Raw genomic sequence first — 56,090 nt, forward strand, 5'->3', positions numbered from 1 at the left:
TGTAAGTGAGAGGTTTTAGGTTCCATTCTCTCCAAAAATGAATTTGAACCGTATTATTGCTAATCTGTTGTGAGGCTAAACTCACCCCCTCCCTCTTAGTGTAGATTTTGTTTGCTAAAAAATAATATGAAAACCCCAAGACAAGTTAAATCAAAATCAAAATGATTTAAATTCCTATTTCTTGTAAGTAAACATGCCCGTGGTGCATAACAATTCATCAAACTAAACATTCCTTGAAACTAATTCATCAAACATGGAAGCAAGCAAATTAAAGAAGAAGAAAGATGACATAGGATCTCTTGAACAGTTTAAACAAACGACTCTTATTGATTTTATTGCAAGTAACATTTTCACTCTGCAAGTTTATCCCATATGTATTTTAATATCCACACTCTTATACAATTCATCTTACAAATCGCCTTTTTTCACCGTAAATAGTGAAGAAAACGATAGGTTATCCAATATTAACTGAGGAAATGGATGAAGTAATTTCCTCGGTTCGTGGATCGGCACTCTCCAAAGAAACACCTTGAGGATCTTCTCTAACTAACAAGGCCAAAACATTGAATGAACTCCAAGAATTCGACACATGGCTCCCAGCATCCCCTAAGGTAACAGCAAATACCGCATCAAACCCACCTGCTCCAGGAACTCCAGCCAACAACACTCCTTCCATATCCATAGTAGCATCCAAAAGCTTCGTCTGTGATTCTGGTTCTATCTGAAAAGTTTTGAAGACAAGGAATCGATCACAACCGATCACACAAGGAAGAAAGGCGAAGAGAGAGTATGACAAAAATAGTTTGAATCTTAATTATTCTATTCAGAATGACGAAAAATAATTTGAATAATAAATTTATGATCAACATCATGTTGGCCTGTGTTTATTGTTTAAACGCCCGACATCAGGTTGCCCCTGTTCTGATTCTAGTTTCTGGTTTAAAGTCTTTAGCATATTTGAAACATCAGTACCAATGTATTTTAAAGGAGTTTTTGCGGTATACCTCAAGGCCACCGGAAGAATAATGCCATAATACGTATTCTGCTAGGAGAAAAATACGAATCATTTGCATTCTCTCTCATTGATAAGATTAATGATTCCCAACATTCCAAAACACTAGAAAGGGCATTGTTGAACTGTACTGATTCCTATAAAATATTTTCCACGGAATGGACTTTGATTCCCAGGAGCCGGTTACGCAAAACAAGCAGCTTCTAAATGGCAGGGATTTCTGCTTTAAGTCTAAGAATGCTGAGTCTAAGGACTTCATCAACGGGTTCATTCAGCATGATACGTAACAGAAGCCACATTTATCATTCAAATATACTTAGGGAGATTAAGTGAATCAACTAGGACTTCCATAGGGACCAAAATAGGGATGCCTAGTGAGTAGTGAGAGACTAAATGTGTGTGCGTGTGAGCACGCGTGTACTTGTTTTTTCTTTTATTTGAATTCCGGGAAGATACTTGAACCCGGTCAAAATACATTCAAATCAAAGTTATTTAAATATGGAATGTTCAGAACATGTAGTTTTGAGAAAGGAAACAATTAACATAATATATCAATTACTATTCTCCATTTTACAAACCATATATTTTTTATAGGAAAGAAACAAGAATCCAGTTAAGAAATGCACATACCGGAACACCTGCAGCCTCTCCCATCTGATGCATATGATACCTGATCCCAAGTATAGCATCTCTTGCTCCTAATAATGCTTTAACAATGATTTCTTGGCTTGGTTTAGAGACTTGTTGTGTCCACTGTACAATTTTGTAAAATTGTAACAAACATCAATGTTGGGCAATACAAGCAGCAGGAAGTTATAGGGTAGGGAAAGTATTAACAGCAATTCGAAGAAGCCAAAAACACAAACTTCACAACACGGTACAACATGACATGTCCAACAAATCCAAAATGGGGCACTTGTCTCAATTTTGATTTTACCATACTAAAATTCGTTTCTCAGAGAGGACGAGAAAAATACCTTCTCTGATTTGAGGATGCTGCAGCTGTTTATCAAGCTTTTATATTCTTCCCAGTGTTCTTCTGCCAATTTGCTTAATGCATTGAGCTGCATTTCAAGTGCTGAATTTGCCTCCGACAACTTTTTCCATGTCTCCAGCGATTTCTGAGGGTCAGACTTCTGCCACTTTTTCACAGAACCCACCATTGATGGAGTGGATGATCCTCCAGTTCCGGGTTCTCCAAGTAACTGCAGAAAGCACTTGCATCACTAAAAGAGACCCTTTGCGCCACTGTTTTATGAATCATGCACAATGGAATGATAAGAGAGAGCACAAAATCTACACTTGATTTCAAGCTTAATTTTTTTTTAATTCTTTAATAAGTAATCAACCTTCAATTTTTTCTATTGTGTTTCCATTAAGGCTTTTTAGCCAAAATGGTCCCTAAGATTGGCATAACTCCTCACCTTGGAAGTACAAGGCTCTATGAACCATTCTGTAATGCTCACATGCTACACATAATAATTAAGAACATACAAATGGAAATTAAAGTCTATGCATCAGAACACACTGCAGATTTTATTCTACAAAGTTCGGGGAAGGTTTGTGGATTTATTGTCTTCATGCGTATGATACTCTTTTGCATGAATAATCATATTTACAAATGTAAGCAAGCTACAAAATGGAGCTTGACATGCTTACAAGGGTCATCAATGGCGGCAAGGAGAACTTAGTCCTATCATGGTCCCATTTTCCGTTTAGGATTTGAGGAACGACTTCTTCTAGTGGTGTTCCCGTCACTGCAACCTGAAAGCATAAAAAAATGAACTTACAAATTGAAGGTGTTCTCTAACAGTATCTGTTATGTGGCCATACAAAGAGCAAAAAGAATATTAGATTAAAATTAAATAAGATAATCAACCACACGACAACACAATCAGGGATCCCATCTCCATGGAAGACACCAAATGAAAACGGTGTTTTCGATTTTACAGCATATCCTGAATGGAAAACAGTGGATGTTGGTATATCCGGTCGTGACAACAAAATCAATGTGTGAAAGGTAATTTAATGAGACCACATGGCAATCTTAATGCCAAAGTAATAAAAGGACAAAAAATCAGAATCGGGCTATTGGTAACCAATGTTAATTTTATTTAGAGTGACCAATATTGGGAGAGTAAAAATTAACTACAGATAACCTGTAATAATTTCATAAGCTCTGATTTGCATGTGACTAAAATATACCAAACTCCATTTTGACATTTAGACAAATAGGAGCCAGGTGCACTTGTTTGATCCACATTGCATGCTCTAGCGCAGAGAGAGAGAGAGAGAGAGAGAGAGAGAGAGACCTGAGCAGAAGAAATAACTTCTGGTGAAAAGCGGACATAACGTTGACTTCCATAAACTGCAGAACTAACATCAAACCCACTGCCCACTTTTCCCTGTGCAATACAGTGAGCAGTCTGAGCTATCACATGCACCAAATCAAGATCTGCAGTGTGCTTTTCATGTTGATGATCTTTAAGCATAGACGGAAGATTAACAACTCCGAGGTAATGAAGCAACGCAGCAACCACAGCGGTTGTCATTGCCGCAGATGAACCCAATCCAGTTTTTGCAACTTCAGGTTTACAGTTTTCTACATTTGATCCCTCATCATTGAAGGTAATCGATGCAAAAGGAGGTAGTGCAGCCAATGCGTCTGGAGTCAAAGGTAGACCACGGGCTTCAATCTACAAGGGCACAACTCAGAAACATCTTGAATTAGGAATTTGGATTGCAATTAATAAAATAAGAAACCTAGAAGTTTCAGCTGCAACTGGTTATTGGAACGTGAATGCTGTAATTTTTATACTTTTTTATTCGAATATATGTGGGCTTTTGGTTAGAATTACATGATACTATCAATAATTAAAAGAAGATTAGAAACAACGGATGACTCAACTAAATTAAAAAAACAAAACTACAGAAACTAATAAGGGTAACAAACCTGATTCCGATAAGAATAAAAGTCATTGCTACCTAAGATCGTGATATCAAGACCTGCATAACAGACCCAGATGAAACATTAGAATTTTCAATGCTGTCAAGTTTGTTTAGCATTTTAAATGATGGGGAAACATATGGAGAATGAAACATTACCATGCAATAGTAGTTTTTCTAATGAATCCTTGTTCTTCTTGTCAACTGTTGCACGGGCAGCAGCTACACAGTATTGGACTGCTTGTTCCACAAAAGGGTTCCTCGAGTCACTGAAATTGTGTTTATGTGAACTAAAATTAAGCATGTTTGAAGCAGGAAATTTTTGTTTGAAGCAGGGAAACTCTCCTGATATAACCTTATAAGTGGTTACATGACAACGAAGATGATGATATAAACTGACGATTTGTAGCATTGTTCAAAAATCTATCATTATTCAAGAAGCTTATATCGAAAATGACAACTCACCCTGAAGACACATATTCAAGTGACAAACTTTTTAGGGAGAGTTTGTAGATGCTTTCTCTGGCGAGCTGAGGAGACGTCAATTTCACATCTGTACAACCCTGAAGGACACAAAACAGATACACATTTTACTCGATCAGACTCAAAGAGAGAGAGAGAGAGAGAGAGAGAGAGAGAGAGAAAGATAGAATGATGAAGACACACCGAGGCCCAGCTATCAGGCTTGAGAGGCTGGTAAAGCGGTTTGACTATGGCGAAGAAGCGCGCGTTGGTGCTGAGTACAAGGCCTGCATTGGGTCTCTCCAGAATTAGGTAACCTCCAGTCAACAACACCTTCCCTGGAGCTGAAGCAACTCTGTAATTGTTTGTTTTTCAACAACAATCAATCAATTTCCTTTCTTTCTTTCTAATTCACAAAAGTTCATTTATAAGAACAAATATTTGATTCAAAATCCAAAACTTACACAGCCTCCATTGCAATTGCAGCCTCAGACTCTCTCTCTCTCTCTCACTCTCTCTCTAGCTGTTAAGTGTGAAGTGGGTTTCTAATTCTCTCTCAGCTATGAGTTTCTGGGTGTTGAATTTGCAGAGCTGCTGAATCAAATTCAAGAAAATAAACTTGTAAAGGTTTGGGTAGAAATTCAAACAAAACCCCAAACAGTTGCAGTCATACTAAAATGCCTTCATCTTCTTGTAAAAGATTGAAAATTTAAACAAACCATCAAGCAGCAAATTACGAGAGAAAAATCAAAATTTAAAACCAAATCGTTACCTGAGAGCTGATGAGAGAGAGCTTGAAGATGGCAGGTTTATTTTCGTTTTGGTTTTTTGGTCGAAATGGCAGGGTCTTTTGATCAACTGAATGTTAAGCTGGCAGGGGGAAGGTGGGGAGGGTGGGGTTTTCATATGTTTTTGTGTTAAAATTTAGTATTTTAAAAAAAACATGATAGGCCACAAAGGCTTAATTATTGTTTTTTTTTTTTTAAAATTCTATTTGTTTATCTTTAGTGTAAATATATCGTTATATATAAATAATATTCGTTGTGTATCTATACTAAGGGGTGAGTGAGTGAGCTAAACCGCACAATGAACTAGCAATAATGTAGTTCAAATTCGTTTTTGACGAGGATCAAACCTCTCACTTACAAGTGAAAAAAAATAATAATAGACTGTAATACTAAATGACAATATATCATTATATTAAAATATTATTTATTTAAGTAAATTGACAAGAATGTGCATTAGAGATAGAGTGCAAAAATCTCTTTTTTTTTTTTAATTTTAAAATTACAAGGAGCTCTATCCATGTGCATTTGACAACTAATTTTGAAGCGAAACGATTTATACTCACCATATTTTCTTTATACAACTTTCATTTTTTATTTTTGTTCAAAAAAAAAACTTTGTATATTTGATTTTCTATTTATTTATTCAATTTAGAAATGTATAAAAAAGAAAATAAATTTGTAAAAAATCAATTATCATTTCAAGCGTAGAGGGCTTACCTAATAATTTAAATTAAAAAAAAATAGTCAAGTGAGCTTAGTTTGACTAGCATAAGCAAGTTGACATGTGAAAATTCGTTGTACCATTTTTTGTTTTGGTTTATGAAACGACGAAGCCTCCAAAGCTGACTAAGTTTTTATGGGCAGGTATATTCTAATTTTTTAAACAAAAAATTTACAAATAAGATTCTAATACAATTACAATCATGAATTATTATTAGGAAAATTACTAAATTATATAAATGAATGATACATCACTAGTAACTGGGTCCATCTTTTAAAGAAAGTTGATTTTTCATGTAGTTCCTTTCTTTCTTTCTTCACATCCTCAATCATAACATCCCGTTACTCATATGATCCTCAATCATAACATCTCGCCACTCATATAACAAATAAAGACAAGGTGTATTTCTTGCTCTTACAATATTATCCCAAAAGATGTCTGCAAAACGGTGTTATGCACGCAATATTATCCCAATAGTATCTCTTTATTCTCTTTTTTTTTGTTGAAATTAAATTTAACAATTTTGTGACCAAGGTCTAAAATTATAGCCAAGGTCTAAAACCAAAAGTCTAAAATTGTTTTCGTCATTGATTAAGGAAAAGGATTGGAGTTGGTCTAACTGGTAACCTCTTCCTTCTTGGTATCCTTTTTCGAAGATTGTAGATTTCAACAAAAATAAAAAATAAAAATGTAATACTAAAAAAACAGTATCTTTTGAAAATGGTACTTTACTACAATGACAGAAAGCAATCATGCATATCTATTCTACTCCGGATTTAATTTTTCACTGATTTTCCTCTTCTAACAACTTACCATTTAACTTACATAGCGTTTTGTAAAAACAAAACAATATTCTTTTAACAAAAAGAAAACTAATTAAAAACTAATTAATTTTTATACACCGGATTATACAGTCAGTACTAGAGGTGTAATTTAGGTTGGGTCAACTTGAACTCTTTCATGTCCAACCCGAATTTAAACTCAAACAAGCGGGTTTTTTTTTATAACCCACAAACGCAACCCAACTTCAACCGGAGCATTTATTGGGTTGGTTGGGTTGGGCTGCTCATTTGCCCGCTCATACCCAACCTGATTTATCAACCCATTTGAACCCAATTATAACTCAAATGAACTAATGCACGTATTACACTCAAGTCTAACAACCAACAACCTTTATAATATTTGGTACAATTTCATTTATAGGTATAGTTGATAGTGATGAAGCTTTTGGCAATGGGGTTTCATGTAGCACTAAACTTGATTCGATTTGGCAATTTGTAGCTCCTCATGTACTTTGTTTTAAAGGATTATAATAATAGTTGTGAATATATGATATACAACTAATTATTTTCACTTATTTAATAGAAATGCAAATTGAGTTTGAACAACAAGACTTGAGTTCGGCGTTTGTTTATATTTGGATATGAAGTGTTGCTTTTTTTTTTTTTTTTTTTTTTTTTTTCGTACATGCTCTGGTATTTTATTGTTTTTTTTAATTCACACTCTGCATGATTAAACTTGCGTATTTAGTTTAAATTTTAAGTGGATATCAATTTGTGGAACTGAATTGAAGTTCTAATTGATTTGTGATATTGAAGTTAACTAGTTTTGAGCCACTTAGGCAATCTCCAATTGAAGGTTCAGAGGGCTAGAGGGCCGAAAATAATCCGAAAACCGTCTTCAATCGAGGGTCAGACCAAAGAGCTCGTGGGCCCCACTAGACAAAAAACGACCAAAGGACCAACCAACTATGTCACATCCCGGCCCGGGCGGGACGACTTCCCGAGCCCGCTCCACCACCGTAGCACGATATTGTCCGCTTTGGGCCCCGACCACGCCCTCACGGTTTTGTTTTTGGGAACTCACGAGTAACTTCCCAGTGGGTCACCCATCATGGGCTTGCTCTAGCCCTCTTCTCGCTTAACTTCGGAGTTCCTATGGAACCCGAAGCCAGTGAGCTCCCAAAAGGTCTCGTGCTAGGTAGGGATAAGAATATACATTTAAGGATCACTCCCCTTGGCGATGTGGGATGTCACAATCCACCCCCCTTAGGGGCCCGACGTCCTCGTCGGCACACCACGACCAGGGTTAGGCTCTGATACCAATCTGTCACATCCCGGCCCGGGCGGGACGACTTCCCAGGCCCGCTCCACCACCTTAGCACGATATTGTCCGCTTTGGGCTTACCATTCCCTCACGGTTTTGTTTTTGGGAACTCACGAGCAACTTCCCAGTGGGTCACCCATCATGGGATTGCTCTAGCCCTTTTCTCGCTTAACTTCGGAGTTCCTATGGAACCCGAAGCCAGTGAGCTCCCAAAAGGCCTCGTGCTAGGTAGGGATGGGAATATACATTTAAGGATCACTCCCCTGGGCGATGTGGGATGTCACAAACTAGCCCCTGGCCGGGCCGAAATTTAAAACCCAATGGTAACTAGCTGATGTTAGCTAGCCATGATTTTTTATTTTACAGTTTTTTTTTTTTGGGCCAAAATTAAAAAAATATATATTTAATTATAGGCCCAGAAAGATGATTAGTTCAATGTTAAGGTGTTCCTTTTATAAGCATGTTTGCTTGCCAAAATCTCTTCCACAGCCGATGTGTGACAAATGATAAGAGTAGAGATTGACTTGTGACAGCCCGTTCCGAAAATTTTAAAACGTATGCGTGAAAAGATGATTTTGCCCCTAGTGTGATTTTTTTTTTCGTTGTGTGGTTGTTTGAATTGGTGTGGCTAGTTGTGGACCACACACACACTCCCATAATTTCCCTCACCCTTTCCCCATATCCCTGCACCCATCCCGTGCCCATTTCCTTTCCCATTTTCATATCCCTTGTACGGACACACTCCAAAACCACCCAAATCTTCACAGATCGAAGAAATAAAGTACATATCCATGCTCGTGAGGTCCATTGGAGTCTAACCATACCCATTTCAGGTAAGGATACCTTCGTTTTCACGTCGAACTCGGGATACCCGATTTTTGGTACTGTTCATGCACACATAAATTCTTATGTTTTTGGGAATTTCAAGCTTGTAGGAAGCTTGGTGAGGTCCTTAGGAGGCTCGGGGTGGTTCGTTTGAAGGTTTTGGACGTCGGGATCACGAGTTTCGAGGTTGGCCGGAGTTGGGGGTATTTTCCCGGTGAGATTTCGTGGATTTTAGCACTTGAAAGTGGTATGATCTTGTTCCTCTCGTTGTAAGCTTCATTTTGGTACCAATTTTGTGAAATTTGGTTGAAAAACGAAGAAGATAGGACGATTTGAAGTTTTTCCCGATTTTCCGGCGTCAGCGACGGCGCCGGAGCCTCGCCGGAGAAGACGACGGAATATTCCGTCAGTTTGAACGGAATATTCCTAACGCCGTTGACGGAATCCATTAAAGTTAACGGAATATTCCTGACGGCGTTAACTGACGCCGTCAGCGTGCCAGGCACGTGCCTGCGCATGGCTGGCGCGTGGGGGCCTGTGCGACGGTGAAAAATTATTTTAAAAAATATGGGGATGTTCCTGAGGTTGAGTAGATCACGTTGGTGTATTCATACACCCCATTTGAGCATTGTCTGAGAAGTTATTTCTTAAGTTTGGTTATGTGCTTTAAAATTTACGTTTTTATAGTTGTTTCGCATATAGGTGAATCTTATCCCGAGGACGAGCGTGGTCACTCGAGGCAGGGGGGTTATGACCCTTCCACTTACTAGTGAGTGGGCTTTTGGTTTTCCGTATATACCTATATACTTATATTTTCCCATAAATTTATTTAGAATGTTTATTCGTTATATGCCATGCCTATAATTTTGCCGTTATTTATGCATTGTTAATTGTTTATATATATGTATGTTTGGTGCTGCGGATGCACAGGTAAGTGCCATGTGAGTTGTGATTATGTTTACTTTCAATAGTGATTTGAGATGCATAGAGAGCTCATAACCTGCACCCCCCGTGTTAGTGTTCCCGCCCAGAGTTGGGCACAGTCCTTCACGTGATGTTCACCTCCCGCACCACACGCTCAGCTTGGATCCAAGTTAGGTGCACAGTCCTGTCGTACAGACCACTCTAGGTGGTTCCGACTCGTAGGTGACCCGCGATTATTCGCACAGCCTTCACGTGATCGTAGCACTTGAGCGTATATATATGTTACACCCAGGCTTGTCGTACAGACCACTTTAGGGGGTTCCGACTCGTGTGCAAGTCTTGTTCGTGAGATGGAGATTTGAGCTCTAGATTCAGCCGTACAGGTCACGTTAGGTGACTCCGGCTAACAGATTATATAATATTGGTGTGTTATTACCTGAGCACTTGCATTTTACTTTGAGGTTTTGGCATAGCATATTCTTGAGCATGACTTATATATATATATATTCTATTTTCTGGGAAGTATACAGGTTTTACGGCGAGGGGTTAGAACTTATTTATTAAATGGTTTTAAAAAAAGCTTTGTTTTTGCCCACTCACGCTTTTGTTTTGCGCCCCTCCAGGTTCTAGTTGGCTAGCACGTTTGGTGGTTTCCCTGAGGATTTCCCCGGCATATCTAACAGACGATCACCAGTGTAGGACCACCTTCGGGTGTGCTTTTGTTGCGTCGTTTTCTCCTGGACTGCATTAAGCTTTTATGCTCTGAACTTAGTGTCGCACTTACGCTTGCACTTGTTTGTTATTACTTTATGTAAGACTAGTTTTTATTTATTCGTACTATTTATATTATTATTTTATTAGCTTTCGCACTGTGCACATGGTTACGTCATTTCCACGTGACGGCCAGCATGCCCTGATCTCGATCGGGGTGTGTCAGACTGGTACCACATGTGCCATTTATTTACATCACCACATCTAGGGGTGGGTTCGGTTCCGTTCGGTTCAATTTTTGATCGAAATCGGAAACCAAACCGAAATTACTGTTCGGTTCGATTCGGCTCAATTTTTCTTCGGTTTTTTTCGATTCCGTTTTTTCCTTTTATTTTTATTTTTTATTTATATATATATTTGGTTGGTAAACTAGCCCAAAATAGGACCTGCCAACAACCCAAAAGATCCAACAAACTGTAAAGGCCCAATCCATAAAATACAAAAAAAAAAAAAAAAAAAAACCTAAGCTTTCACTGCAGCACCCGCCGCCGAGCATCCCAAACCCTCGCCATCAACCAACCGACGCCTCGCCGATTGCAACATCCAGACATGTTCGAACATAGCCAAATAGAGGAGCGACCAACATAGGGCTCCACAAAGACAAATCCAAGAACAACATCGGCCAATTTTCCTTCAAAAATTCACAAACCAACAATCCAAACAAACATCAGCAACTTCAAAAATTCACAACCAAAAATCCATACAAACATCAACAATTTAGATGATCAAAAAACACAAAAAACAAAAAGAAAGATTGATTAAACAATTATAAGAAAATCCAAACAATTATTAAACAAACATCAGCATAATTCACTTGTTGAACCACCTCCGAGTGGCTTCTCCGTGGTTTACAAGAGTGCGAATGTAATAGATAAAATAAATTTACAAATTTGCAGAGGGTAACAATTCCAATTTTTGAACCCAATCATTCAATAAAAAAATAAACAGATTTACAAGATTGGGGAAAAAATCGATGAAATTGATACAGCGAGAGCAACGTTTACGAACCTGAACTTCTTGAATCAGGCATCGCAGCGGTGGGAGAGATAGATTCTTGATGGTGGGAGAGAGAGAGATGTTGAGAAGTCAGACTAAGAAGATGAAATGGGAATAAATGGGTGGACAGCTAGGGTTTTGTGTTTAGAAATGATATAAAAAAAGAAAAACTAATGAAAATGGCTTGAAAACTTTAAGTTTTAATGATAAGGACAAAATAAAGGGTAAAGTGAATAGTACCAAGATTGACTTTTTAGTGTAAAAATGTGGTTTTTCGTTAAAGTGAAGAGTAACATGAGCTTTTCGTTAAAACTTCTTATAAAAAATTAAAGATCCATAATCATATAAATATTTTACTAATACGATTATAGCAAACAAAGCTTGTTGTCAAGTTGGCTGAAGCAAATACTCCTTAACCAGGAGGGAATGGGTTAATTAACTTTCAGGTTTTGAGTATTTGTGTATGATTTATATAATTAATATATATTAAATATATATTATATATAAATTGGTTAAATTATGTTTGGTTTTATGGTTCTCGGTTGGAGATGATTTTTTTGTGATAGGGCTAAAACGAGTCCTCTGACCCTTTGGTCCTCGGTTGGAGATGGTAAGAAATATGACATTGCATTGTTCATTAAAATATTAATTTGTTGGAAGTCCAGAGGGCTAAAAAAGGCCTTCAGGCCCTCATGGCCATCTCCAACCGATCCGGCTAGAGGGCTATAAGGCTAAAAATAGCCCGAAATGACACGAAAACCGTCTCTAACTAATGGCTAAGCCAAAGGGGTCATGGGCCCCACCGGGTCAAAAACACCAAATCAGGCCAACCGACTGGCCCCAAGGAGAAGTACAAAATTTGATAATCATTTAAAACTCTATTTAAATAATAAAATAATATTTGACAACTCGGTTGGAAGAGTACAAAATTTGATATAAGGCTTCAAATTATCATATCAGTTATCAATTATAATTTAACTTTTATAATTTGACATTTCATCTAGAGATGGTCTAAGTAACCTATCCGAAAACAATTAGATAGGTAGATGTAGCGAACAAGCGTATCCCAACTTGTGTTGCAATCCGAAACCAACAGAATGGCAGTGACACTCTCAACAACTCCTCAACCCTGTGTTCGACAAATCTCAATCATGAATAAGTTCCACTCTATCCCCTCCAAAACCCTCCGAAGTTTCAACCCCCTTTTCAAACCCTCTACTCAAACCCTCTTCCTCAGCTCCCAAAAACCCAAAATCCATCTCCAATCTCCTCCTCGCAACACAATCCGATGCCTTTTCACCGGCATCGTCGAGGAAATGGGCCAAATCACGCAACTTGGCACCTCCCAAACCGGCGGTTTCGACATGAAAATCGGCGCCAAAACCGTTCTGGAGGGCGTTCACCTCGGGGATAGTATTGCAGTCAATGGAACGTGTCTGACGGTGACTGAATTCGATACCCAATTGTCCGATTTCACAGTCGGGCTGTCGCCGGAGACGCTTAGGAAGACGTCTCTGATCGAGCTCGAAGCGGGGTCGCTTGTGAATTTGGAGCGGGCGGTGCAGCCCACGAGCAGAATGGGCGGGCACTTTGTGCAGGGTCATGTGGATGGCACAGGGGAGATAGTGTCAATGGAGCCCGAGGGGGATTCGCTGTGGATCAAGGTAAGGGCATCAAAGGAGGTGTTGAAGTATGTGGTGCCGAAAGGGTTTATAGCCGTCGATGGTACTAGTTTGACTGTGGTGGATGTGTTTGATAAAGAAGAGTGCTTTAATTTCATGTTGGTTGCTTATACACAGCAGAAAGTAGTGATTCCGTTGAAGAAAATCAGGTCAAAGGTGAATTTGGAGGTTGATATACTCGGGAAGTATGTCGAAAGACTTCTCAGTAGCGGGTTTGTCGAGTCAATCAAATCTTCATGACTCATAAGGTATTACTCAGATATAGTTCCATTACTGCAATCCTGATTTGGCTTCATGTATAATTACATTTGTAAATTTGTAATGCATACTTGCCCTTGTTTTTTTTTTTTTTCTGTTTGAATGAAAAAGCTATTGCATAAGAGATTCAGATTTTAAGTCGTTCGAATTGATTTATAATATTGAATTTAGGCCTATGCAAATGCAGATACTTTCGAGCAAATCCTTTACTGTTTGGTTAAGATATTGGTGTTGTAAGTTATGAAATGTGTAATATGTAGGATGGTCAATCCTTAGTATAAACATTCCTACATTTAATACTACTGGCAAACAAGATAAACTTGAGGTACATGGAGAAAATTGAAGTGTTGGACGGGTGTTTGAAAATATGCATCTATATGTAGTGTTTTGGCGTGGAACTGATCATGGTGAGAAAGGATTAATAGCTGACCCTATGCAGTGACCATCCATCATAGTTAGCTGAGTGGAGTTGCCGAGTTAAGTTGTTCTTTTGTTACGTAGATGCCTAAGACTTGGTGTAAAAAGAAAAAGACCTTTTTTTCGCATCTTTAACAGATCAGAAATTTTCTTGCAACTAAATACAGTTTTCAAACGTGGAGTTCACTTCGTTGAAACTTTTGTTGTTGAACCTCTGATGGAAATCTGTTCTTTCTTTCTTGTGCTTTCCTTATAAACTACCAAGTTTTTCTTTTTTAGCAATTTGGTCGATGGTTTCACGAGTGACATGTACGACGAGATTTTTGCAATTATATGAACTTGGGATAAAAAGGGATGCAGCAATTAATTATCTGACCAAAAAAAAATTCAAATAAAAGCAAGTAGATATAACATGAAGATTTTTTACTTGGCCAATAGAAATTTCTCCCTGTTGAAGTTCTTCTCTTCTGATATCAAGTGTTTTACTGTTTCTGCTCATTTTCCTTGCAAGGTCATTGCCTGTGCGGCTTGTACACACTTGTGATTGGGATGGCAACTGAACCAATTGGTGGCTGTAGGAATGCTGTTCGGAATGTTGGCCGCTTTTAGCTTCGCTTTTTGTTTTTTGGAAGCATTTATAGGTAGTGTTGCATTTTGGATAGCTGTTATATCTTGATTTTAAAACTTTTGTTGTATCATTGTTAGAGATGTATTTTATTGGCTGCTCTGTATACTAGTTGGACATCTTCTCTGCAAGAATTATGATAGTTTCTATAGTACTAAAAGTTTTTTTGGGAGAATTGTTAGGGCTCTATTGTACAACGACACGCACATGCCTTCACACAGAGACTTTCATCATTTTGTGTTTGCAGCACCAAGGGCATCACTGTAAGCCACTGATGCTCCTCAAGTGTGTCTTGGGCCTCGAATTGCACAAGAGAAAAATCATTCTGCAGCGAGTCTGATGAAGATTTCTCTCATATTCCGTCCAGAAGGGCATTTGAACTAAATTATGTATAGTATTGTGGGGTTTAAATTTTTCTGTGTCAAACTTTTCTTGATTCTCATCTTTCTTATGTGGAAACTTAAAGTATGTTATTCTCCAATTTTCTCGTTTAAGAGATTAGTGAGAGAAACTATTACGCGGTGTTCTGGATTACAAAAAGTAGGTGGTTCCACCCAATTAAAATATAAGAAAACTAATGAAAAGAACTTGAAAACTTTGAGTTTTAATGATAAGGACAAAATAAAGGGTAAAGTGAATAGTACCAAGATTGACTTTTTAGTGTAAAAATGTGATTTTTTGTTAAAGTAAATAGTACTGCAGGTTTTTCGTTAAAACTCTCTTAAAATATTGCATGTGTTTGTTCGAAGCTCAATGGGAGAAGGGTCGCCTCTCTGTTGAAGGTCAAGGGTCGAGGTAAGTTTTGTTCGTCCTTGTGGGTTGATTTCTTCCATGTGCTGATCTAAGCTTTGAGCACCTAACTCTCGTTCGTAGTGCTTCATGACCAGTTTTAGGCTTTACTTTTCAAACGAAAAACTTTCTGCTCGTAGCTTCCTCCAATTTCATAAATTTAGGATTACCAGTGGCATTTGTTCATACTTCATAGGGGAGTGATGAGGAACGTGTTCATCAAAGATGGCTTGAACCTCACATGAAGGAAGAGTCTCGTGTCTTTGAATGCGTAATTAGTTGGTCTTGTATTTCATGATACAATTGGATTATGCCATTAAATGTATGATTTTATATAAAAGCCTCTTGGGGAAGTTGTAGAAGGAGAAAGATGATGTTCCAAAAAGAAAAATGTTATTCGTACTCACACAAAGTCTCGCTTGGACTTGCTTTTGAGACAGTCTGAATGGCATTTCTCGTGAAATTGCTCCAACGAAGAATCATTAACAAAACGAAGAATCACCGTTGTTCGTGATGAGGAACGTAGTCATCACTTACTTTTCTCCAAGTAGAGTAGGTGCTGCTTGCTCAACATCAAGTTGCCCGGCAGGGGGCGACTCAGTTTAGCCAAACCAACCACTTCATTTGGATAATACAGTGTTTCCATCAGAATTGACATGAACCGTTCAGTCCTCTGCCTCCTCCCAAAAGTACATTTATCACCACCTCAGCCGAAAGTGAGAAACAATGACAAGTTTTTTTTGGAGAACGAAACAATGACAAGTTAATCATTGCTTCACCACTGAAATTTGCTGTCGGTATCGCCAAGAACAAACGCAAAAAAGGGTTTGACTGTTCGAGAAAAGATGCATACTGTGCTGTTTTCAACTGGCGGCATTGTTGGGGCCCCAAACACCCCTGCGCTGGTTCCAACCAAATACAGCTGGTTCTCCTCTTTGTGAGCGTGGGCGGATGAGGATGAGTAATGTGCTCCGTACCCAAGAATTTCTTCTTTAGAGACTGACATGCAGGGGCGACCTTGGGGAAGTTGGGTCAACTGAAACAATCCCCAAAAAGCTCAGAAATTATCTATGAAAGAACTAGGTGTTGTCCTTGAAAGTTGTCATCCAACTGCTTGACGAATTGTTTCTGTAGGCACTGAGCAGAATAGCTGCTAGCCTCGTGCCTCAATATAAGTTGTGGGTATCTGTTAATAGGCCCGCTTGGCATGTGTTAGCATTTATCAACATGCTCGTTCAAAAACTATTGACATTAGTTGACATACTCTCTCGGAACCTGTTGACATCTGTTGACAGTTGTGCATTATGACTTTTTACATGACCGCAGGCCTACCAAGGCTTGATGAAATACCAATTACATGTTAAAAGTCATAATGGTATGTGTCGGGTCCAGACTAAAAAGTACACCAACAATGCTAAGATACATCATTTCAATATAACATTTAAAGAAAGAATGCGCGTGCTATATATGAACATTCGAATTGGGTCTGTTTTTGGCGTAGCATTCTTAACCTTGTGCGGTATTTAGTTAATTAGGGCAAAATTATAATGAATGAATTTTGACTCCAAGTTTAGTGGATATGGTGATCTTTCTAGTCTCCATGCCGCCAAGACTCTAATTTTTCTAGTTATCTATAACCACTTAGTACTACGGTATAGTGGTATTCTTCTTCAGTTGTAGTGAGAGGTCTTAGATTCGATTCTCGCGCAAAGACGAATTTGAACCACATTATTGTTAACTCATTGTAGGCTAAACTCACTCATTCTCCTTCGTATAGATAATATCGTTTGTTAAAAAAAAAAAAAGGTATTATTATGAGTTTGAGCATCTCCAACAGGCTAGGTAAAAGAGCCTCAGTTGACAACTTTAGCAAAAAATATTGAAAAATTCACAAAAACTCAAGTCCAACTGGCTGGCTATTATAACTGAAAATCAGCAATCTACTTTAGGTGCAATCATAACACTTCGTTTGTTACAATCTACTCATGTTACAACACATATAGTCATCTTTTAACATTATACCTTAAAAACATTAAACTCGACTATATACTTATTATGCAGGCTAGTGGCCAAAAATATAAAAAGTTTTATTCTTTTGATAAAGATTCCTAACTAGATAACTCACGGGCTAAATGAAGATTGATATAGTAGTATCATGTTTTTACAAAAAGTATCTTACAGATGTCGACCGTTGCATGGCAATGACAATGAAGTATGGTAATAAAGTGACTCATGGGGCTACAATAATAATTGGACTAGCAACTTCCAAACTCTCAAGTCTGAACCCACTACGCCATTCCGCACCTCCCATTCCAAAGACAGAGGCCTCAAATTAACTTGTGAAACAAGTGGCGCTTGCGTGGTACAATCTGGACCATACAAAATTAATATGCCACATTACAAAATTACCCCTCCATAATTCTTGCCTTTCTATATCGACTTTCCTTCTCTTACGAAACTAACCCCATCGTATCTCTTCTTTTTGGTTTCTTCGATTCTTTTTCCCCTTGGCTTGGTGGATAATTGGAAGGTAAGGTTAATGATAAAGAAAAGGAAAAATTACATATTCAAATTAGATAGAGCAATCGATTCAAATTGCAGTACATTCAAAAGAAAATTTAAGTCATATTTAAATTGCAGTCCGTTGCAGTTATGTGCCTCTAGCGACTCGACAATAGCCTTGTGGTGCATCTTGTTTTGCTTTTGGAGGACTGGAGGCTAAGGTACATGCACTCGAGCTAGCCCCGGCCCAGGTCCAGTGCGGGCAGGGCAATCGTCTGGGGCCCAAAAAAATTAGGAGCACCAAAATTATTAGGGTGGTATATTATATATGTTTTTATAAGAATATAAATTTATAAAATTTAGTTTAATGACAAAGAAATTTAACTAGAACTAGTGGTTTTATTGTTTAAAATTAATGAGGAGTTCTTAGGTTCAAAACACCATGTGTGTTTATTTACATTCCAATTTTTACAAATTTTTTTTTTATAACAGTATAAATTTATAAAATTTGGCAAAATGATCAAGAAGTTTAATTATAAGCGATGGTTTTTGTTGTTTAAAATTAACGAGAGGTCCTAAGTACGAAATGTTATATGCATGCTTATTTTTTTTCAATTTTCTACAAATTTTTGTTTGGTTGTTAATTTATTTACTAGCTAGTAGTTATGTGGGTTGCTATTTTTAAATATCCGTTCCAATTCAAGTCTAATATTCAACAAAGAGTAAGGCGTAGACTAATTTTTTAGACCAAATTTGCAAATAATATTATGTGTCATCAAAAGGTTTAATTAAGTGTTCATTCATTACTTATACATATCCTTAAAGACTCGAAAATATTATTATATTTTTAGTCTTATATTAACGAGGTTAGTAAATAAGAAAAAATACCTCACGATTTATACAAAAGCATTTCAAAAGTTCAGATGGAAAACAAAACTCATAATCTATCTACTTGTAAGCTCAAAGTTTTTTGGTTTTCTTCTCTCGATACAAAATAAATTAGTTATTCCGTGTTTTTAAATTATTGAGTTTAAAGCGTTTTTCTAAATATAATTTTATTGATGTCTTACGTGTGAAAACAAATAATTTTTTTTTTATATGAAGTGAGGACACATTTTTTAGCGTCGTCTTCGACCTCAAAAGTCTCTAGACCGGCGAGCTCGTCTAGACCACAATTGACGTTGGTGAAAGATTTGTTGAAGGAGGGGTATCAAAGACATGTGGTTGGTTAGTCTAAGATCGTTGTTGGCTTGTTGAAGAGAAGGAGAATGTGGCTCTAAAAAAAAAAATTATAATTTGTTTTTTACAACTTGACACAAATTTTGTGGAGTACGCGAAGTCCACATGGGCAAATATAACCATATCCCAACGATAAGGACCTCCTTGTCGAAAACCAAAGAAAGCATTAGTATGTGCAAAGTTGGGGTATTGTTGAAGTTGGAGATAGATGTACACCAGTGGTGCAGAAGGGTATTTTAGACAATTGAGAACATCTGAAAAAGAAGTGTGCAAAGGGTACATTTGGTATTCTACACCCAAGTTGTGGGGGTACGGTTGCCGCGTAAACGTTCGAAATGACCATCGACCAGCAATATATATTTGCCTGCCGTCAAAGCCCCTCCATCTGCCCACACAAGTTTCCCTCACTTTCTCGCATTCATTTTCCTACCAGACAAACAGTCAGTCTCCGGACTCTCGGCTCTCCAGATCCAACCATCCAAGTATCCAGCCAGCTAATACCCATCTTCTCCACTGATGAAGAAGCCGGGCTTTCTAGCGGCCTCAGTCGCCGCCGCTTCTGCCACTGCTCTCTCCGCCACTTCTTCCTCTTCAAGCTTTGTGTCTGATTCAACCATGCGGTTTTCTCACCAGGTAATTAAATAATCTTAATTTGTATTCATGTGTCCTCTTAATCTGTTCATTGTTTCTTCTCAGTATCCAGCTTAATTACCCTGCTTCTACTTTTCTAGGATTCTGCTCTGTTTGGTTGCTGAGAAAAAAAAAAAAGAAAGAGAAAAGAAAAGGAAACTGAAATCTGGGATTTTGACCCTTGAAATTTTCCCCAACTAATTTATTCATGAATTTCTACTATTTGAACACACTTATTGATGACCTTTCTAATAGAAATGGACCCTATAATTGTGTGCCGGACCCACCTATCTTAGGAAATTTCAGCAAGCGAGTTTGTGTGTCCAAATAGCATCGTCTTCTTATTTATACAAATGGTAATTAAGAGATAAATATGTTTATGTTTGATTTTGTAGGAGGCTGGCGTTAAGAGAAATCAAGAAAAATCATCGGCTTCGACGGAGAAATTTGCACCCAAGTTCGATGGGCTGAGATTTATTGAAACGCTGGTTACTGCTCACAGATAAGATTTGGCGGCCTCTATCTTCTATCTATTTTAATCTAAATATTTTTGCCTCATTTGATCCATCTTCCATCCCGAGGAAACGACTTCATGATTGGATTTCGATTCTTTGGTCAAGAGACCAACTTATATAGTATAAGTACATCACAATCGTAGCATTTTATGTTAATAATTTAACGTCATGTAAAAAGAAGTATTATTGGCATGAGACGCTAAGATGACATTGTACTTATGTCAAGTAAGTCATCCTCCTAGAAATAAAGGAATTGTAAGGGTAACATTTCAGGGCTGCCTTTCTGTATTCATGTATCTGCCTAAAGGCCAAAAAAATGTATCATTTTTGTAATCGTGTGAAAATTAATATAATATTTTTTGCTTTGTATTTTTCTGATTTTGGTGGGTAATTCCAAAATTTTGTTTTCCATCTGTTTTAAAACTAAAATGTTACATATTGATTAAAAAAATTTGTCATTCACAAGATTAGAATAAAAAAAAATTATCATTAGATTGTAGTACTAAGTGGCTGATTGACTAATGATATGATATCAAAATGATGCGATATGACGATTTTGATTTTTCATGAAATCATGTAGCATAAGATTATGTATATGAACTTATAGGGTGTTTTCCATCCTAATTTGATCCATTTGAGGTTTTGGCAATGTGTCACACCTGTAATGCTTTTAACCATAAAGTTTTCAATACGACAACTTATCGACCAAAGCCACTACCACACCGAAAGTGAGGAAGTTCTTTGCCAATGACATAATATGGACCACATATATTTGAGATTGTGATGTGTATGCAACATATGGATGTGAATCGGCTATATCAACAAATAGTATTATCAATTCACATGTTTAGAGGACCATTAAAATTTAGTGTCACTTTTACATAAAAGGATACAAAAATCTAAGATTTTTCAACTAGTTGGTTGCTTGTTATTAAGCTTTGTATGAGTGTGCAATTTAACGTGAGGTGTTGAAATACCCCACATCGGCTATCTCGTTTAAATACCTTAACTGCATTTCAACAAATACTGAAATCTTTTGTAATAAAATCTTACACTTATCGGACTGTGAGATAGTAATTAATAAATTTGAGACAATATCTGTCATTGCCACAATTGACCTACTTTTTTGTGTGAATCCAACAAGGGAGAGGAAAACCAATCCTTCCCTTTGCAGCTCTGCTTTGCTATTGCATCTGATTGGGAGTTTGACTAGGCGTGCACTTGCGCTATTCAACCGGCTTTGCATTATATTTTTAATATAAAAAATAATATTTACACAGTGTATATGACCAATTTTAGGAGAGATTTTTCAGTGTGATCGGTATACGGGATAGTACATTATGTGTCACTATACAAATAGTAGGATATGTGTGCTAAAATGTTAATAACTTATAAAATAAAAATTTTCACCACTTCTATTAAAACAAGTGATATACTATTTATGTTCCCGTCGCAATTAAAAACTTTTCTTTAAGGAATACCACATCCTTCAACAAAGACGTGCAGCCACCCAAAAAAGGATGTTTAAAAATTGCACTCGACATTTTCCAATTCCACGAATGTTGTACCAATGGTTTTTCTTTTATGCTTCTTTTGGTAAGATAATTATTAACCGTTCTTTTACAATTTTGGTGCCATGTGTATCTTAATTTACCCATTTTGATGTACCTAAATTACATGACCTACCATAGCTTTTAACAAATCAGATTTCGGTATCCAGTTTCTTCACGCCAAAAAAGAGGAGGTTCCTAAATTCTTGCTAAATGATGCGTCAGAGTTTTAAGTTAAGAACAATACTGATTGTTCAAGATAATAAGAATTTGAATTTAAAGATATTAATCTTGTAAATTTAAAGATTTGAATTACAATAGTACACTAGTTCCTCATTTAATTTGTCGATTTGGAAAACAATTTTTTAACATTAGAATTCACTATTGTTCACCTAGGCTATTAAGATGGTTGACAACGATAAACTTCTGAACTCAACACCCCTACTATCAACTACAAATCATGAATGAATTGTTTTTTTGAACTCAACGTACTGTAAGTTTTAAATGCCGTCTTTTCATAACAAATTTGTAACGTACCAGGAGTTTGGTACATTAATGAATCTTATGTTGACACATATTGATCGTTGAGTTCATGAAATAATATGAATTTAGAACGTACCAAGAGTTTGGTACATTAGTGAATCTTATGTTGACACATATTGATCGTTGAGTTTGTTAAATAATATGAACATACCAAGAGTTTGGTATAGTAGTGAATCTTATGTTGACACATATTGATCGTTGAGTTCATGAAATAATATGAATTTAGAACGTACCAGACATTTGGTATGTAAAGTTTTTATTTTTGAAATGTATCCTTATGATGAAACGTTACACAATGTGTGTTTGAGACGTACCTATTGTTTGGCATGTCTTTGTGTTATTTCGACAAGTAATGATTATTTGGTATTAAACTCCCAACTAATTGGTACATTAATTAATGTTGTGTTGATACATATTGATCATTTGGTTCATGAAATAATATTGACTTGGAAGGTACCAGATGTTTGGTATTAAAAAATTTTATTTTAGAAATGTATCAGTCTGATGAAACGTGTGTGTTTGAAAAGTACCAATTATTTGGTACGTCTTTTTACGTTATTTCAACGAGTAATGATCATTTGGTATTAAACTACCAATTAACTAGTACATTAATTCATGTTAATTTGACACATAATGATCGTATGGTTCATGAATAAGATTAATTTAGAATATACCAGACTATTGGTACATAATATTTGTACATACCTGACTAATAAATGTAATATGATGTGAGTTTTAACCATGCCTTATTTGGTAGGTTTTTTAATGTTATGTTAATTTAAAAGATACAAATCATTTAGTACGTAAGGTGCACATCACGCCAAGTAAAAATATGGTGCACTTTCGACAACAGCTGGTATGTAAGGTGTACTTTTGACGACAATTGGTGCACAAGGTGCACATCTCTCCAAGTAAAAACGTAATGATTTATTACCAAAAATTGCTTTAATCTACAACTGTATGTGAGCAAGAGAAATCTTTAATCTACCAGTGATATGAACAATACCAATTTTTCAAGTCCACCATCACCAAATCATCACTACGTACTTCAAATACAAACTCGCTTGACCGGCTAATATATGTGCCAATGTCTTCCCATCTCCAATAACTTATCCAATTGGTTCTCCATTTCAGGACATAATTAAGAGTTCCATTTCTCTGCAGCAATACGTCTCTCCTTATTCACCACCATCAACTTAACTCCTATGCTTTCTACCAACTGGAATTGAATGACTCGGCGACGTTTGACCACATCTCACCGTACTTGCCAAAAAAACATCAATCAAAACACTGCATAATCCTAACATTATGTTGTTCAATATTATACTTTTCATACTTAAAACTGAGAACCCCTAAAAACTATACTGTTCACTAAAAGCATAAAGAGAGAAGGGAAAAAAAATGAAGAAAATGAATAATGGTGGGACGGCAGGTCTTAAATCAAACCATGTACACAAGCACCTCGTCATTAAAATTCAAGATAACAACCGTACATGGCACCTAAGAAGAATGCATCTGCATGGTTCTGTTTGGGCAAGTCCTCCAAGATTTGTCAATTAGTCCACCATCATTTTTTTCTCAAAATCTGCATGTTTACCTCAACTACTTCTGGAGTGGACTTGAACAATTTCACCATATTCTTACCAAATTTTTTCCCAAAACAAACCGGATATGTGCTCTTAATTATCTCACCCAATAATAGGATAAAATTGTGCAAACAGCACTAATTGAAATGGATAAGTCCATTCAAATTTCAAAAATGGGAGATCAAAAAAAAAAATTTCAACATAGGAGAAAAAATCTACGCTCTCAAATTCAACAAATCAAAACCACTTCCTACAAAAAAGGTCACGTACAAAGAATATCAGCCTAAAATGATATATTTGGAATTCCATAATTAGCATTTTAATTTCAGAAAGTAAAATAATGACATGTAATTTAAATAAATATAAAAATGCTGATGTGGCTATTGTTTAAGGCGCCTTAGTTAAATCTTAAAATAGAACTAATGTTTGATCTAAAAAGTATCAAAAAAATGCAAGGGATTCTAATTTTCCCTAATATTAAAAACATGATAAGTTGAGAATATCCCTTGCCAATTTGATGTATCAACGTGCTGTTAAAATTATAATTATTTAGAGAAACTCAATTATCATAATAACTATTTATTTTAGAGGCATTTAGTTTCCACTTTGATGATCGAGTGACGTTCTCAGTTCAAGGATGGCATTCCCAAATCACCCAATTTTGTATACCTCCTTCTCTTTGTCGGAGATCCGACTCTAGTCATTTTTAGGGCTAAAAAAGACCGAAAGATCTAAACCCGACCCGAAAAAACCCTAACCCAAACCGATAAAAATGAACCGAATATTCCGAAAACCAAAATACCGAACCGACCGAAATTTTTGGTCAATTTTGGCCTATTGCCAAACCAATTTGGTTCATTTTTTCTTCTAGAACGGTTCTGTTTGGTTTTTGATATGGGGTTTTTAGTTTGGAAACCGAACCGAAACCAGCCCTGGTCCTTTTCGGTTGAGTTCGACAATTTTGGATTGATCTTTCGAAGTTACACCCGTACTTTCCACTTAAAACATAAATTAGATGCGAGGATGCACTATCTCGATGTGGATTGTATGCTTTGATACTATGAAAAATTAAAGCATCCAACTTAAAAGTCATCTGGCAACTTGAAGAATCTGCATGAAAGCATTTCATACTGTAGTCAACGCTTTACATTCATAATGTGATAACTCTCAAGAGATCACAATTAGGGTTTTTCATGTACTATTGACTATTAGAGCAAAAGAACTTGTTTCATATCAGAAATATGTGTGGGTTTAGTGATAAACTGCCAAGTATATAATAAAATTATACTATTTGGGATACATGTTCAAAGCATACAAATTGGAGGGAGTTATCCGCGGAAAAATAATTTAGTGGTTACAAGTTGGGGTGATGTTTTTTCACACTTACACCAGCTCAGAACATATGGAAGGATATTACAAGGAAGGCAGCAGATAGTGCTAGCATGATGGAGTGAGTAGCTGATATATGACCTCTGCTGCTCTTCTGATCAGATTTCGGTGCCTCGGCGGGACATGCGAGACCTTCTTTGCCTTCGCGGCATTGAGACGCAAACAGGCCGGGAGGATACTTCCCGTAGATGTTTATGTAGCTGAACATGGTTGAAGCACAATCATTTTTCAAGTCATTGATTTCTTCTGTAAAAGGACAGGCAAAATCCTTCAAAGCATTACAGCAGCTCTTTGCTGGGTAGTTTGGTCCTTTGCACTTGCTTGTTATGATTGTGTAGTTCTGGTTCTCAAAATTCACAGGACAATCTGCAGATAACCCAGCCGGAAAAGAAACTTATGCAATGCAGATGAAACATATATACCACAAGCTAGCTAGAGATGCCGAATCAAATGTACATTTTAGTTTTCTTGCTCTAATTGTATTTCCTTTCCGTTTTGGGATCAATTCTCGTGTATATTTTGGTTATGAACTCGTTTTCTTGATTCAGAGACAAATAATACTATGAATACATAGAAAATTGATTTTTTTTTTTCCGTTATGAAGATGTTGTTGAACGAAATGACCAAATTATAACATCCAACTCAAAACCAATACGCAATCAGTCGAGAAGCCTTCTACATTATATATTCTAAACCGTAACACATTTCCAGCACATTGAATTGATGGCCAAGAACAAATTAATTATTTAAAAATTAGAAGAAAAATTATGGAAGCATAAATTATATGTAATTAAAAGGAGAAGGTAAGGAAATGAAGGGCAATTGCTTACTTTTTTTGGCCTGAAGAAGGGCACGTCCCCCCGTGGATGATCCACCAGCCCGTAAGATATCATCTGTAACATTCACACGACGAAAATTAAATTAAATTAAATTGAAACAAAGTAAAAAGGACAAAAATAAAAGAAGAGAAGAGATGAAAAGGGAATTACAAGAGATGAAGGTGGCGGAGGAGGCAAAACCCAATACAAGGAAGACGAAGAGGAAGAAAACGGGATGAGATAACGAAGCCATTGTAAAAATAATAATTTCAGAGACCGAAGAACCTATGACCTATGTCAAGTCGTTATCGTCGATCTCTGCCTTTGGCCTCTCAGTCTCAGGCTCAGCTCCTTCTCCCCTTTCTTTTTTGGTTGATGGTTTTGGTTCCCTCTCTTTCTTTCTCTCTTTAGGTCTGTCTGTTTGTTTGAGGGAAGAGAGAGAGAGAGAGAGAGAGAGAGAATTGGTGGGAGGAGAGCGAAATGCTGCATGAAATTTGGAGAGGGTAAAAGTGGCAACATAAACAACTTCTGTGGGTGGTGATGTTTCAGACGTTACTAGTTTAAATGGCTGTTTTTTTTTTTTTGTAGACAAAAGCTGTTTTAATACTATGGGGAAACAAATTGACCTGATGTTTTAATTTTATTTTTGGCTAGTTCAAGTTCAGTTCGTAAAATATGTGAGTCAAGGTCAAACAAAATATTACGTTCATTTGAAGAAAAAAATGTTAATAATAAACTTTGAAATACTCGGTTTGTCAAAACTATTATTTTTAAGCTCAGCTCGTTCGTTAAAGATTGGTTCACTAAGGTCAGACAATGTCATTGCTTTCCCTTAAGATTGAAGACCAATCTTCCAAGAGTTTACGTGTATGTTAAGAAATGTCCTACTACTAGTAATGTATGCTTTTTTATTTCTCACTTTTCATTAGGTCAAGCCGAATTAAATCTCAATCCACGAACAATCCTGGGCGAATTTGAGCTCGAGTTTGAAAGAATCATTTGAGCCAAGCTTGAACACGGCCGTCCGAGCTTTCTTTGAGCTTTTTCGGTCACCGGAGGTTCAAATTATAACATATAAGCCAAACTAGATCACCAAATTGTTCGACCCGAGCTCATCGTTTCTCTTTCAGTAGGGTTTATGTTTTGACATAACGATATGGCTTGCTCCGTTCGAGCAATATATTGTCATTCCAGCTTCCAAGCTGGACTTGAATCAACCAATCAAACCTTTTAATCCCTAGGGCATCCAAAATAATGGAGGACAAGAAAAAAGTGGAACTTAGTGCTAGTCGGTTTATTGCTTCATTTAGGTTTCATCAAGGTACTCCGAAAATAATCCACAAAATCATTTTGAATTTGATCAGTTCAACATCAAATACATTCGGTGTGAAAGTGACTATGTCAGGTGCCAAAGATAGATAGTCCTCCTTCACCGTTAGTAAGAAACTTGAGGGGATGATCATTTCAGAAGTAAGAAACTGATGCAGCTTAGCAGTCGAAATTGGAGCCCTCGTGCATATATTACTCATTCTATTGCTGATTTCCAAAATTCGTTTCTGATAAGATGTGAACAGATAAATGGAAACCTTCAAAAACAAAAACAAAACAGGTGTAAACATTTTGTACATGATTGTTACCATGAAAACAATCAATTGAGAACAATATGCAATCAACAGAAGGGAGAAAAGCAACAAGCACTGACAGTCCATCGTAACAGTAATCAACTGAAATTCTATGGAGCGTTTGCATCCATGTGATATGTGCGACATGCAGATCCACTATTGTGTAAATCAGACAATCAAGGAAGGTAAGGATATTCAACAGACCATGTAAACTAGCAGAATACGATCCACTGCATTTCAGAAATAAGTAATCGAAGAATTCAGTGAAATTACCTCAGAATTCTAAAATCTTCTTGGCGACAGGTCAACCATTAACTTTCTTGGTTGGTTGTTAGCAAATTGTGTGTCGTACTTTGCGAGTGATGGACCTGCCCATCCGAAGCCGCCTATTTGTCAGTGCTTCTAATAATAAAACTAAAGTATCCTCTACAGCTTCAGCCTGTTTATCTAATCCAAAGGAGCTGAACTCTGGAAGAAGCTGCAGCTCAGAGAGGAGGCCAATAGCAGCTCCTGCTGTACAGGTACGATCCCATGATGGTTGGGGCCTGCCCTTAACACAAAACAATCAGTTACAAAACCAGTTTTAAAAAAAATGACAAGTGATTTGGAAATTGGAAATGCAGAAGAGCAAAAGAAAGTGCTCAACAATAAAGAGAATAAAAATAAAACCTAAGATAAAACAAACGCTCCTGCATAGAAAATGGCAAAACTTATTTCTTAGTTCTTACCGAAGTTTGTGCATCGCAGAAGTACCAGTGGCCAGGGAAATACAAGGAAAGTCTCCATCTCCCCAAACTGACACTCCGTGATCCTGCAGTAGAAATACTCATGTTAAAAACTACCAAAAGAGTATAGAGTTCCTTTTGTTAAAATTGTTAAAGGTCATCCCTAAATCAATCTGATAGCTTTATACAAGCAATGAAGTAAAGCAAAAATGTACGGATATAGTTATGGGCACCAAAGGTCCAAACCGCTGACCCTATTGTTAATGGAAAGCAGAGAGGCTTTTAGAGAATAACTTATTGGGAAAGTCTATTACCAACTTTAATGTGGGAAAAACTGTTTTGGTGTCGAAAGTGAGGTTCTACTATTATAAGTATTTGACCATCATTTTGACCAAACTGCCCTTCAGGTTCGACCGATGTCCAACTCAGTTCAACACTAAAACCGACCTTCTTGAACCTTAAAAGATCCATCTCCCCCACTAGCTCTGTACAGCAGTTAGTGGAGGAATAGTGGTGAGCAAACAGGTTGCCAATCCAATCAATCCAGAAAAAAAACAAAGAAACTCATCAAACGAACTAACCGTGACTCTCTCGTTGCCCACACCACATCTCTTTCCACCACCACTCTCTCGTCGCCCAAGTCACATATTTTTAACATAAACTTTTAGATCTGAATATGGACTCAAACCCGCAAAGGATTCCACCACCACTCTCTCGTCGCCCAAGTCACATATTTTTAACATAAACTTTTAGATCTGAATATGGACTCAAACCCGCAAAGGTCAGCTGTGGAGTCAAACTTATATACTCCAAAATGCCCATCAAGTTCGACTTGAAAACTGACCTTTATGCCTCATACTCATCTCCTAAAAAATGCCCCTAAAGCTTGGCAGAAAAACCATGCGGTATGTACAGCAGGGGCATTTAGATCTTTTTACAGTAAAAAGGGCTAAAATATTAATATCTCATAAAAAGGGGGTCAAAAAGGTTTTTCACTCATTTGAAAAATAACCCCATGATTTATTGGAAGAGGTCCAAGTTTGATGGTCAAATATATGCCATATGAAATAATACAAGAAATCTACATTAAGCATTTTGTAGACAACAATCAAAACATGTAAGTAAGAAAATACATAGAAACAAAGATATGTCTGACAGCTTTACCTTCAGCCGACTGAATATTGCAACTGAATTGTTCCATGTTCCATCAATCAAAATGAAATTCAGAGTTCTATCTTCATCTGTCTGCGCATAGTCAAACGAAAATTGACCACCATGGTAAACTTGAAGAAATTATAACGTATTTCTTACAAAGAAACATGAAGCCTAAACATTATTCTTGCTAGTGTGGCAATCTATCAACACAGTATCTAGGAGACAACCAACATTTATAACTGAACCAAGGGTGTGTTTGGGAGTGCTTTGGAAATGAAAAGTGCACTTTCAGATAACCAAAATGAACCATTTAGTGTTTATCTGAAGTTGATAAAAGCATGTTTGGGCCTTTAGTGCTTCCTAGAGCTCTTGATAGGTGCTTTCAGCAGGAAATGCTGTCAGATGAATAATGTAGGAAAAACATGAATTTAATAAAATAGAAAATGCCTTAAAAAAGATCACTAAGTAGATAACTACTTAGCCAAAAAAAAAAAAAAAAAAAAACTTTCTGCAGAAGCCCTCCCAACATTGCTCTAAAACAATAATACCTTAGTATCTGTTCCTTCCAGATATGGTGACGGTTCTTGGCCAAAGACATCCTCAACTGATTTTAACACTCCATTTTTGTTGGGATACAGGCACCAAGTATTGCTTTTTCCTGTATTTAATGTAAATCCCAAAATGATGTTAATGATTCAAAAGGTTTAATATCCATAAAATCAACTAGGGAACGTATACAAAACTGCCAAATCGAACTGCTCAAAATAATACTGGCAACTTAAATTTATCAAAATATCTGGGTACTAATACCAGTAGTTTGTTTCAACATGCAGTTACAGAATCTACTGCAAAAGCCAAAGGTTACAAACAATAAGAACATAAAGCACCCCTTTTATTGCAGTCAACACACACTCGGGAACCAAAGTAGGTTTTCGTAACAACAGGGAAAGAGTATCATAAAGAATACTTTAATAATTTAAAGTAACAATGCATTAATCACATTAGGATGGTCAACTTGACATTTATAGGCAGCATCAGTTTTGAACTTCTTTGAAGAGGGAAGAAAATCAAATAAACCTGCAAGCTTCAATGCATTCCACATTATTTCTTCATGTTCAGAAATGCCAAAGAGGCACAAAGTTGCAGCCTCAGTGCCAAATACTTGCCATAACAACTTCCCAGTGTTGTTCTGCCGCAAGAAGTCCTGCAACATTCATGACTGCAAATTTAAATGATGTTTTGAAAACTGTAATAAAGTATCAAACTGATTCATAATGAGCAGTAGAAAACCTTGGGATGCATATATAACCAGAACCGCATTCTATTCCATAGAGTGCATTGTGTGACTCTAGAACACATACAATCTTCTTCAGAGGGAAGCCAGCACTGCATAGTGATAATAAGTCTTATAAGCGACAATGAACATGATATAAAGATATTAAGCAGTAAAAGGGCATATTGGTCTCTTCTAGGATGCACATGCTTCAATATTACCTCACCAAGAGGAAGAAGGTAAACCTGATGAAAGTGAAAAATTATTTTAACAAAATAACCAAATACCTTTTGACAAAGGTAGCCCCTACTTCCGAGCAAACGACATGCTATTTGTCGAGCTGAAAAGAATTGGAGCTTTTGTTCAGAATCACCTAAAGCCTGATATGTTTTTCGGTGTTTTTTATCCTCTTGCACTTTGAAATCTCCCTGAAAAGTAAGGTATCAAGTTATCAGCAACCTACTTTAAAGCCAAATTGTCAACCACTCCAATAGCACAATCGGCAAAGAACACAGAAAATCTTCATCTGAGCTACACATGTCATAGAATATAAGTCTACCCAAGTAAATATTTGTTACATCGAACACCCTAATCACCCAATAACCTAAGCTCATAATATGACAGTGTTTCTAATTGATGCTGATAAACCTCCATGGTAAATAGATCACACAAAATGTAAATACATATTGAAACAAAATTTACTCCAAATATTCATACAGAAGGCATAAGGCATAATAATTTGATCAAATGTCATACGATATACCTGAAGTTTGCCACGACTACCACCAAAGCTCATCTGGGTATCAATATCTTTCTCCAAAGCCTTCAAATCCTCAACAATTTTGGTAACCATGGCGGGAACTGGAGACGCGGTGCCCCAACCCTGCCATTCCTGCAATGTGATAGCGCCTTCATGAACGCCGCTTGTACGAGCTTCTCGTGGGGGTGACCCAGAAATTGAACATGAAAAGGTTCTGTGAAGAGTTGTGGGTTTGGAGTCCATAAGGGTTTTGGTGGAGAAGGCGATACAAGGAGAGCATTTCAATGTTAAAGCCCTTGAGGGTGACGCCATGGTGTACTTTGCTGCTTCTGGGCTCTGTCACTCTAGCGTTAACCCTTTTTTTTTATTTTTTATTATTTACTTATTGGTAAAATGAAAATAAATTTAGAATTTAGAATTTAGCACCAATATTTAAAGGGATATGATATCTACACACTATTTTTTACTTTTCACACCCTTTTAATTTTCGACCATCGAATCGAATGAATTGAAGAAGATCAACGGATATAAATTAACAAAGGGTATGTAAGAAGTAAAAATGAGTGTGTGGATAGCACACCCCTATTTAAATATATGAGAAATGAGAAATGTTTTTATAGGACTCTTTTAAGGATGAGGATCCCATCCTGATCCAAATGATGGGGATCCTAGGGATCTTTATATCCTAGCCGTTCATTGTATATCGTGCGGTCAGAAATCATTTGAATTTTATTATATAAAATTAAATATAAATAGTACCTGATGAAAACTAACCGCACGATATACGATGAACAACTAGGATGTGATGATCCCTAGGATCTCCACCATTTGAATTTGGATGGAATCCTCATCCCTCTTTTAAAAGTGTGACTCTTCATGAGTACTCTGCCGTCTCATGTTTTTTACTTAATAATTTATAATATTAACACCGTTGTGAGGTGTCAGAGAGTTGGCAGAAAACCACTGTGGATGGTATGCATTTTTCCTCTTTCTATTTTATTTTCTCTTAGTAAATATTATTGAACCTTTTAGTCGTTATTTGGTTTCTAGTATTTTGTTTTTCTCGAGCTATTCAGTATGGTGTTGAGAAAGTAATGATCACAATAGAAATACAAAAGTGAGAGTTCAAATGAGAGGGCTTCTTGGGGATTGATGTTAGCTATAGGTTCTGTCTTTTTGCTTGATTCTCTGTGTCATTGCTCCATTGCTGCATCGGCTATTGGCAATTGTGTCATTGTCCATAAGGACAATTCAATCGACCACCATGCGTTCGCTAAATCAAAAAATACGTATTTTTCCATCCGTGAGAGTTTTGTCTCCGTCCTAAGTTGGAATCGAAATAGTGATAACTTTGTTGTGCGACTTCCTAATTGGCTGGAGCAAGGATAACTTGGAAATGTTGATGCCTCAAAGACCAATTCAAGTCCAACATTTGGGGTTGGGGCTAGGATAACTTTGGAAATGTTGATGCCTTAAAGAACAATTCAAGTCCAACATTTGGGGTTGGGCTTGCTACAGGTCAAGCCAACGAACCTTCCATGGGTTTGTGGAAACTGAGAGTTGGAAAGGTTGGAATTGTAGGCGCTTTTCTAGAAAGGCCAGTGATCTCATTGTCCATGATAAAAGTAAGGGTTTGTTGGCAGAAAGCCTCATGGGACTTTTTGTGTCCCACTTCGCTTCATGGAAGTATTCTTTTTCATTAAATAGTCTTTTTTTTTTTTTTCTTTTTGAAGATGCGAATGCAAGTTGTTGATGCACAAAATTAGATAAACTTCAGAATACATAAAGTGTCAAGTTTGTTATCTTCGCATGGTTACTCTAGTCACCTAGTGAGGATAATATGTAAAGAGATAGAGATTAGGACGCAACACAAAATGTAGGTGCTTCATCTTAAGTTGGGCTATGTTCACAGGGTAAAGGAATTCTCATTAATAGTAAAGAGTTTACACAATACATAGGTTCAAGCATAATCATCATTATTGGGTTCTAATGACAAGTTTCAGTACAATAATGACATTAGGGACTAATTGTAGAAGAATTGTCTCGTTTTATAGTTGAGAAGAGTCGCTCGCTTTCGTCTGCGGTTGATGTGGGACTTTAGGAGATTTATGCTGACATTGACACGTGTCGTGCTATGGTCGACCTCTTGATAAGAGCCGAACTCATGTGCTTCGGCAGGAATACCTTAGCATGAACTCTTCAATAGGTCCCTGAAGATATGAAATTGACGATGCTCGGTAGTTTCAGGATTGGTAAAGCATGGTACAAACACAAGTATTCTTCATCGCTAAGATGACCATGTCAAGACCAAGATTGCATTTGAGATCATGTAGGATCTAAAAGAGATTAATCCCATTTACTTTCCAAGAGAGTTTGTAATAGGGATGGTCCTTCGTGCAAGTGTTGAATTAGGAACACGCAAACCATTAGAACTTTGGGAACCTTAGGCCATCTCCAACTGAAGGAAGGCCAGAGGGCTCATTTTAGCCCTAGAGCCCTCCAAGAAATTAATATTTTAATGAACAAGGTCAGACCATATTTCTTACCATCTCCAACCGAGGGGCCAGATGGCCACATGCCACCAACCGAGGACTAAAGGGCCAAACATAATTTATTATTTAAATTTAAAGACTACAACAATTTAAATTTAAAAACTACAACTAAAATTAAAAAAAAAATACAAATTAAATTTAAAAACTACAACAACTTAAATTTAAAGTCTATAATCATCATCATCTTCATCATCTGCCATTGTAGGATTATAGTCGGATGAAAACAACTGCCATTGGGCCATAATTTCCTCTTTTTTTTTTCCTATCAAAATAGGCCTTACTCATTGGAGTGTAATCTGAAGTGTTTCTTTGCATGTTCCTATCATCCATCTCTTCTTGAATTTGTTTTGCCCGTTCTTCGTGCCTAAGGTTCCTTTTTTCCGCGGCAAAGGCATTTTGCTCCGCCATTAATCACAATGAGGCTGCCACTTCCTGTTGAGCGGCATAATCATCCCTTGCCTTGCCCTTTTCCTTCAACCTTTGGGCCTTGTTTCGTCCCATAGACCTAGGTATGGAACCTTCAACCGAAGACGGATTTTCTACCCTTATTTCTTGAATGGTAGGAGATACATCTTCATCCCCATCTATAGCTGAGGTTGCAGTTTCGAACACCGGCGTATGACCTACTCTATGTTGAAGTGGATCTTCAAATAACACCCACCCTTTACAAATTTCCCAACAACCGTGATGCTGAAAGGGTTTCGAGTTGCCCTTCATATACAATTCCTTCATTTGGCGTACCTACAAAATATATTTACAAAAATTAAAGGAAATTAATTTATGAAATTAAATGTAATATAATTAAATATTTAAAATAAATTGTGAAAACACTTACTTCGTTATAGTAATTGGCGCCGTTTTCATGTCTACTTGCAGTTGCTAATAGTGCTTGATGCCATTTATTCAAACTTGGATGAAGATGTTTCTTCCATCTTGAAGAACAACTCTCGTGGTTTCGGGTATTCAGTAGAGTGGTGCCTTCGTAGAACTCATAATATTTTTTTGACACACGAGTCCAAACACCTTCACTTGTTTGAGCACTCCCCTTCACACTATCTTCCAAGACCCATCTATAAGCCCTGCAAAGAGCTTCATCTTCTTTTCGGGTCCAAGCCCTACCTTTCATTGCAGATGAGGCCATTTGAAAATTATTGAAAAATTTGAAGGAAAGATTATTGGAAGAGGTAAGAACATATAATGTGAAGAATTGAAATAGAATGAAGTGAGATAGTATGAAATGGTGAAAATTTCAAATGGTGTAGGAATAGCTTTAGGTATTTATAGGAAAAAATGATAAATTTTTTAAAATTTTGGCCTACAAAAAAAAAAAAAAAAATTCAAATCCAACAGTAACTGACATCAACTAGCCGTTGGTTTTGAATTTGTGGCTCAGCCCAGGGTTAGCCGGCTGGTTGGGTTGGGCCAGCTAGTTGGCCTTTTGGCCATTTTTTGTCCTGTGGGACCCACTAGCCTTTTGGTCTAGCCCTCGGTTGAATTCAGTTTTCGGGCTATTTTCAGCCCTCTGGATCTTTCAGTTGGACTTAATGATTGAGTTTGAAGTATATGGTATTAGTATAACCCTTAAGTTATGACTTACTAGTTTCGTAAAGAAACTGGCTTAGTAATTGTGCGATATTTGTCTTAAATGATATTTTAAAAGGCTAGTATATGTTATGGTAATTTCCTAATTGATAACATAAATTTGTCCCATTTACATGCCGGAAGAAAAAATTTGATTGAATTTGAGTGAATTTGTACTTTAAATTTTTTTTAGCACATCAAATTCTAGCACATGAAAAGATTTAATGTGCAATTTTACGCATAAATTGATTTAGACTTGGTAAACATATATTTTGGGTAGCAGATGCTTTACGCTGGTCTTGCAGGTTTTTTCAATGTCTCCGTCCTAACAAATTGGAAGCTTCTTTTGTCAAACATATTTGCCTCGTTTAAAATCTATAGCCTACAGTCAATTTCAAACACTGACAAAATTATTTCCACCACTATCCCTAATGCAATAATTAGCATGTCATCTGGCCTTTGCGGTGGTGAAAAGTCATAATTGTCCGGTTTGAAGGGAAGGACATGAAAGAGGCAGTTAGAATCTAAGGGTTCGTGTTTTTAAAAAAGGTTAAAAATGTTTTTAAATAAAATGTTTTTGGGTTTTAAAAGTACTTGAAGTGTTTTATGAAAGAAGCATCAATTATGTGTTTCTTTCATGAAACACTTTATTAAATATTTTTTTTTCCAGGATTTACTTGTATTTTTACTAAAAATTAATTCTAAAAATATTTTCATTAAAAAAAACTTTCAATTATTTTAAAAGCACGTCCAAACGAACTCTAATATCTCGTGATTATCACGCCTATATGAGTTTGAAGTCATTTAATCTCTCGTATTCAATTAATATGATGACTCCCCCACTGAAAGTTTTGGAATTATATGATGTCTGGGGCCCTATTTGTCAAATCCATATACATACATGATTCTTGACTGAAAGTTTTGGAATCTTTGTTGAACTGGCAAAGGAGTATAGTAAGTGCTTTAAGTTGAGCATAAACGATAGTCCTTCAGTTACAACCAAATATGGAATTCTGAGGGTCCCAACCATCTTGATTTTCATCAACGGTGAGAAGAAGCATACGATAATTGGTGCTGTGCCTAAAACCACACTGACTAGAACCATTGAGAAATTTTTGGAGAGGTGGCTACGGAAACCCTTTGCAAGATTTCTGTTTTTGGTATTGTTTTTCCCGTTGCTTTTGCTGTGACTGTGAGGGCTACTAATTTAGGCCAAGTTCAGAAGCGTCTTTTATCTCGTCTTTTGTTGATGATATTATAAATATATTATTTATTAATCTTCTGTGTTAGTTGCATATCAACATCTTCACTAATGTTGCCCTACCGAAAATTTCTTACCCTAGTAAAGTAGTCGGGATTTTAGAGGGTCAACTTCTGCAACTCTGAAAATCTTCGACATCTGACCCTACGATGACCTGGGTCCTGCCTTTGCAAGCTTTATCTGCTACTTGCTTCTTTTTTTTTAATCGTATTTTCTACAAATCTAGAAATTTTGAAATTGTCTTCCATGTTGATATGATATTATTTTTTGAGTTAGATTAATGAATATCATCGCCGTCGCCTTCCTTTCAACTTCTGTTGGACTTTCACCAATGAAGATATCTAGGGCTGCTGCCTGTTCGAATCTAGAAGCTCAAAAAGAAGAGTTGTGAGCTCTATTTTGAGTCATTTTTTTGTCATGACGTTCATGTCTTTGATCCAAAAAACAAGACTGTTCCTCCTGTCTATATAACAACAAACTCTTATCCCACTAAATAGAGGTGGTTGAATTAAAAAGATGAAAAGAAAATGAGGTCGAAGTTACTAGTAGCTCAAATATAAGAAACAGGAAAGGAAGTATATATATATTAATATAGAAACAACAACAATTTGTTGGGGTCTGTTCTTTAAGTAGATCATCTTTTTTTTTTTTTTTTAAATACTAGGTGAACTAGCAAAGGAGTATTCTGGTTTAAGAAAGGAACACGCATCTTTACTTTCTATTTTTGTATTTTTTCAGTATTCTAATCTAATATATATTTAGGAGAGGGAGATTCAAACTTGGGCGTAAAAGGGGAAGCATATTATCGTAGCGAACTGTGACTATGTCCGAGTCTTCTATTACTTTGTTTGCTTTTGAGTATGCCAAAAGTAGTCAAATGAGTCATATGTAAAGTTACTAACTAAGGTGCACCCTTGTGTGATGTTTTAGGGAATTCTGCCAAGAATTTTACCAGTGGATTTGCCATCATAGCTGAGAAGCCACAAGCTACCTCCTTTTACTGGAAAGAAGAGGACAATATTGCGGATAAATCACAGGTAATAACCAAAGCATTGTTGTTAATTCAATTTTTTTTGGTTCTCCTGCGGTTGGTTTGTTGTAATGGGAGGCATATCACGTATTTAAAATTTGTTTGGGCATACATCGCAGTCATACCGAGCCAACCCTATCTAGAAAGAATTGCAGAAGCCCATCTTACCGGGGTTATGATTGGTGAAGGAAGCAATGCCTTCTGGAAGCGCTTCGAATATGAAGGCCTACCTACAATGGACAGACGGCGTTGATGCGTCGGAATGAATAATCAATTGATTGATTATGTTGATTTGTTTAAGAAAACCTTATCTGAATAGTTGTAAATTCTTGAATTTTGTATTCTGTATTCTAATCAGTTGATTTTGTTGCTTAGTATTTAATGCATATTACAGTAAGAAAAGAACAACTTGGATTTAATGTCTTGTCTGTTGACTCTGCATAAACTCTTAAACAAAAATGTAAGTGTTGCTGATGCCCAGCCTAGTTTATTGGAAACATTTGCATGTCATCAACATGCAGATCAACTCCAAATGCCACACTAGTTTAGTTGGTGGTTTGTGTTTGCAAACCGAGAAAAACTAAAAACTTGTGTACGGGCATACCGACTGCAAACTAGATAAACTTGTGTAAGAGCAGTTGGACCATGTGAGTCTCACGAAGAAGTAGCACACAACCACTGTATTTTGGTAGTCCCACCCGAGCTTACTAGTCCCACTCCCTTGAGAGCCGCGGGACTGCGGCAATCCTACTGAATATTTTCTCTTAAAAACTGGTCTTGCAGTACATGCACTCTGTAAGAGGCCAGCTTATAGCATCTTGGTTACATATATAGGTTGAATCGTTGAAATACATTGCGAAATGAGACCTATAAAATGCGTCAGAAAGTGTTAAAAGAATAGGTATTCCCTCGATCCACATCGTATTTTCACGATTGAACTATCTATTTTTAGGTCTTCTTTCAAAGACCAAGCCTACCAAAAAGACCCAAATACGAAGTCATACAATTGTTGGATTAAATTTAGTATTACTTAGTAAAATTGTATTTGTCTATTTTTTTCACTACAAATGGATGTCTTAATGATTTTGTATTTATCTAATTTTTTTCAAGAATGATATATGAATACTTAATTGAAGACAATTCGAATATTTGAAAAAAGTTATCGAATAAGAGCTATAAAAACGTTTGCCAATATGTGTCCCGTGATCTTAACCCTGTATAGATACTGATTTCTTGTTCTTGTCCTGGAGGGGAAACATTGACACCAAGCCATGCAAAACCCAAACCCGACGCAAAATTAGTTTAACGTAAAGTTGTGGAGTTGTTGGTTTGTCTATTCGGTTACCACATACAGCCAGTAATAGCTTTGACTCATTGAAGTTAATGTGGAAGATGATCTGTATTGCTGGATGTGCATATGCATCTGTATTTTCTACGCCTATATACAACAACGTAACTTATATTTTGATATTATGATGCAGATTCACAGTACAAGCAGTATTCTATACAAATCGACAGAGCGTTTGATTCCAGACTATTTCAGGTTGAAGAGAAATGCTTTATTTACAAGAACAATTCATCACTTGCATACTGCAAAAAGATAGTTGCATGCATAACTTAATATATTCTGAACAAAAAGATAGAAACAACGTCAATAAACAACTTTAGATTGAAAATTAATGACATTGACTTTCATATTATATAACTTGGTAATGAAGGGGAATGAATGTTTTTGCAGGTCAAGTGACGCGCTTAATCCTTTAATACTCACATGATTATCTATAATTAATTGACTATAATTCAAATTTCAAATGGACCAAATACCAGATCAGGTAATCCGCTCCTATACGCTTATGAGGTCTCTAGAATTTGGATTGGAGATGTGGCACTTCATTTTCACAACGTAATGAGCTTATCAGGTCTTCTTACTAATATTTCCTAAATTTTTTTAGTTACATCAATACTTATCAAATAATTAAATTTTTTCTTTCCTTCTTCAAGAAGAGTAGCTTTCTTCTTATCTATTTATGGGGTCATGACAATGATGTCTGTTGTCCAACGAGATTGAAATGTAGGTTTCCTGTTTTAATTAGATATTGGAGGTAATAATCATTACTATTTTTATTAGTCAAATATGGTCTAATAGTATCTTTAATAGGACATGCAAATACTTTGAAATTTGTATTTTGCATTTTTTTTTGTTGGTCGTAAAACTTTCCAACGTAATCAAAATAAAATTGTAAACTTCTAGTTTCTTTACATCTTTTCCCGCCATTTACAAAAAAAAAAAATGTAAATATGATCATAAATTTACGTTTCTTTCATTGGAGTAGAGCTCGCATTTACATCATTCAGAAACATATAATGAAATGCACATGCAACTTTTGCATCTCTACGTTGAGTATGCTCTGATAGTTGAGGGAATAGTGTCCTCAGGATATCAGATAATACATAAAACAAGTAATACAAAGATGGGGCCGGCAACTGGCTCACAAAATGGGAGATAGGAGGCCGGCAACGGGCCGGGACGATGGCTAAATATCTTTTTGGGTTTTTTGTTTTTTTGTTTTTGTTTGCAATAGCGATATTAAAAATGTAAATATTGTAATTGATGGTACTGATTGTATGTAAGCGACGTTAAAAATATTAATAGGTTTTCAGATTTTTAAGACGCAAGATTGTCACGCGCATGAATTTGAGAGTTTCTCAACAAAGGAGAAACATAAAGTTGAAAATTGATTCTAAGAAAATTTTAATTGAAGTTATATTAACTAATTATATTTTTAGAAACTCATACAATTAAATTATTAAAAAAAGAGCACGTTAAACAATAATAAAATAATTCCTCAGAGTCAGAGTGTAAGAGACGGGGACGATGATTCAAATTAGCTAAGTCGGCGGCATAAAATATAGGGGCAGTGGTGGTGCCGTTGCCACCTCCTCTACCTACCTTCTGTAAATGTATACATGCAGGGAATCTGGTCCCATTCCTATTGGTGCAGATAATCAATTTGATTAATTGGGTTGCTTTGAAAGCAACTTATGATTAACAAGTTAATTAGGTATTAACACTCACCGGCCCGATTCTCCTCCCTAAATAATTTGAGGCCATCTCCAACCGATAGTTGGCCAGAGGACTCGTTTTAGCCTTCTAGCCCTCCAAGATCCTCCAAGATATTAATATTTTAATGAACAGTACATGACCATATTTGCTTCCATCTCCAACCGAGGGCCAAAGGGCCATAGCGTTCGTTTTAGCCCTATCACAAAAAACCGTCTCCAATCGAGAGCTAAAGGGTCATAGGGTCAAACATAATTTATTATTTAAATTTAAAAACTACAACAACTTAAATTCAAATCTAACAACTTAAATTTAAAAACTACAACAATAACTGACCCAAAAACCAAAAAAATTAGAACTTAAATTTAAGGAATGCTCTATTTTTTTGCCAACCCAGGGCTGGCTAGCTGGCTGCCCTCCAGCCCTCTAGTCTTCTCATATTTCACAGCCCTCTAGCCTAATCCTCGGTTGGAGATGGTTTTCAGGCTATTTTCGACCTTCTGGCCCTCTGGACCCTTCAGTTGGAGATGGCCTGAGATTCTTATAGCTGCAATGCTCCGGCATCATTGGTGCCAATTGTCATTTGTCCTTGGAGAAATAAATACTAAATTAGTATTTTCTTATGCATTAAATACAAAAATAGTTAATCTTATCAAGTTATTCAATCTACTTGATAGTAATTTCTGTTCACTGTGAGTAAAAGTGTCACGTATGACTCCCATGAAAGTTAACATATTATGTTTATATTGAGTGTAAACTTTGTTGGGGAAAAACATGTAATTTTTTAGTGTAGCATTTCGAAAAATGATTGGTGAGCTATTGTCACCTACAGAGTCATATTGCATAGTTGTCGACAGATGCCAACAACGTTCAAGCGAGTATGGCGATAGATGTTGACGTACGTTGAAAAAGTCTATATATAGGTGTTAACAGCAACATACACATAGGTGTTGCTGAGTCTCAATCAAACAACTTATGCGCAAATTGGTTGCCACCTAAACGATCAAAGGATCATCCAAGGCACTTCTCTGTAACTTTTTTGGCCAAAGAGGATTCGGCGAGAATCATATCTCATTCGTTTAGACTTTTAACTCAACAGACAAAAAATAATGAGGAAGAAGTTTTATTTCCCTCCTTCGAGAAGGAATTCAAGATTCTCAGTTGATCTCTTAGCCCGTGACAGTGGAGAAATTTTTCATTCTGATCGAAACATGAATGATACATTTCGTGTTTTTATTTAAGTGGTGAGAAATTTAATATTTTAAGTTCTTTAACTTTTTAACACATGTCTCTCATAATTTGTATAGTGACACGTTATATATCATATAATATTCCAATCACACTGAAAAATCTCTCGTGACAGTAAACTGTGACCATCAATTTTGGAATTTAGGAGCCAAACGTTTGTTTGCTGTTGGTTCGAATTATAGCGATGGATACTTGTTCAATAAATGGTACGTGGACTGGATCAGTCACTTTTTGAATGGTCTCATCTTCTAGAAGGTTTATTTTGTACAAGCAATTTTACAATTTATTTAATAGTACTATAAATTACATTTACATCTTATTTTATATTTTTTGAAAACGTAAATGTGAGTAAATGACGAAAGTAAATGAGGATTCTAAACTTACACATATTTTATTGAAATATAATTCATTTTTACATTTTTCTGGAAATGTAAAAAGGTAAATTTGGTCTTTTTTTTTTTTTTTTTTTTTTTAACATTTTAAATTTGCATTTATTAATTGAAGATGTTCTAATGAGTTCTCCATACAACCCATATCCAGCGGTTCAAAAAATGGAGGGCGATTATGCCTAGGGCTTTGCACGGGCTTGCACACATTTTCTACAGTAATTGCCATTACGTGGCCCACATGGCATAATCTGGTTTAAAAAAAATATTTGAAAATCAACTGTTAGGACATTAATGGCGCGTTTACGTAATGGTAATGAAAATATGAGGAATTGAATTGAGAAAGAATTGAATTGAGGAGAAGTTGGAATGAGGAGAAGCTAGAATCGGATTCCTGTTGAAGCTGTTTACTTAAATGTTCTGGAATCGGAATAAAATTTCATAAAGCTGTTTACTAATTTAGCAGAATCGGAATATAAACTAGTATGATTACTAAAATGCCTTTGTCCCAAATCAAATATTTTATATACTTTAATGGGTTTATAAAGGATAGTCTTGGAAATAAAAAAAGTAAGTGAGGGCATAAAAGAAATAAAAGTGTCATTCCGATTGCCCAAACAATCAGAAATTGGATTACCATCTATATCTAGGGAATCCAATTCCACCAATACAAGGAATTAAATTCCAAAATTTGTGTGGGCCCCACTGCTTTTTTGATTCCTCTATGTTTAGTAAACACCGAAGTACTCCGTAATCGGAATTCAATTCAACATTCTCATTCCGATTATAGATACGTAAACACACCCTAAAATTAAGAAGGAGGATTCTCTACCCTTCTAATCTCTCTACCCTTTCATCATCTTCTATTTAAACGGTCACGGTTAAACCATGTCAATATCTTATATTGATTTTTTTATAGAGATAATAAGACAAAAAATATTGTGTGAGAGGAGGGGATGAAAGGGGATGAGAATAGTAGGGTAGAGAATCATCCTCCTAAAATTAAACACACTAGGGCAAATATATGGTAGTATTTAGTAACAGAAAATATATGCGCGACTAATTAATAATCATATGAATAAAACGTCAAATTCGGATGTCATTGTTGAAATTCGATTAATATCATTCAAAGTATCAACAATCAATTATGATCGGAAAAAAAAAAAAAAAAAAAAAAGATCCTCTCCAACCGAGGGCTAGGCCAAAGGGCTAACCAGCCAGCCCCGCCCCAGGCCAGAATTTTCATTATTCCTGTTGGTATATCCGACAGGAATGTTAGGCCAAAATTTCAAATACAACGGCTAGCTGACATCAGATAGCCATTATTATTATTTTTTTTACATTTTTTTTTTATACAAAATTTTTTTAAATTGTTTTCTTTTAATTCTATTTTTTTCTATAACTTCCTAAGCCATTATACAACATTAAATTAAATTAAGTAACATGAAACAACATTAAATAACATTAACCAACATAAAAATTATACAACATAAAAAAAACATTTGACAACATAAAATTTAAATAACATTTTTAAAAACATTTAACAACATAAAACTTAAACACCTACTCCCAAAGATGAGCAACAAGATCCTGTTTTAGGTAATTGTTTGTGGCATGGGAATGTATCATCCTATAACGCCTCATGTACTCATTTATAGAGATACTATCAGTTTTTGGATTGAAAGACAAATTAGACCCATCATATATTTTTGCACGAGCCCTTCTTGACCTATTTGGATCCTCTTGGTCGTCATCGGACTCTCCATCAATATACCCATCTCACTTATCCTCCACAATCATGTTGTGTAATATGATACAAGACATCATGATGGAGTCCAAATTTTCTTGACTCCACCCTGTTGCCGGTTCCTTGATGATCTTCCACCATGCTTGTAGAACACCAAAAGCTCTCTCAACATCTTTCTAATATGCCTCTTGGTGTAAGATAAAACACCTTTCGACGTCATTTTTAGGGTTTGAAATTGCTTGGACAAGTGTCGCCCACTTTGGGTAGATGTCATCTGCCAAGTAATACCCCATATTGTACTGACGGCCGTTGATGTAGTAGTCAAGTTGAGGTGATTTACCTTCCGTTAGGTTATTGAAGAGAGGTGAACGCCCAAGAACTGTAATGTCATTTTGGGATCCAGGGACTCCAAAAGAAAGCATGCCAGATCCATGTGTCATACGAGGCAACCGCCTCTAAAACAATAGTTGGCTTTCTTAACCTTCCACTAAACACAATAGCATGCCAGATCCCAGTTAGAATTCGAAGAGGATCCAAAATTGGAATCCAAAGTTTTTAAATTTACGTTGTAGTTTTTAAACATAAGTTGTAGTTTTTAAATTTAAGTTGTTGTAGTTTTTAAAGTTAAATAATAATTATGTTTGACCCTATAGTCCTTGGTTGAAGACCCTTTTTTGTGACACGACTAAAACGAGTCTTATGACCCTTTGGCCCTCGGTTGGAGATGGAGGTAGGTCATGTACTGTTTATTAAAATATTAATATCTTGAAGAGTCAGAGGATTAAAACGAGTTATCTGGTCAACATTCGGTTAAAGATGACCTTACAAATCAAGCATCACATGACCACAAAAAGTAAAAGGCTTATCTAATATTTTATTTGCATTCAAATCAAATGTATGCGTCACGATGACACTTTCGGTCACACCAATTTACAGTTTTAACAAAATTATATACGGATTAGGGTCAAGAGATATGTTGTCACACGTTTTGCATGACACATTTCATAATTTTGTTTTTCAAGGATATGAATCGTTTATTAGTTATAGAGTATACTTACAAAAATTAGACAAATTCAATCAAGACAATGTTTTGTAGTTAAGAAAATGGACAAAACAGTTTTTCAAAGACACACTAAAATGACTATCATTTAATTCTTCCATCATTTGGTTTTGGATTTCAGTAATTTTTAGTAGCTATTATCAGTTTTGGATTTTAGTGATTTTAATAGATATTATCTTTAATGAAAGACCTAAAAATAGACAATTGAATCGTTAAAAAACATTAAGCCCATGTGGTGATAGGGTATTTAGAAGATAGCCCTGTGCTAAAAAAAAAAAGGAATTTAAACCCATGTGGTGAAATTAAACCCCAAATCAAAATTTCCGTTAATTTATCTGTTAAGTTTTTTTTTTTTTTTTCAAAGAGGTTAAATAATAGAAAGGAAAACTAATGAAAATGACTTGAAAACTTTGAGTTTTAATGAAAATGTGTTATAAGTGAATAGTAATATTATTGACTTTTTAGAGTAAAAATGTGATTTTTCGTTAAAGTAAACAGTAGCATAAGCATTTAGTTAAAGTTGCTTAACTAGAATCGTTAGATAGTACAACCTCTGCACAACAAGCTTGAATCATATACGACGGCAAGAGAGAGAGGTGATCAATCATTGCAGTCATCGATGGTGTTCTTTAGGAGCGTCACCCCACTTTCCAAGCTCCGTCAGTCGAGTCTCAGAGATTCCGTCAGATGAAATCAAACACAAGCCTCCACAAATCTTGACCTTCGTTCTCAGTTGGTCAAATGATTCATGAACAACAGGAACGTATGAAGAAACTGAAAGCAGAAAAGTTTAACCAGGCAGTATCACTGTTGATATTGATTGGTGGAATTAGAGGAATGATAAGGTTATTGTGGGAAACCTCCTTACTTGATCCAGATGAGGGAATTCCCTTCAGGGGTTTGTCAATTTAGAATTCCATAAAGTATTAACAGCTGCAAATCTATGTGGAGAACCTTTGCCATAAAGTATTAACAGCATATCCAATGACTTAGTTTACCACTGGTGTCATGGCCCTTTAGGTATGGAGTGAATTCCAGAAGGCATATGAAAGGGGGATTGGTTCTCATTTGCAGCTGCTTTAAACGGCTTGCTAGTGCCCATGTCTTTCATTTTGGTTTGACTCAGGCAAGATTGATGTATCGGGGAATTAATGGGGTAAACGAAATTTTTGATTTAGGGTTTAGTTCCGGATAATGTTGAGAAGACTAAATTTTGAAAACTAACGCACATAGAAGTTGTTGATTGATTTATTACTTAAATGTTTATAAACGTGCATATTCTTATTGGTGTCATATTATTTAGTTTGCAAATTTAACCTCCAAATTTAATCTTCTTAACATTACTCTTTAATTTCTAACGAATTTCACCAAAATTGTTTAAATCCAAATTTTACCACCACATAAATTATCTTCCAAATATTTTATTATCACGAAAAATATTTATCGAATGAAACCAAAAAATATAATCGATCCCACGATCCGAATGGTGCCCACCAAACGAAGTGGCTCTTTCTTGGTGACTTCGCCTTTCCCATGCCTTTCGCTTTCCTAAGAAAATGTGCGTAACCTAATACCTGCCAACTCCACGTGTCGGTTGGGTGCTGCTACGTGTGGCGGTGCATAATCTACACAGTGGCTTCCACGCCACCCCATCTGCCACGCCCACGCCCTCCTATCTCTTTTTCTTCCAGACGAAAGCAAATCATGCAAAAGGAGTCAAACCCTTATCAAACATAAAAAAATAATTAGACAAAATTATAATATTTTGTGCTAAAAACATATTAAGAAAGTTTTTTTTAAAGTAAAATTTTTCATATAGTAACAATATATAACATTATGCAAAAGATATGAAGTAACATATAATTTGTAAGAGTTTTATTGTTGAGATATTCTTCTTATCATTTCTCATTAAATAAATAAAAGATAAGGAGGGACTGGTGGGAGTCCTGATGTTCGGTGGCAGTTGTAACGTTAACGGTTTTGCAACCTCCTGGTTTCTTATGGTTTATGGCTGTGATCCGGCCTCCAGATTTGATCTACGGTCTAGATTTGGTCTTTAGGAATGTCACCGTCTCTGTTGGTCAATGATACTAAGCACATTCCAGGTGGATTAATATTTATCCTCAAATTCTAGGTGGACTTTTATTTTCTTTTGCTTGCAAATTCCATGCGTTTAAGATGGTAGAATAGGAACGAGGACCCTCTCAGGATCCTCTTTATGGGGATCTCAAAAATCTTTTAATCGCATTCATTAATCGTATATCATGTGATCAGTTTTCGTCAAGTACTATTTATATTTAATTTTAAATAAAAAGATTTACAATGATTTCTGACCGCATGATATACGATAAATAGATCGAAGATCAGATGAATAGTTAAAACAAAGTTTTACAGATTTAAGCTCTAGAGTTATTTAGAACCATAAACGATGAGCTATAAGTTACTTACATGTGTTTTATTAACGTTAACAACAGTGATATGATTATGGAGTGCGATATCCATACACCTTTTTTTACTTCTCACACACTTCTATGATTATATTAAAAAAGAAAAATGATTTCCAATTAAAAAAAGTAGTATAATGTATTCTAAAATAAAAAATGTGAAGAAAAAAAATAATTGTGAGTCTTTAGCTAAGGGAAGCAGGCTGTGGTTTCATGGTCAGTGTAGAATTGTAAGTCTTGAACTAAGGGTTAGGAATTCAAATAAGCTAAGGCCTGTGGCTTTCTAGCTAGTTGGTGTTGAAATAAGTTAATTAGGGGTTAAAGGGGTTTTAAGGGATGAAACTGAAATATGAACTTGGGACTCAAGTAATCCAACCCTAGGACTCAAGGGCAAAACTAGAAAGTTAATTCACAAGGGCATAATTAAGTTGTCGGGATGTAAGACTCTATCCTTATTGCATCCCAACAATAGTACGCATAGCGCCAATTTTTTTATCATTTTTTTTCTTTTTTTTTTAATAAGGCATTTCTCAAGCACTAATTAGCTGATCCATACTACTGTGTTTTAGCTACATCCCCACTCTTTAGTGCTCTTTCAATTGTGTCTTTAGATCAATATTGTTAGTCAATAAAACAAAGCGTTAAATTAAATATGTATAAGGTTAGGAGCTCCACTTTATAATACAATTGAAGGAGGGAGGATTAACGGGCCTTTTATTATTTTAAGAAAAATGACCAACTTTAAACTTTCTAAAAATCAGTGTCATTTAGTTAAAAACATAAAGGTTTTCCCTTTATTCTTCTTCGTAAATTGCCATAATCAACTTTGATATCCGCCTCCCGGTGGTCTTAAGACGAGAATTGAGTGATAGAATTGCACTGAAAAGATGTTGTTTAGTTTTTATTTTTATTTTTATTTTTATTTTTAACTTGTATATTTCACAGGGAAAAATTGAAGCAAATATATTTTGGAGTACTTTTGTCATTTAAAACTAAGTGTATTTTTTAACACAAAAGATTTGAGAGAGGCAGATGGCACTTAACTATAGTGGTGAAAATCCATCATGTCTATGTACTCCGGTACGGATTTGATCCCTCTCCTTCTAGCAACTAACAACTTAACCCACCAACACTATCATTTGTGAAAAAATAATTTGAGAGGGGGCACGTGCCCCATGGGCCTTCATCAAATTCGACAGCGTTAGGATTAGAAATCAAGCATGTATAAATACAAGAGGTCCCTGCACACTCTTACACAAGCAATTAATACATTCCCTCCCTCTACTCCTCGTGAAGTCGTTGCATTAGGATATTAGCAATATATATAAGGCTTTGTTGAGGTTTAAGCAATTGTGCTTGTGTACATGCATGACTGCTAACTATTTATGTATAACAAGGAAATGTAAATTGAAAAATTACGAGCCAACCCGACGAGCTACCCAATTCACCTCTTTGTCGAACATGAGTTAGAGATTAATTAGCATCCAAAAGTTTCCTGAACCAGTCTTCAATATCATCATTAAACATTCCACGAATATATTTCAAATAGAAGTGGAATCACCCATATATGTTTAAAAGCAAGTCTCACTTCTATTAACCAATGTGTCTAGATCAACTCTATGCTATATGTATAGTTTAAGAGTCAGTTGTTGCTCACTCCCTTAATCGTTACCTCCTCTAAAATCGTGTCATGTGTCTATTTAATTAACTATTGTACCTATGTATGTAATTAAATTTTCATGAAAAAACTAAAATAAATGAAAGTAAAACAAAAAAACTTATCTTTTATTCCTTGACCGATACCCGATTAATTAACGAATTGATTCCATCCTTACCAAAGTAAATAAATAAAATTGATTCAGTTATCCTAACCTTCAAGACTCAAGAGCTTGCTAAACAGAGGGGAGTATGCTTATTATAAACCCTAACCTTCAACCCTAATTGTCAGTATGATTATACTTGCACCCATGCATCTCTCCTCTTTATACTCCAGGATAACTTAGGGTTTCATGTATTGTTTTCATGCCAAAAATGTGGCATTATTTAGTGATTAAAGTTTATGTTTTTTTGTTAATTCTTTTTTTTTTAGGTAAACAATCAGGAGTAAACACATAACAAAGAGAAACTAAAACAAAATATCATGAGGTTGTAACGTATTTTTTTTTATAATGATTTTGATATAACAGAATTAAACGTTGCTATAAAAACATTGACTTCCTTCCCCGATGACATTATACACTTAACAATAGTTGGTCAACTACTAAAAAACTCAATGTAAGTGTCAACTAGAGTTTGCAAATTATTCGATTTGTTTTTCCTTCTAAATGCGATAAACGATCACCTGCCGTCTTATTTGATGCTTTCTTCTGGGGATGAGCACTGCAAGCAGAAGCAATACAATTATTTGACTTTATTTCTTAATTTATTTTGTATGGACTATAGAGGAAAAAAGCATTGTCCCAAATTTCCAGTCATGCTTTATATTATATCTGTTTTGTGGTTTATTTTTTGCGATTCATGCAGAAATAATTCCTCGACATGGTTGGTTGTACTGTGTATTTTGTTAGAGATTTCAATAATTAATATATATATACACACACACACACATATATGAATATATAATATATAGATATATATGATCTGGTGCCGCTGCGATCCGTAGTATGTGTGCTGCAACATATGTATAGAAAGGTTGGATTTAATTCAACTTTTTACCTTTTGGTTAAATTGTAACTTTTGGTTAAAAGATATCATGTTTACTCAAATTGTATGAGTAAAGTTAAAAAAGGTAATCACAATATTTATTTTTTGAAAATTCTAAATAGATGTCATCTTTTGGATGAACACTATTAAGAAATGTTGTATATCTTTAACTAAAATGAAAGGACTTGATGAACGAGTGCTTTAATGTGTATAAATACTTATTATGGTATAATGTTTCATACACAATTTTAGAAATTTGTTTCTACATTGCTTGCTCTCTTATCTCTCCATCACATTTATACAATTTTTTTCTAATTATTTCTAAGGGAATATAATTTGGTTTTGCTAATCGAATATTCTATACTTTGTTATATTCTGGAAATGATTTGTCAAGAATCCTTTATCAAACTCATTCAAGTAGAGACAAATAATACTTAGAAAAAACGATTCAAGTCGTACCTCAAAATCATTATTTAATTTATTCTCTACATTTATAGATTTACTCTAACTAGACTGCTGTTCTCGAAGTCCATAGGTATGGAGTCTATGGACGGCGGCTGTTCAATTGGAAGCACTTTTATAATCATAAAAATACTTTTATATATAATTCTTCTTCCTACTCTTCGTGTTTATCGTTCTTCCCTAACCCTATAGTTGGTCTTGGCCGTTGGGGATTTGATGGGTTGTTTATTTATGAAAAAATTAGTATTCAGTCTCTAGTTACGAATGTTCATTGATTGAAATCTTATTAGTTTTCAGATTTTGATCTAAGTTCTTAGCATTAATATAATAATGAATTTACATGTCAGTTACATAATTTTTTAAATAAAAATTAATAATTGATTTAGAATTTTAATACTCATACCTTTATTAAACTCCTAACTAATTTTCAATTCAAAAAATTTCCAAAAATAGATAAAAAAATTATAATAAGTTTGTACCCATTAGCTTTTTTAAAAATTATTTTCAAATTTTTATATGCATCCATTCATGTAATTTTTTCAAATTTTTAATCTTAAAATGTACTCATTCTTAAATATACCAAATTCTTATATGTAAAATGTACCTTTTTAATTTATTTTATTTTATATATATATATATATATAATCTATTCAATTTTTTTTTTCTAATCCATTTTTAAACTTATATGTTTTTTCTTTGATTTGAGAATGTATCCATGTCAAGTTTAATCAAAAAAATTTATTAATGTTATTAAGCCTGGGATCCTTTTGTGTGTGTGTGTGTGTGTGGTTTTGAAGAATGTACCCATGTTTTGGTACAATAATTTTTTGGTTACTTTTGATGAATGTACGCATGTTTATATACACACACAATAGTATAATTTATATTCTAAAATTTTTAATCCCACAAATTATGGGTTTTTATTTAAAATATCATTAATATAAACAACTACAAATTTTAATTTTTAATTTAAAAATATAGTAACATGCATAGAAATAAATTATCACATTTATTTCAGGGACTTCGATAAAAAATTGAAAACTAACAAGGTTTCAGTTAAAGAATATTCATAGTTAGGGATCGCATCCCAAGTATTTCTTTATTTATTTATTTGTTTTGTCATAAGAGGGGGAATGATGATATACCACTGTACAAATATGAGAAACTCCTTTGTATACGTATCGTATTATTTTTTTATATGCAATTTTCCTTGTTCCTCGATGATTGATACTAACAGAAGTCAAGTTCGATTTAATTATTATTCTAAGGAGTAATATTGACACACCCCGACCGAAATCAAGGCGTGTTTCCAGAAACAAAACCATGAAGGCATAGTTGGGACTCAAAGCGGACAATATCGTGCTACGGTGGAGTCCAGCCGGAGATGTGGTGGGAGTTCGGGCCGGGATGTGACAAATATAGTTTAGAGGTGTGATATCCACATATTCTATTTTACTTCTCAAACACCTTTTGAATTTTTGACCGTTGGATCGGATGAATTGAAGAAGATTAACGGACAAAAATTATCAAAAAATATGTGAGAAGTAAAATAAGGTGTATGTATAGCACATCCCATAATTTATTCATGCGAATTGCAGGATTCAATTTTCTTTGATTTTTACTTTTGTAGTTGGTAATATGTATGAATCTTTAATCGTTCGAAGCAATTTTGTGTTACCATTGGAGATTCATACAAGACTAAATTCTCTTAGTTTATCAACCATTGGCAGAGTTAGGTATTTTTTAGTGGGTGGGTGGGTGAGTGGGTTAACCTAAAATTATTACCAAATCCTCAACTTTTTTAGTTGCCTACAAAAGTATGTAATAGTAAGTAATAATTTGAAATAAGAAATTTATAGCTCTGCATAAATTAATTTTCAACTAGATTTAACAAAAGCAAACATTTAAAGTTGCAACTTGTAATAGGAAGAAAACATATAGCATCAATCTTGTTCGTAACAACTTAACGAATAAAAAAAAGAAATACCTATCAAGTTGTGCCCTTCGATCCTTAATGGAATTAATATCCTTTGTTATTTTATCTAAATTAACATTTTCAGCAAGGGGCGCAGGCAACATTGAAGTTTATTCTTTGAGTGGTGAAAGGCTACAGTCTACTGGTGTATGGCAGTAATGACATTAAAGTTTTTAATTTAATACTATAATTTATTAGTTTTGGCTAAAATTGTCACATCCCGGCCCGGGGGGGGGACGACTTCCCGGGCCCACTCCACCACCGTAGCATGATATTGTCCGCTTTGGGCTTACCATTCCCTCACGGTTTTGTCTTTGGGAACTCACGAGCAACTTCCCAGTGGGTCACCCATCATGGGATTGCTCTAGCCCTCTTCTCGCTTAACTTCGGAGTTCCTACGGAACCCGAAGCCAGTGAGCTCCCAAAAGGCCTCGTGCTAGGTAGGGATGGGAATATATATTTAAGGATCACTCCCCTGGGCGATGTGGGATCTTACAAAAATGATCAGTTTTTTAGCATTTAATATACTTTTAGAAAAGTGTTATTGGCGCTCCAAAAATCTCATTCTACACTCCTCATAAGTGTATTTTTCTTTTCAAATATGGAAAGTTTGGAGTTTAGAATGAGATTTTTGGAATGCCAATAACAATTCTCTACTTTTATTATTTTATATACTCTAAAAGCAAACTTAGGATTCAGACTTTTCATTAGTTGGGCGAGTTAGGACAATTAAAGGATAATATTAGAGAGACTATAAGTGTAGACTAAATTTTGTAAACTAAATAACATGAAAGTTGATGATTGAATTATTACTTAAGTGTTGATGATTGAATTATTACTTAAGTGTTGATTAATATGCTTATTTTTTATTAGTGACGTATCATTTAATTTACAAATTTAGTCTACCTAGCATTACTCACAAAATTATGGATAATGCTAGGAAAACCAAATGATGTGTTATCAATAGGAAATAAGCACGTTAATCAATACTAAGTAATAATCCAATCATCAAGATCCCCAAAGTTTACAAAATTTGGTCTTCCTTGCATTACCAAAAAATTATATAGTAGCCAACCTACCATTACGTATAAAATTATGGATAATACTAGAAAAACCAAACATTTAAACCAAATTTGAAAAGTGATGTGTCATCAATAGGAAATAAACACATTAGTCAACATTAAGTAATAATCTAATTATCAACATCTACAAAGTTAACAAAATTTAATCTTATTAGCATTATCTAAAAATTATATAATAGCCTAACTAATTAGTATTTTTAATATTAAAGAACTCAAATCCTCCGTATGCTATAGGACACCGTAGCCATGAACGTGGCTCCGCCAATGGAACTACAAAGGTAAAGGGTTTACGATATGGAATTCTTGTGAGTGCAGAATAAGTAATGCCGAAACGAATTAAATAATATAGTACATGAGTGGTACCGGCCAAAAGAAAACATGTATAGTAGTGGCAGAAAAATTGGAGGTGGGTGAAATTGCTATATGACTTTTCAGTTAAAATGGTTCTCGAGATTTATATAATTTTTCATTTTAGTCCTTAATATTTAAAATTAATATAAGTGAACCTTGAGTTTGTTCATCATTAATCATTTTGGTTATTTGTTGAAAAGTCTCTATTAAATAAGTATAAAATAACAAAAATACCCTTAATTTTTGTCAAATTATTTTAGCCCATTGTTTATTAAATTGAGGTATTTTTGTCATTTGGTTTTTATTTAACATAATTTTTCAAGTAATAACCAAAATAATTGATGGTAGACAAACTCAACGATCACTTCTATTAATTTCAAATCTCAAAGATTAAAATGATGAGTTATATAAATCTCAATAACTATTTTGATTGAAAAAATATTGCTAAAAATAGCTGGTTGGAATATGGACGTCGTAGACGCAAATTCACATTAACAGGTTACGTGATTCACTTGCTTTATCAAGTTTTCATCACAACACCAACTAATTAGTTACAATTTCGATCCCAGAACCAAATTTAGTTGGCAAATCAATGTCAATATCACATCTTGTTCTTGTAGAAAGAATAACATCAATATCAACTTGTTTTTTTAACTTAAAAGATTTTTCATTTTGCCCAAAAAGTAGGTCTTTTCTACAAGCTCAGTGTGCTTGATTGACATTAACATTTGATTTTAAGTCACAGACAGATCAGCAAGATTAAAAGATAGTCATTTTCTGACCATTTATATTGATTTGAAGTTCATGTGACATTTAATCATCACAAGATGATTCAGTGGTTGAGAATGAATTTCAAGCTTGTATTTCACACGGTATGTCTTACGTTCGATTTCTAGCACTAGTGAACCACACGTTGGTGGCTAGAAGGAAGCTGAAATGCTCTTGTGAGTCTTCCCAACCCTCAAAACGATGGATTGTTGTGGCAAAGCCACCAGCTAGTTCCTAAAAGATAAAAAAAAAATCATGTGACATTTTTCCTTACCTAGACGTAATTAATTAATAAAAACTCATTGATCTAGCCTAAACAAAAAAAAAAACTCTTGATATATTCCTAAGTACTAAAGAATATATTGATCTTAAACTAAATCACCTTTTTCCCTCAAAAGAATGAGTTTTTAAATAGTAGATCATTGGATATTTCAAGTTGGGGGTTCAAGACATAAGTTCCATTCAACTTTAGACAATGGTAAACACAATGTTCTCAAACAACGATCGGAATGCCAATAGATCCGGAAGCCAATAGATCCAAATCCTCTTGAATTTGTCCAAAGGAAGATGGTTTTAGTAAGTACATTTTATTTGAATTACAGAAGTTTTGAGCAATTTTTTAGTACGTCTAGAACACGGTTATGTGATTTTATTATTTCACTCAAATCATAATATATATATTGATTTTATTATGCCTCAAAAGTGAGACATATTAATTATATCGTCTATTTTTATTATAATACGTGAAAT

The 56,090-nt window shown here is 35.4% G+C and overlaps 5 protein-coding genes across 8 annotated transcripts; 2 read left to right on the forward strand and 3 right to left on the reverse strand.

Moving 5' to 3' along the window:
* Positions 1 to 299: 299 nt before the first annotated feature.
* On the reverse strand, positions 300 to 5,332 carry LOC137707863 (phosphomevalonate kinase, peroxisomal). 2 transcript variants are annotated; one of them, XM_068446792.2, is made up of 11 exons: positions 5,193 to 5,332; positions 4,885 to 5,014; positions 4,625 to 4,775; positions 4,424 to 4,521; positions 4,118 to 4,227; positions 3,966 to 4,018; positions 3,325 to 3,708; positions 2,672 to 2,776; positions 1,990 to 2,217; positions 1,643 to 1,765; positions 300 to 721 (listed from the first exon to the last, which is right to left on the reverse strand). In XM_068446792.2, the coding sequence occupies exons 2-11, from the start codon at positions 4,893 to 4,895 to the stop codon at positions 455 to 457; spliced, it is 1,530 nt and encodes a 509-aa protein (XP_068302893.2). In that variant the 5' UTR covers positions 4,896 to 5,014; positions 5,193 to 5,332; the 3' UTR covers positions 300 to 454. The 2 variants fall into 2 exon arrangements, with proteins under 2 accessions (XP_068302893.2, XP_068302894.2); XM_068446793.2 differs by having other exon boundaries at positions 4,885 to 5,011; positions 5,193 to 5,325.
* Positions 5,333 to 12,600: 7,268 nt separating this feature from the next.
* Positions 12,601 to 15,048, forward strand: LOC137708178 (riboflavin synthase). 3 transcript variants are annotated; one of them, XR_015958181.1, is made up of 3 exons: positions 12,601 to 13,481; positions 14,420 to 14,549; positions 14,707 to 15,048. XR_015958181.1 is itself a non-coding variant. In XM_068447188.2 (2 exons), exon 1 carries the CDS (start codon positions 12,649 to 12,651, stop codon positions 13,471 to 13,473), a length of 825 nt encoding a protein of 274 aa, XP_068303289.2. In that variant the 5' UTR covers positions 12,601 to 12,648; the 3' UTR covers positions 13,474 to 13,481; positions 14,420 to 14,693. The 3 variants fall into 3 exon arrangements, 1 of the variants encoding a protein (XP_068303289.2); XR_015958182.1 differs by having other exon boundaries at positions 14,781 to 15,048; XM_068447188.2 differs by lacking the exon at positions 14,707 to 15,048 and having other exon boundaries at positions 14,420 to 14,693.
* Positions 15,049 to 19,421: 4,373 nt separating this feature from the next.
* On the forward strand, positions 19,422 to 20,577 carry LOC137709497 (uncharacterized). Its single transcript, XM_068448585.2, has 2 exons — positions 19,422 to 19,696; positions 20,089 to 20,577. The coding sequence occupies exons 1-2, from the start codon at positions 19,580 to 19,582 to the stop codon at positions 20,197 to 20,199; spliced, it is 228 nt and encodes a 75-aa protein (XP_068304686.2). The 5' UTR covers positions 19,422 to 19,579; the 3' UTR covers positions 20,200 to 20,577.
* Positions 20,578 to 25,137: 4,560 nt separating this feature from the next.
* Positions 25,138 to 26,512, reverse strand: LOC137709545 (GPI-anchored protein LLG1). Its single transcript, XM_068448628.2, has 3 exons — positions 26,266 to 26,512; positions 26,107 to 26,169; positions 25,138 to 25,642 (listed from the first exon to the last, which is right to left on the reverse strand). Exons 1-3 carry the CDS (start codon positions 26,345 to 26,347, stop codon positions 25,281 to 25,283), a joined length of 507 nt encoding a protein of 168 aa, XP_068304729.2. The 5' UTR covers positions 26,348 to 26,512; the 3' UTR covers positions 25,138 to 25,280.
* An 868-nt stretch (positions 26,513 to 27,380) lies between these two features.
* LOC137708617 (DTW domain-containing protein) lies at positions 27,381 to 31,976 on the reverse strand. Its single transcript, XM_068447736.2, has 9 exons — positions 31,633 to 31,976; positions 31,157 to 31,297; positions 30,887 to 30,982; positions 30,674 to 30,800; positions 30,145 to 30,254; positions 29,606 to 29,686; positions 28,445 to 28,527; positions 27,990 to 28,261; positions 27,381 to 27,680 (listed from the first exon to the last, which is right to left on the reverse strand). The coding sequence occupies exons 1-8, from the start codon at positions 31,939 to 31,941 to the stop codon at positions 28,048 to 28,050; spliced, it is 1,161 nt and encodes a 386-aa protein (XP_068303837.2). The 5' UTR covers positions 31,942 to 31,976; the 3' UTR covers positions 27,381 to 27,680; positions 27,990 to 28,047.
* Positions 31,977 to 56,090: the final 24,114 nt, after the last annotated feature.

The sequence above is a fragment of the Pyrus communis genome, chromosome 17, assembly GCF_041283825.1.
Source record: "Pyrus communis isolate YQ-2024b chromosome 17, ASM4128382v1, whole genome shotgun sequence".
Classification (NCBI taxonomy): Eukaryota; Viridiplantae; Streptophyta; class Magnoliopsida; order Rosales; family Rosaceae; genus Pyrus; species Pyrus communis.

Coding starts and splice junctions, on each gene's coding strand:
- LOC137707863 (XM_068446792.2), bottom strand. Junction 3,709..3,965: donor TTTATTCTTATCGGAATCAG/GTTTGTTACCCT, acceptor GTGCCCTTGTAG/ATTGAAGCCCGTGGTCTACC. Junction 2,777..3,324: donor AAGTTATTTCTTCTGCTCAG/GTCTCTCTCTCT, acceptor TTATGCTTTCAG/GTTGCAGTGACGGGAACACC.
- LOC137708178 (XM_068447188.2), top strand. CDS start 12,649: ATGGCAGTGACACTCTCAACAACTCCTCAACCCTGTGTTCGACAAATC.
- LOC137709497 (XM_068448585.2), top strand. CDS start 19,580: ATGAAGAAGCCGGGCTTTCTAGCGGCCTCAGTCGCCGCCGCTTCTGCC. Junction 19,697..20,088: donor CCATGCGGTTTTCTCACCAG/GTAATTAAATAA, acceptor TTGATTTTGTAG/GAGGCTGGCGTTAAGAGAAA.
- LOC137709545 (XM_068448628.2), bottom strand. CDS start 26,347: ATGGCTTCGTTATCTCATCCCGTTTTCTTCCTCTTCGTCTTCCTTGTA. Junction 26,170..26,265: donor CTCCGCCACCTTCATCTCTT/GTAATTCCCTTT, acceptor TGAATGTTACAG/ATGATATCTTACGGGCTGGT. Junction 25,643..26,106: donor CCTTCTTCAGGCCAAAAAAA/GTAAGCAATTGC, acceptor GGTTATCTGCAG/ATTGTCCTGTGAATTTTGAG.
- LOC137708617 (XM_068447736.2), bottom strand. CDS start 31,941: ATGGCGTCACCCTCAAGGGCTTTAACATTGAAATGCTCTCCTTGTATC. Junction 30,983..31,156: donor GGGGCTACCTTTGTCAAAAG/GTATTTGGTTAT, acceptor ATCACTATGCAG/TGCTGGCTTCCCTCTGAAGA. Junction 30,801..30,886: donor GGTTATATATGCATCCCAAG/GTTTTCTACTGC, acceptor TGAATGTTGCAG/GACTTCTTGCGGCAGAACAA.